The sequence below is a fragment of the Carassius carassius genome, chromosome 47, assembly GCF_963082965.1.
Source record: "Carassius carassius chromosome 47, fCarCar2.1, whole genome shotgun sequence".
Classification (NCBI taxonomy): Eukaryota; Metazoa; Chordata; class Actinopteri; order Cypriniformes; family Cyprinidae; genus Carassius; species Carassius carassius.
Genome location: NC_081801.1, coordinates 2,088,265 through 2,143,590, shown reverse-complemented (window position 1 = coordinate 2,143,590; position 55,326 = coordinate 2,088,265). Strand labels below are relative to the sequence as shown.

Sequence of the window (55,326 nt, the reverse complement as noted above, 5' to 3'; positions counted from 1 at the left end):
CGATAAAAGCCTTTGAAACATATGAAGTGCTTGTAATTATATTTCAGTACATCACAGAAACAACTGAAACAAAGATCTAAAAGCAGTTTAGCAGCAAACTAATATTTATGTAATTCTCAAAACTTTTGGCCACGACTGTACATAGTATGTGTAAAACTAACCTGATAAGATACTCACTAGTGTAATGTCTGCTGATCTGAAGAACCACACTCAGTCTGGGGTTTTGTTTCCAGAATAAAATACTAAAATAAAAAACGACTTCTGCTGATGAAACTACAAACTATTTTCTTCAATTAATTGCATCTCTGACTTCTGTTCATTTCAACACCTGGTCCTTGGGTTTTAACTGTAAATGCAAAAATAAAATATTAAGCTGCAAATGTTTCCAACATTGATAATAAATGAGCATAATAGAATTATTTCTGGAGGATCATGTCTGAAGACTGGAGTAATGATGCTGATGAAAATTCAGATTTGCATCACAGAAATAAATAATATTTTAAAGTATATTGAAATTTAAAAAATATTATTTTAAATGGTAATAATATTTTACAATATTATCCTTTTCTGTATTTTTGGTCAAATATATGCATCCATGATGACCATAAGAGACTCCTGTACATCACTTTCAAAATCTTGCTGATCCCAGCCTTTTAAACAGCATTATTATCTTCAAAAAACACCATTAAATTTCATATATTTGTACTAATATAATAATTTGTACTAATATTGTAATTTAATTGTACTATTTATTTCAAGTTTAATTTTAGTGTTGTAGTAATAAGTACATTACTGTGAATATGGAGACTAAATAATGACAATATTAACTGGCTTGAGTACTTTCGGAAGTGATAATACACCTTAAATCAATACATAGTTAATTAAACAAGAACACAATAAACCAACATCCACATTTACTCAGACTAGCACAAATAACTGCGACAGTTCATACTTAATCTTTTGTTTTTTTATTCAGCCTGATATGAATTACACATGATATGAGAGGATCATCTTCAAATTATGCAATAACCTCTCTTCCCTTTATATAAACATCTCGTCACAGAGTTTCTACATCATCCTAAAAGAACAGAGGCCTCGGAACATGCTAGAGTTCACCTAAGGTTTGGGTTCTGATTATGTTTTGTCCTTTTATATTTCCATTTGTCAAGTAATCGTGTTGTAGCGGTTGCAAAGGGGTCCTTAAATACTCAAAAGTGGTATTATGGGAAAATCACAGCAGAGATGTCAGGTGTGAAAACTCACATCCTGCCCACATCAGGGACAAACGGGTCAGAAACAGAAAAACTGAAACAAAAGTACTACACAATTCTGACTAAAAACAGGCACTAAATCTGTTCCCATGACCTAATTTTGTTCCCAGCACCACTTGAAAAGCAGTTGTAACAACACCATGTTCTGCAATGCCTTTATGCTCAAGACATTTCCCAAATCCTGCTCCCGGAAATCTGGAGGAAAATCAAATGCAAAAAATGTCTGCATGGGGACAAACTTTACAACAGAAACGGCCAGCAGAGCAAAAACTATTAGTGCTAACATGGGCTGTTTAAAAGTCAAATTCACAAAGTGCAAACTATTTAAGTTTATGTTACACTTTTTAACAGGAAGTTAAGGTGAATAACCCATCAAGATGATGTCAGGGACATGTTCGTTCCTATGGAAGCCTGTTTCCACCACAGAATAAAAAGGTTTTATGGTTAATTCCAATATTATATTTTAGTATACATCTAGACTTTTTTTTTTTTTTTTTACAATGCAGAGTTTGTCTCACAATTTAGACTTTTTTCCTACATGACTACATGTGAATTGCGAGATATAAACTCAGATTTGTGGAATAAGAAGTTATAATTATTTAGATTTTTTTTATTCTATTTATTTTTTTTATTCACATTTTTAAAAAAAAAACTGCAAGATATGAACTTTTGTGAGAAAAATGTCAGAATTGCAGAAGAGGAATTGTGAGATACAAATTTAAAATTCTTAGAAAAAATCGTGAGAGAAACTCCAATGGTGGAAACAGCTTCAACATGTCAAAATTGAACAAGAAATGCATATTCTGACAAAAGAAAATGAAACCATTAAGATTTCATGTCCACAAAAAAAGACGAATGACAATCATTATTGAGAATTGTAAAAAAATTATGCAAAATGTTAAAAAGAATTTGACAAGCAAATATGCTTAGCCCTTATGAAAATGTCACAAATGCAAACAAAATTGCCTCGAAAATAGGCTTAAATTTCAATTTTATTATTTTTGGGAGAAATGTGAGCTGGACATATTTTCTGATGAGTATTTATGTCTTTTAAGATCTACAAATGAGCAAAAGCCATTAACCAACAACCCCCCCCCCCCAACCCCACACCCACACCCTCATCCAGGTTGTATTTGTTACTGCACTGCTTTTATTACCCAGTATTCCTGTCCATGTTCCTTTAACACGTCGTTTAAATAAAAGTAATGCCATGCTGATAGGTTTGTCATGTCTTAAACCGTCGCTGTTAAGATCTTCCCTGTGAACGGTAATGAATAAAATATATATTAGATTTGTCATTAAATAGTTGTTGTCTCTTGCACGGTCTGCATGCATCAGGAGCAAAGGGGAAGTATAAGGACGAGGGGAGGAGATGGCCATGTTATAACGGTCATGTCTGTGGTACGAACTCGCTCCTTTGGTCCAGAAATACACTGTTCTCCGCATTCACATCAACCAGAACAGTCCCGACTATGAAACTCCAGTGTTTGTGTGTGTGTGTGTGTGTGTGTGGTCCTTTGTCAGTTATCATTGGGTTTTGTAGAAAATCACTGAAGCTTCGTTCCCAGCTTTCGTTGTCTGTTTCTGTAAGAGAAGACAACCAAAGAAAAGTGTAAGTCAAAGGTTTACAAGGCACTTTAAGCTAGGATAAACTATTAGATAAACTATAATCTAATAGCAACTATTTTAAATCCCAAAATGTCGGGAAATGTTTCATGCCAATCTGTCACTGCAAAATATTCCTGCTTATAAAAACATGATACTTTACATTAAAATCATTACACACACGAAGTGACATCATTTAAGGCAGTATTGCAGGAAGATCTCATTCAAACTTCGAATATTTTACACATTGTCAAGCTAACTGCAATCATCAAGCTCAGCCAATCAAGCCTCCTAGTAAAGTTATTTTGCAAAAATGTATCTTTAATAAGCAGAATCCTGCTTTATGCTGTTCTTCTAGTCTCTAAGAGGATGATTTCATAGTGTGTGTGTAATGAACCATACTGATAAAATTCTAGCTATTGCTAGGCGGCCTTGACGTTCTGCTAAGTTTTCTGTGTATGTGTGTTAGTGTCTGTCTGTACAGGGAGAAGCTCAGATAGGCCCAGGACAAACGTCCAGCGTATCAAATATACGTCTTTGGAGAGACGCATTGCGTCTGACCTCGGATCACTTGTCACCAAAATAGCTGTTAGAAGATATGTTTGAATCGTTTACGTCTATATGTGGAAACTAAGTTTTTCTAGGTTTTGGAACCAATCAGAATTTTGTTGACGAAATAACTATCCTCTGTCAGGGTATAATTGTTGGTGATTTTGAATTGTACGCAGAGCGGCCTACGAACTTCATCGAGAGTACTGAAGCTGACTTCTGCTGATGAAACTGCAAACCATGTTCTTCAGTAAATCTTTCTTTAATTGAACGCATCTCTGAGTCCTGGTCTTCATTCATCATATCTGGTCCTTGGGTTTTAACTGTACATTCCCCTACAACAGTTAACTACACCCCAAAACTAGCTAGCCCCTACACATAATACAACCCGAATTCCGGAAAAGTTGGGACGTTTTTTGAATTTTAATAAAATGAAAACTAAAAGACTTTCAAATCACATGAGCCAATATTTAATTCACAATAGAACATAGATAACATAGCAAATGTTTAAACTGAGAAAGTTTACAATTTTATGCACAAAATGAGCTCATTTCAATTTTGATTTCTGCTACAGGTCTCAAAATAGTTGGGACGGGGCATGTTTACCATGGTGTAGCATCTCCTTTTCTTTTCAAAACAGTTTGAAGACGTCTGGGCATTGAGGCTATGAGTTGCTGGAGTTTTGCTGTTGGAATTTGGTCCCATTCTTGCCTTATATAGATTTCCAGCTGCTAAAGAGTTCGTGGTCTTCTTTGACGTATTTTTCGTTTAATGATGCGCCAAATGTTCTGTATAGGTGAAAGATCTGGACTGCAGGCAGGCCAGGTTAGCACCCGGACTCTTCTACGACGAAGCCATGCTGTTGTTATAGCTGCAGTATGTGGTTTTGCATTGTCCTGCTGAAATAAACAAGGCCTTCCCTGAAATAGACGTTGTTTGGAGGGAAGCATATGTTGCTCTAAAACCTTTATATACCTTTCAGCATTCACAGAGCCTTCCAAAACATGCAAGCTGCCCATACCGTATGCACTTATGCACCCCCATACCATCAGAGATGCTGGCTTTTGAACTGAACGCTGATAACATGCTGGAAGGTCTCCCTCCTCTTTAGCCCGGAGGACACGGCGTCCGTGTTTTCCAACAAGAATGTCACATTTGGACTCGTCTGACCATAAAACACTATTCCACTTTGAAATAGTCCATTTTAAATGAGCCTTGGCCCACAGGACACGACGGCGCTTCTGGACCATGTTCACATATGGCTTCCTTTTTGCATGATAGAGCTTTAGTTGGCATCTGCTGATGGCACGGCGGATTGTGTTTACCGACAGTGGTTTCTGAAAGTATTCCTGGGCCCATTTAGTAATGTCATTGACACAATCATGCCGATGAGTGATGCAGTGTCGTTTGAGAGCCCGAAGACCACGGGCATCCAATAAAGGTCTCCGGCCTTGTCCCTTACGCACAGAGATTTCTCCAGTTTCTCTGAATCTTTTGATGATGTTATGCACTGTAGATGATGAGATTTGCAAAGCCTTTGCAATTTGACGTTGAGGAACATTGTTTTTAAAGTTTTCCACAATTTTTTTACGCAGTCTTTCATAGATTGGAGAGCCTCTGCCCATCTTTACTTCTGAGAGACTCTGCTTCTCTAAGACAAAGCTTTTATAGCTAATCATGTTACAGACCTGATATCAATTAACTTAATTAATCACTAGATGTTCTCCCAGCTGAATCTTTTCAAAACTGCTTGCTTTTTTAGCCATTTGTTGCCCCGTTTTTTGAGACCTGTAGCAGGCATTAAATTTTAAATGAGCTAATTAAGTGGATAAAAGTGTAAAATTTCTCAGTTTAAACATTTGCTACGTTATCTATGTTCTATTGTGAATAAAATATTGTCTCATGTGATTGGAAATTCCTTTAGTTTTCATTTTATTAAAATTTAAAAAACTTCCCAACTTTTCCGGAATTCGGGTTGTAGCATTAATAATCATTAAAAATATATATATATATATTTTTTTTTTAATAAATATTTGATTTTATTAAGAGTTTGGTGATAAACGGCATAAAAATAATATAAATAACGAGTTTCCATCAAAATCAGTATTGTCTCTGGTCAGTACTTCAAAGTATTTATTTAAATTTTTTTTTTTACGCAAAATGCGATATTCCCAGAGTTATTAGGTCAGGGTTTCTCCCTTTTTTCCAAAACGCAACAAATGCCAGTCTCCCTTTTTTGCAGAACGCGATATATCCGCTCAACCAATCACAGCGCACCATACAACGCACTCTATAAAGTAATGCTGGCGCTCTGAATACACCCAGAATCCTAGTTTTCCTCATCTACTTGTACTTTGTGATCAACAAACAAAGGCTGCACGATAAATCGCATGTGATTGTCGCGCATCTCGACAGATAAGCCAGTTCTGAGATTAATAGTATCAGTAAATCTCCATCATGTGCTTTCAAATGGAAATTATTCAGATGCATTTAAAGCACAGAGTCGTAGACCACTGACAAGATACGCTAAATCCCGTTCATTAGATGAATCACATTTGATTATGAACGTAATATTGCGTAGCTTGTCAGTGTTTTTATTAATGCCATTTATGTTTTTGTTAATACAGAACAAAGCACTAGTCAACAAAATGATTGTCACATGTCAAAGATGTATGCACTTTTGGAGGTTGAATGTAAGGGAAATGTCATTTTGGAATTTCTGTGGTCTAATGTGATATTGTTCATGTTCTTGATGAAATTGTATTGCTGTAATTAATTTATAGCATTAACAAGATGACCCATTGCATTCATTTCAGAAGCGATGGCTGATGGGATGTAATTTTAGTCCAGTGCCTGTATATAAGATTAGTGTTGACCATGTTCAGAAGCTGTCATGTGTGGATCAAATTACTATTTTGTGTATCAGTTTCAATATGAACGATAACTTTCATATGGATTCAATGGAGTTATTGCATTTTGAAATAAAAAAAAAAACTTTTGAAGGTTATGCACACCTCCTGTAAACAACTTTATTTTGAAGACTTTAAAAGTTATCAGTTTTATTTAGTACCCTTTTCATAGAAAAAGCCATAAATGCCTGCTTTCCTGTGGCTCAAACATTGGGTTTGCTTGCCATGAAAAACTATACTGATAAACTATGTGCCTTGAATGCAATGATAAGAGTCTAAATGCAGTGAAAGTGAATTTATACTAAGGCTTCTCAATTACAAAGGACATAAAAGTAACATAAAATGACTATAAAAATACTCCAGAAGAATTGTGGGTGAGTTTACCTGGCTTCTGATCTGGTTACTGTGTATTCAAACCACAGGATGTTGGGAATGAGACTTGTATCTCTCACCAGAAAAAACTCTGAGATCGGCCTGGGACGAGAAAGAGAAACCAAGATCATTTGACAGAGCTCTCTGTATATAAACGACTTGGCTTATGAAGAACTTGCATCATTACCAGGCTGCTATCTTGGGAAAGAGTGGCGTTAGCACCTCTTGGGTGATAAAAAACCAAACCACTCCCATCACCATCCCGGCCACACCTCCATAAATCACCTGACTCCAGGTGTGGTACAGGAGGTAGACCCTATGAGGACAAACAAGAGCAATGCATCTGAAATACAGTAAGATTGAACTACTGCACTCGCTGAAAGAAAAAAGCCACTTTACCTGCTGTATGAAACGGACAGAGCCACGGCCAGCAGAACGATGGACAGTATATGCCGCCATAACAATTCAACACACCTGGCATTGTTCGTCTGATGCATTCTGGAATCATTTCATTAAAATGCATGATTAAATGCTGTTTTTTAAAAACTATTTATTCATCAAAGAATCCTGAATCCAGTTTGCAAAAAAAAAAAAAAGAAGAACTGTTTTCAACATCACTAATAATCAGAAATGTTTCTTGAGCAGCAAATCATCATATCAGAATGATTTCTGAAAATCATGTGACACTGAAGACTGCAGTAATGATGCTGAAAATACAGCTGTGCATCACAAAAATAAGTTACAGTGTAACAGATTAACAAACTTATTTTAAATTGCAATAATATTTCACAATTTTGCTGTTTTATGGTATTTTTAATCATCAAATAAAGGCAGCCTTGGTGAGCAGAAGAGACTTCTTTCCTGCTGATACCAAACTTATTCAAATATTAATATAAATAAAGTTTTGTTTTTTTAGTTTTTTGTAGTTTTTCCAAGTAAATGATATTAAAACAACTAAAAATTGTGAAAATTTATATTTTTTTTTGTAAATTCTGTTCTTTTTTACTTTAGTAAGAAGTCGTAAAAAAAGAGCAAGTCTTACCTTAAATAAAGAAAAAGAAAAAAGTATACAACAAAAAACCAGATGAACTGCGAGTGACTGGAAGGCATCCCATACTCTGTCGTGACTGAGTCGTGACCTCCTGTTAACAAAACAACACACAGTTCAGTTAATTCACAAAATATCAGAGATGTGCACGAGCAATTGACTAGTCAGGTACTAGTTATAAATTAACTTGTGAAGTAATGAAGAGTTAGAGTCAACCAAACAGATCCTCTTCTTTTAGTGAGACAAAAAATGAGAACGGCTGCAAGAAACTCCAGGTCCAGAGATTTTAGCATTAACTAAAATGGAAATTAAACCATTAAAAAAATAATTTAGCTACATATAAATACTATGTTAACTGAAGTAAAATAAAATAGTAAAAAAATATTTTTCAAAGTTGAAAATTAAAGACTATTGAAGTGAGTTTTACAACAAAACAACAAAAAAAAAAATCACATTTAAATCAGTATTACTTATTGTTTGTTGCAATTAATGTACTAATGTACTAATGTACTAATGTACATTAATGTACTAATTAAAAAGCAAATAAATCAAATCTCATAAAAAAAAACCTATAAAAAAGAAAAACCGGACTAAAAATGACAAACTAAAAACTTTAACTAAAATTCAATATAAAAATATTATTTAATTCAAAATATCAATGAGAAATATAATAGTATATCAATGATTAAAATAGCACTGTTGCGGTCTCAACCGTAACTTAGATTGTATTAATATCACTGAGCTATATTAACAATATAGAAACCACATGTTTGAACAGAACCAAGCATGAAACAAGTGTTATTTTTGTGCATGCTCCGTTAGCAATTGCTGGTGTTTTCTGTTATCAGACTCCCAAGATGTGAACTGGGCCGCCTGCATGCAGCTGATCTGACTAAACCTCACTAAACCTAACTGACAGGTCACAGGTCAAGCCCCAGGGTTGGTTCATGAACTACTCATTGTGTTTTTTGCACATGGTCTGATATTGCCAGTATTGTGTCTATTGGCATAAAATCTGGTCCAGACTATTCAGAGCGTTTGACCAACATGTAAACCAATAAAGCACAGTTTTTTTGGTTTTGTTTTTTTTGGTGGAAAAATTCACACAATAGCGATCTACATAGAGAAACACAGCATCAAACTATACTCTTTCAAATATACTAATAGTTAAGAGTTTTTTATGACCATGCAATACTTACCTCCACACGGCCGAGGCTCCTGCAGAATGTGTTTGAGCAGCCAGTTTAGCCCCTCGTTCATGATCAACCCTCCAAAAAAAGAGATCTGAGAGAAAGAAAGAATGCACAAAACACAATAAGCACAAGGTAGCATGCTGTTTGGGATTTGAGCCTATACCGTGCTGGTGTGTGACATCATGTGACTCACCGTGTGTAGCTCTCGCTTGAAGACGATCAGAGTGACGAATCCAACGAGGATCGCGATGGGCAATAGGCTCATGAAGGCCAATACCTGCCCCGTCAGGTCACCTGGACAGACAAACAAACAGGGTCAAACTGAGCAATTTAGAGTCCTTCTTCACACACAGAGCCTGTCAAAACAATCATCAGAATCAGAACGGCTACTCTGCACATTGCAATTGACTCAAACCAAGCTGCCAAAAGTCAGACATATTTAGTCAACCTTGGATTAAAATGTTTGATAAGAGAATTCAATTTTGCATTCATGCCACGTCACAATTACTTACAACCTGGGACATTCGACTTTCCTATACACTTAATTATGCATTAAAACACAATTAAAGTTGGCACGAAATAAAACATAAAAATCACCCCATCTATTTTCTAAATTTATGGTATAGATCATGTTGTGAATAATTCATCTGTGCATATGCATCCTTTTTATTTTTGTGTAATACCACAACACAAAAAGTAACACTCATTATGGGAATGTCTTCATAAATATGTCGTTTACTTAGCAAGACATTAGAGTTATTCATCTCTGTGGTTTGCACACTCTCTGATTGCATTAAAAACCTTCCCCTTGAGCACAAAGCACTAAAAGTGGGCCACTTCACAAACAACTTCCATATGCATATCAGAAATATTGATTGCATGTCAAACAAGCATTGCATTTGACAAACTGCTCATACAGGCTCGCTTTATTTTGGTGTATGTTATTCATTCTGGCATGTTTTACCACCTCATGCATGCAAACATCCACGTGACAGTAGTTTAAACACGGTTTGTCTGTGTTAAGGCATAAGCGCAGTGTATTTTAGACTTGCTTTGACATGTTCCAGGGTTTTGGGGTCAGTTTATATTCTTTCAAAAATCCAGGGAGATCCTCACGAACGAAGGTTGTGATGCAACCGGGAATGAACTGAATTAACCCCCCAGAGCCACGAGTCTTGTCTGAAATTTACAGGAACATTAACAGGGTCTCAATGTGGCTGTATCAGACGCGATCACCTGGTCACAGGTTTATCGATTCATGCTTGAAGTAGATTAAAGTTTAAATAATAAAGAATGAAACTGAGCGTCCGGGATTACCAGCCCACTATTTGGCAGCAGGCGTTCCGTGCCCTGCGGAGTGAAGCGCACTATTTGGCAACCCAGCCCTGGCCGCGTCCATTCAGCTGCGCGATGTTCCACAGACGCCGCGTCGCGAATTAGGTGTCGTGTGATGACACGGCTTTGAGGGGAAAACAACAATTTAAAAATGCTCTTACCAGCAGGATACTCTACGTGGGTTAAGGATATCGACCGCCATCGAGGTGGTGCCGAGCACTGCTCTTCCGACGCCATCTTACCCGGACACCGGGCATCAGCCGTCAACCAATCAGAATGAAACGCCCCGACGATTTCGACCAATCAGATTTACCGGACGCTGCTTCGACGCGCGGCCATTCACCAAGCGCATTCTCAAAGGAAAAAAATCTGCATGGGAACAGCCGGCCAATCAGAGGAGTGTGTTTAAGGGGATGGACCAATCACAGGACGTTTGGCTGGACATATGAAAATTTGATTTATACAAATGAAAGAAGAAAAATTAAGTGAATGGGGAGATTCCTCTTCAATTGATATCAACTACGTGAAGGCAGCCAGAGCCACACAAACATTCTATTCCATTACATACTTTTTGTTTAAAACACACACACACATATATATATATATATTTTTTATATGTAAAGTCTGAAACCAATTTAATATATTTATTATTAATCAAATTTATTCAAGCCATTGGTCTCCCTTAGGATTTTTCTGTGGGTTTTTAAAATAGTGGTTTTGGATATGAACAAAATAAGATCTGTGGTTATCATTACTTGAAGACAGTTTTATAAAGTAGGCTACAGATAATCGTAACTCAAACATAAATTTTGAGTTAGCTAAATAAGGAATACAACTACCTTCACTTCTGTTCAAAACATTAGGAACAGTAAGATTTGTAACGTTTCTTTAGTAGTCTCTTTCTGAAGGATCATGTGACACAGAAGACTGAAGTAATGATGCTGAAAATTCAGCTTTATGTCACAAGAATAAATTCTATTTTAAAGTATATTCAAATAGAAAGCAATTCTTTTAAATAGTAATAATATTTCACAATATTACAGTTTTTTTCTGTATTTTGGTCAAATAAATGCAGCCTCCATGAGCAAAAGAGACGTCTTCAAAACCATAAAAAATATTAATGATCTCAAACATTCGAACAGCAGTGTACTTTCGAATTGGACAAATGTTGTAGTCCATGTCTTGAAAATAGCAGTCTATTATGGTTAATTAAAATGTTAAGATTGTAAAATGTAAAATTGCCTTTAAATCGAATTAGCTTTAATAAAACTGCTGGAGGTCCTTTAACCCTCTCAGTCACAGAGACCAAATTAAAAGTACTAAAATGTGCATATTTTAGGTTTAAAATGTTTTGGGTCAGTCATATTCAGATGGTTTTTACTAAGATCATCACTGAAAAGTTTGAGACATAAATGATAAGAATAACACATTTCAAAGACAGATAGAAAAAGGGGAAAAAAGACTTTATGTTGAAGGAAAGGCAAAATGTCAACAGTTTTCCACAAATACAATGATTAAAACAACATTCATTTGTAAGTACATTCAAGGAAGAAAACGAAAAGCCAAGTGAAGAACACAAACACACACACACCAAGTAAATATTTCAAGGAAATAAAGACTTGAGTTGCTTTCCAGCACCCCGGTTCATCTTCTTTGGCCATCGTTAGGCACCCAATTCAGTGAAAACAGGTAGTAGTAGAGGTCCCTCTGACCTCTACTACTACTACGCTCTCTATTCCAGTTGGTCTCTGGAACTGCCAGTCTGCAGTTAACAAAGCAGACTTCATTTCATCTATTGCTACTCATTCCGGTCTCAACCTGTTGTGATGCTCGGACACTCTTCAAGACTTTCTCTTCTCTTCTTAATCCGCCGCCACCACCTCCTCTATCGACTCTTACAGCGGACGACTTTGCCGTTTTCTTCACAAATAAGACAAGAACCATCAGTGACCAATTCTCCACACCGCAGACTGAGGACAACTTCACAATGACAGACGCACACTCTTTCTCCTCCTTCTCCCCACTCTCAGAGATGGACGTTTCCAAACTTCTCCTGTCCAATCATCCTACTACTTGTCCACTTGATCCGATCCCCACTCACCTCCTTCAAGCGATCTCTTCTTCAGTCATACCTTCGCTTACTCACATTATCAACTCCTCTCTTCACTCTGGAACATTTCCCTCAGCATTCAAGCAGGCTCGGGTAAGCCCACTGCTCAAGAAACCATCTCTAAATCCAGCGCTTCTTGATAATTACAGACCAGTATCCCTTCTTCCATTCATTGCAAAGACACTCGAGCGAGCTGTGTTCAACCAGCTTTCTATGTTCCTTGTACAGAACAACCTCCTGGACAGCAACCAATCTGGCTTCAAAAGTGGCCACTCAACTGAGACTGCTCTGCTCTCGGTTACTGAAGCCCTGTGACTAGCAAGAACAGCTTCAAAATCCTGCTGCTCTTGACACCATTAATCATAATCACCAGATTCTCCTGTCCACCCTCAGAAAGATGGGCATCTCTGGAACCGCACTCCTGTGGGTTAAGTCCTACCTCTCTGACAGATCCTTCAGTGTGTTTTGGAGGGGTGATTTTTCTAAGGCACAACACCTTACTACTGGGGTTCCTCAAGGCTCAGTACATGGACCACTTCTCTTCTCATCTACATGACGTCATTAGGATCTGTCATTCAGAAGCATGGCTTTTCTTATCACTGCTACGCTGATGAAACCCAACTCTACTTCTCATTCCAACCAGATGACCCGATGGTAGCTGCTCGCATTTCAGCCTGTCTGAGTGACATTTCTAGCTGGATGAATGACCATCACCTTCAGCTTAACCTTACGAAGACAGAACTCCTGGTGATTCCAGCTAACCCATTGCTTAATCACAACTTCTCTATACAGCTGGGTTCGTCAACCATTACTCCTTCGAGGACAGCCAGAAACCTAGGAGTTGTGATGGATCATCAGTTAAGCTTCACAGACCACATTGCTACAACGACCTGGTCCTGCAGGTTTGCCTTATACAACATTAGGAAGATTAGACCCTTCCTGTCAGAGCAAGCCACCCAACTTCTTGTCCAAGCGCTTGTTCTCTCCAGACTGGACTATTGTAATGCTGTCCTGGCGGGCCTTCCTGCATGTACTGTCAAGCCTCTGCAATTGATCCAGAATGCAGCAGCAAGGGTTGTCTTCAATGAGCCAAAAAAAGCTCACGTTACTCCTCTCCTCATCAGGTTACACTGGCTACCAGTAGCCGCTCGCATCAAATTCAAGGTACTGATGCTAGCCTACAAGACGACCACTGGCACGGCACCAACATACCTAAACTCACTGGTTAAATCTTATGTGCCCTCCAGAGTTTGCGCTCTGCAAGTGAACGACGCCTTGTGGTGCCATCCCAAAGAAGTTCAAAATCACTCTCATGGACCTTTTCCTGGACTGTGCCCAGCTGGTGGAATGACCTCCCAATCTCAATTCGTACAGCTGAATCTTTACTCATTTTCAAGAAACATCTAAAGACTCATCTTTTTCGACAGCACTTAACCAACTAATACTAGCACTTTTCCTTTTCTTGTCTTTTCATTTATAAAAAAAAAAAAACCCTGGCTATGCGTTCTGTACAACACTAACTGAGACTTGTCATGGCACCGGTATACTGTTGTTGTTCTCTTGTTGACCTGACTGCTTCTATTATTCTCATTTGTAAGTCGCTTTGGATAAAAGCGTCTGCTAAATGATTAAATGTAAATGTAATGTAAATGTAAACATTCTACACATAAACCTTTATTGTTTATTAAATTATCTGGGTGTAAAATACAGCAGCTGTTGTTTAAAATAACACCCCCCCCCCCCTTCACCTTCTTTTGTCTTCAATTTGTTTTGTTTTTAATCAGTAGTTACAGGAGAAATTAATCCTCTATCAGGAATTGTACCATAAATTAATATAAAAATCAGAGCATCTGTTACTCTCAGTCTGTAAGTCTTTCAGTGAATCTTTAACAATTACTTCAAATATCAATAATCTTCAGATGGACCAACGCGATTCAAATACGGGACACATATTTCATAATAAAATGAAATAGGAACAAACCCTTTTATGTTTATATTTAATGAGCACAATCCTGGTTATTCAATTAACAGTAATAATCAGGCAAATAAATATATGTTTGGCAAGTTATCATTAAGAATTATATCTTTGCATCCGAGTTGGTGATTATGGTATATCTCCCTCAGGTATATCATTCAATGTTGATATTTTAAATACCTCTACATTTCAGATTTCATATAAATTACATAAATTTTTTTTTTTTTTTTACAAATGCACTACATTTAAGCTAGTTTACAACAACTATTATTATTTTTATAAAAAAAGAGAAAATTAACATCTGTGTGTGTGTGTGTGTATATATATATATATATATATATATATATATATATATATATATATATATATATATATATATATATATTTATTTTTTAATAAGTAAAGTGCAAGACACCCAACACTAGTCAATATGAGGAGGAAAGAAACACTATAACGATCGTAATTTCACAAATGCCTCTTGTGCACAATTTAGAAACATGGTCAAGTTTTGTAAAGGCTCAGCAATTTTGGGATTGTTGTAGACATTTCATGCATATTCAGTTTAAAAATGACCAGAATTTCCCTTTTTTTCTTAAAGTTTTAGTGCATTTATTAGCTCCTTTTGATTACTAATATATCTTTTTTGCAGGTCATGAATGACTATATGTTTAAGCCAATCAAAAGACTTGGAAGATGTTGTTTGGTTGTTTGTTTGTTTTGAATATTTCTCATGGGTTGAAGACAATTTAAACTATGTATACTTAAAAAAAACAATTATACTGTAGTATAATATTGTATAGAACAAATAATTCAAACAAAAAGTTCCACTTTAATTGCATCCATGAGTGTAAAGGAATATGCATCTTTGCATCTTTTTGATAGTTTTGTTGAAGGAGCTTGAAGGACTGAACTTAAACTGAGTTAATGCACATGTATGAAATTAACATTGATCATTCCTACTCACCTAATAATGCTCTCCAACTGTGGCCTGTTTAACCCAATACCACTGCTGTATTAAATTTATAATACTTAATGAATATCTATATAACAGAATAGTATAATTGGCTATTTTAGTCCTTAATATCGATGAAGGACAAAAACAAGGTATAGAAGTATGATGAGAAGACAGAAAATATAACAAACCAACAGGCCAACATGTCTTATTAAACATTGCTCTGATGAACACTGTGACTAATATAGCACAGCTAATGTGATCCGGACCACGACATCCTGTTTTACTCTTGAATGATGCACTTCCTGTGCTAGTCTCTCTTCGAAACGCTCTCAAACTGCCCAAATGTGCTGAGAGATTTACACTGAAGATCACATCAGTCTCGATTCTCTCTCTTCCTTGTGTTCAGCGCTACCCGAGATTCAGTGCAAGACTTTATTTGGCCACTGGCACAAACACAAATGCTCAACGATAGGGATGCACTGATATAAAAATTTTGCACGATACCGATAACCGATTGTTTTTATTATTATTATTTGAAAGCCGATAACCAATATGTCGGCCGATAAGTCTATATCCAAATTTGTATATACTTTTTAAGAGCCTGATTATAAAAAAGTTCTCATCATTAAAAGCCACATCCCAAACACTTCAACATAAGCAGCCTAATTTGAACAGTGTATATTTTAAAAATAGTTTTACTCTCCCATTACCAAATTTCATCATCAAAAGTCTTACAAATAAATGAAATAATGCATAAATAATGCAAACAAGTCTTCTCAACTCAAGTGTTTCTGAAGGGAATAATGCATTATTTATCGCCTTTAAGATGTCGGTCAAATTTTCTTAACGGGCCGATACCGATAACAGAAAATTTAGCATTTATCGGCCGATACCGATATGGTGGCCGATATATCGTGCATCCCTACTCAATGACATGCAAAAATCTGCAAACAAACAAAACCTAGCATTTGGACGCAGGAGGATTCAGAAGAGCGATTCAACACCAGGCTGCATGTTTAGCTAAACGATGGTTTTATTTAGTTCCTTCTTGGGTTCTTCAGAAATAGAGCATTTCTGAAGCAAAGGTGTCTAAATAGCAGCACTGGATATTCAGTGGCAAAATTTGCAGAAGAAACGATCAAGAAAAGACCTCGGTTGACCTCAGGTGAGTCAGCAGTGGTTAATCTGTCTAAAGCTAAGCGAGACCTAGACCTGTCAGGTCTAGATTAGGATTGTGCACCTCAGTCCTGCTGTCCACTGTTGGCTTGGCAGGGGCTCTTGGGTAAAGCTCCATTGGTCTCAGGTAGACTGTCGATGCCCAAGTAACCCACCAGGATGTCCGCTCGTCTGTGGGATAGACTGAGGATGTCTTCGGCCAGAGACAGGACGGACGTGAAACGCACCTTGTCATGGTCAAACATGTCCTTCAGATACTGAACAATCTGTTGCTGTGGAGACCAAAGGAGAAAGTGTAACCACATTACACTACAGCAGACTAATAAACCTTCATTAAAATCAGATTTAGATTCAGTGTTTTTGAATCAACTGGATTTTAGTGGTTGCATGAAGTCGGCAAGGATGCGTTAAATTGAACAAGTGACAGTAAAAGATATTCATTACATTTATTTATCATTCTATTCATCGAAGAATCTTGAAAAATAAAATGCATCACCGTTTCAACAAAAACTGGAAGCAGCATAACTGTTTTCAACATTGATAATAATCAGAAATGTTTCTTGTGCAGCAAATCATCATATTATTCTGATTTCTGAAGATCATGTGACACTGAAGACTGGAGAAATGATGCTGAAAATACAGCTGCACATCACAGGAATAAATTACATTTTATTATATATTCACATAGAAAATAGCTTTTTTTAATTGTAATAATATTTCAATTTTCTTGCTGTTTTAACTGTATTTCTGATCAAATAAAAGCAGCCTTGGTGAGCAGAAGAAACTTCTTTCAAAAACACTGAAAAAACCCAACCTTCTGAACGTGTTTGATTGTTTTTTTTTATTTGAAATCAAACGAACCTCATTTTTCTTTACAATAAATGATACTTCATTGCTTTTATTAATGTTTTGAGAGAGAGATAGAGAGAGAGAGAGATAAACAGATAAAGTAAAATCTGTATTTTTGTCTTGTTTTCCAGTGCAAATGTCTAAAGAATTTATTGAGAAGCAAAATGGCATTAATAATAAGTTTTTATGAGAAATTGCTCAAAATGAATCGAGTTTTATGATTAAAACTAGAAAAATTATCAGTTCATGTTTTCATTTTGCATCTCAAGTAAATGTGTCTTGATTTAAGGATCTGTATGCAACATTTAAAGCCATGCCTTTATGACTCTTTAAGGCCTTAATTTTTGTAGCAGCGTGAATTTGAAGACCTTTTTAAGTTCTGTCTCTGTTCTCGATCTGATCAGGCATCAGTGTGTCACTGAGATCAGATTAGCATCAGATTATGTTCTGCTCTGGATTACAGGTGTTTCTGGATCACCGGGAGGTTTATTTGAGGTATAACGGAGGATCGTGGTCTAGAGGTCTTACCTTGAATACGGTGCACACCTCACTGAGGTGCTGTGGGGGGCCCAGAAACCCGAAAGCCAGAACTGGACTCACATGTTCAGAGATGGCATAGAAATGGGCAATAAAACCATCAGGAACCTGAGCAACAAACAGAAAACAGGTTGGTGTGGTCTGATTCTAGATCATATAAAGTCATGTTTTGTTTTGCACACTCACCATTAGCAATCTCCTTTTGGCTTTTAGCACGGACCAACAGGCTGTAGCCAATGCCTTATGTGTACAAAGAGACACAGAACGATTAATACAGTGACAGATCAAGTTAGTTGTTTAAAGCACCAGAACAAAGATGGTTTCTGCAGGACTGGAGAATAACAACACTTAAGAAACAATCTTATTCTCCGTTTTGGCTCTAAATGAAACGTTAGTTCTCAGTTTTTGTCTGGACTGGATTTGGAGCACTAACATTTGCGTACCGTCTTTTTAAAACTGTCCGAGAGCCACCGGTTCCTAAGAACGGCCACCACTGAAGACGGAGGACTTTCCAGATCTTCAAACGCATCCATGAGGATAAAGTCCAGCACCATGTCAAAGAAGTTCATACAGACAACCTACAACAAAGTCAAAGGTCAAACCACTACAAGGCCAAAGAGAGAGCCTTTTGTCTTATTAAATATGCCTGACCCTGGAGCACAAAAGCAGTCTTAAGTCTCCGGGGTATATTTGTAGCAATATCCAAAAAAACACTGTATGGGTCAAAATGACAGATTTTTCTTTTATGCCAAAAATCATTCAGATATTAAGGAAAGATCATGTTCCATGAAGATATTTTGTACATTTCCTACTGTAATTATATTAAAACTTCATTTTTGATTATTAGTATGCATTGCTAAGAATTCATCTGGATACATTTTAAGGCGATTTTCTCAGTATTTAGATTTTTTTGCACCCTCAGATTCCAGATTTTCAAATAGTTGTATCTCAGCCAAATATCGTCCGATCATAACAAACCATGCATCAATGGAAATATGATTTATTCAGCTTTCAGATGATGCATAAATCTCAATTTTGAAAAAATGTACCCTTATGACTGTTATTGTGGTCCAGGGTCACATATTATTATAGTATTTATTAATATGTTAAATTATTAATTTGAAACTTTGTTGTGTTTAAGTTACCTTTTTCATCTAATATTTATACTTTATTTGATTTCAACTTTATTTAGATTAATTTCAGGACTTTTGAGTTAACAATAACAACAGTGGAACAGTCGAAAAAACCAGCTTGAAATCGGACATCAACACACACAATATCATTTAGCCAACGATTAAAGAAAGATTGACAGATGGACTGATAAACAGGACAAACCCCTCGTCCTTCCAGCTCCATCTCGGTGACGGGCCACGTCTCTTCTCTCTGTGTGTACTGCAGCATGTCTTCATAACTCTCCAGAAACGCCTCCGGACTCTAAACATTCACACACACACACACACACACGAAAGTAGCTAATAAATCTCATTTCAATCTAAAAATCAACAGATAAAAATGTTTTTAAAAATTGTCTCTAGTCTTATAAAAAGCACAAAGTTTTTTAAAATAAAAACTACAGTCAAAAGTTTGATAAAATTAAGTCACCAAGGCTGCATTTGTTTGATGACAAAACAATAAAAACGGTAATTTTGTAAAATATTATTTCAAATTAAAATCTAATTTAATCCTTTGATAGAAAAGCTGAATTTCCACAAAAATATTCCGCAACATTGATAATAACCAGAAATGTTTCTTGAGCAGTAAATCATCATATTATTCTGATTTCTGAAGATCATGTGACACTGAAGACTGGAGCAATGATGCTGAAAATACAGCTGCACATCACAAAAATAAATAACATCTTAACAGATATTCACACTGAATATCAGCTATTTGAAATTATAATAATATTTCACAATTTTAAATGTATTTTTCAAATAAATGCAGCCTTGAAGAGATTTCAAAATAATAAAAACATTTGAATTATTCCATTCATTTGTGAAGCACCTTGTTGGCTTTGGCCAGAAGTCCCGATATTATCTGCTTCCCTGCATCCATGAAGAACATCCTGTGCGTCTCATCCAGCAGCAGCACCTACAGATACGACAAGCACACACAGATCTCACCAACAGACCCGTTCCCCTGTGTGTGTGTGTGTGTGTGTGTGTGTGTGTGTGTGTGTGTGTAATCGTGTGTGAGAGTGTGCTGACCTGGAAGGCCTGGCGAACGCAGTGCAGTTTGGCGAGGAAGTCCTCATCGCTGTAACACTCCAGAAGTTCGGTTCTGTAACAGAGGCACAAAAACAACACAGAGTGTGTTTTCCCATCAGTCCTTGCTCCCTGAGCTACAAAGGAAACCCTCCAATCCCAGAGGAGAATGATGTGTGAGGACATCTGTACTGTATGTGTCCTGTCTTAATTTAGAATCAGTGCTAATGGAGTGGATGGAAGGGTCTTAAAAACTTCACCAATTTAATCAAGTTTCAATTTTCCTGGATTCCATTTTTTTAATTAAAATTTTTATTACATTTTAATAAGCAAAAATTATATCAAATCAACTGAATTCTTAAACATTTCTCTATTTAATTTATTGACAATAATATTTTTTATAATAATAATTATTTAGATTTTTTTTCAGAAATGTTATCATAATTTCTCTGGATTCTGTGTTTTATGATTTAATTCAAACATGCCATCAAAAACATTGATAATTGAATGAAATAAAATAAAAAAGTAAAAATAAATTGTGTGACGTTCCTTCAAAAATAAGAAATAATATATTTTATTTTAAAAAAAGAATAATAATAATGAATAAACTGAATTATTATTATTATTATTATTTCACATTGGTCAAAAATATTGTGATTATATATCAATACAATAATAATAATGTAAAATAAAATTATTATTACTGCAGCCAAATTAAAATATTACACAAAATAAAAAAAAACTACTATTATAATATTTCAATGTAAAAAAAAAAAAAGAAATAATAATAATAATAAGAAGAAGAAGAATATTAATAATATATATATATATATATATATATATATATATATATTTAAATTAAATTAAAAAAAAATGTATGCATTTAGCATTGCATTCAGGCTAACAATGTTTTCCTAACATGTGTTCCCTGGGATTCGAACCCCCAACCTTGCGCAATGCTTTATAATAATACATTTAATTTATTGTAACCAAACTACTATATTACTAATTATGAATTACAATTATATACACTAAATAAATACTTAATTTCCTCATAAATAAAGAAATCAAGACTTGACCTCATTTTCAAATGTTAAACCATTTATTATAATCTAAAAATAGGGATATTAAAAAGTTAAAATACTACAAAAGTGGAAGTGGCAGTAGTATGTAGTGTGCAGGATTTATTGAGGGTGTCAGTGTGCAGCACCTCAGCGATCTACAGGCCACGCCTCCATCCTTCACCAAACCCAGGGCTTCTTCATACAGCGCCGCCGGCTTCAGCGAATGATACGTGTCCTCTCGAGAGAACACCTCAAACAACTACAGAGATAAAGAGGGAAGTGACATCATATACATGCAGGAGAAAACACACATATGTGTGAGTGTGAGTGTGTGTCCTGACCTCAGCAGCAGAGAAGAACGAGTCGTCTGATGTGACTGTTGAGGCATCGTCGTCTCTGACAGGATGGGAGCTCCCAAGTGTGGGCAGGATCAGCGTAGCTTCACTCTCTGCACACAAACGGCTTGGTTTAGGAAGCTGAAAACACTCCTAGCTGACGTCAGCATGTGTTTGTGTATGTGTGCATCTCACCCAGGTCAGCCTGGAGGACGTCGGCCGGGATAGTGCTGCCGAAGTCTTCCTGTAGGTGATAGGCTCGGTGCAGAAGAGACTCGAGCTTCTCCGCAAACTGATGATTATGAAGCTCAGGCTGGAAATCAAAAGGTGTGTTTTTATTTAGCAGTGCTTGGCATTCTTCTGCAGGGCAGGGACTTGCCATACGAATAAGAGATATTCACCGAGTGACGCTCCACGAGTTCTGCCCCCTGCGAGCCGAGACTGTGTGCTCCAGATGCACAGGAATCAGCTCGGTGTCTGACGTTTAAAGCCAGTTCCCATTTGCGCAGGGCTTCCTCAAACAGCTCCATACCTGCAAGAGGAAGATCAACATCAGCTGCACACATGCAAAAGTAATGGACTAATTTATGGCAAGAGTGCACCTCAAAAACCTACATCATATAACAGGAGTTCTGACCTTTGTCTTCTTTGTTGCCTTTTTCTCAGAATCATCAGAAATGATCTCAAAATTTATCCTTTGAAACCCATTTTAAATTTAAACATTGCAATACCATGAAAATGGTACAACAAAATCATGTTACAAAATATTTTCAGTCATATAAAAAAATTAAAAAATTTGGGTTTTTTTCATGCAATTTCAAGTCTATATTCAAAAATGTGACTGACAGTTAAGAGGTTAATTCTTGTTTTAACATTTTTAATATTTGAAAATGTGCATTTAAATTTTAATATACACTACTGTTCAAAAGGTTTTTTTTTATGTTTGGTAAGTCACTTATGCTCATCAAGGCTTTATTTATTTAAACAAAAATACTGTAAAAACAGCACAAAAAAAAGAAATATTATTACAACTTAACATAACTGTTTTCTATTGTAATATATTTTAAGATGTAAATTATTTCTGTGATGCACAGCGTTATTTTCAGCATCATTGCTCCAGTCTTCAGTGTCACATGATCTTCAGAAATCATTCTAATATGATGATTTATTGCTCAAGAAACATTTCTGATTATCAGGATTCTTTGATGAATAGAAAGTTCTGAAGAACAGCATTCATGTGAAACATGCTTTTACTTTTGATCAATTTAATGTGTCCCAGCTGAATAAAGGTATTCATTACATCCAAAAAACTAAATCTCACTAACTTCAAACTTTTGAATGGTAGTGTAGAATGTGAAAAAGTATGTAGCATGGAAAAAGAGATTACCAATGAGATAGAGGTTCTCAGCATTGGCATCCTCCCCGACTCCAGACTCCTCTTCCACTGGCTCCGCCTCCCACGGCATCCCAGTGTTCACTGATTGGTTGGGAGAGGAGGGGCCTCGCATCTGAGGCGGATCCAAATGAAATGTAAACTCTTTAATAGGAGTTTGCTGACTAATAAACAGGAAGACAGTGTGTGCAGCTCTAAGGTTCACGCACCGAAGCGATGCTGTGTGAAGAGCTGGAGTGTTTGCTCTGTGTGAGAGACGAGACGCCGCTGAGAGTGTCATTACTGCGAGTGCTGGGACTCATCATCTGACGCCCTGGAACCGACCCTGAAAACAAACATAAACAAACCACTGCTAATGTATAGGGGACAAATCATAATAAAACTGGATCAATGATTTTGATTCTCTAAAGCAGCCTAATTCATTTCATGAATATGAAATTATGTGCATTGATACAATTTTTATTTAATATTGTAATATTTTATACAATTATGAACATTAAACCATTGCATTCACTCAAAGTAGCCTTATTAATTTAATAAAAAATAGTCACAAAAACTAATTTATGTTTTTGGTGCAATAAACCTAGACTACAGTATAATTTCATATTTTTTCAAATTTAGAAAATTATATATTTTTTTACATTTTACAGTACAATATGAAATTATGGACATTAATAATAAATATTAATTTATTTTAATATTACAAAAAATACCCACACAATTATTCAAATAAGCCAGACTATTTTTTTTAAACCTGAAATTATAGTTTTATATTATAATAAAAAATTACAGACATTAAAAAAAATCTAAATACTGGAACATTCACTTATAGTAGCCTAAATCATTTAATGAAAATGGTCACAAAAACTAATTTACGACTGTTTGATAGACTGTGGTTCAAGAAACCTTGAATAACATTCTAAATATATATATTTTAAAGAATACTAAAATTTAAATTGTATATTATAATATGGAAGTTAAAAATTAAAATACTCAAAAGTGTCCTGATTAATTTCATGCATATGGTCACAAAACCAATGTATACATGTTTTGGTGCAATAAAAACTGACTAAATTAACAATTTTATATTATTTAATATTTATAAAATTATAATTTCATATTATTTTATATTGTAATATTAAATTATGGGCATTAGAAATGTAAATACTCACACATTCACTCAAAGTAGCCTGATTAATTTAATGAAAATGGTCGCAAAAGTAATTTATGACTGTTTTGGTGAAATAAAATCATAATTTTCTAATATTTTATATTATAACAGAAATTTATGGACAAATAAAAAAAAATAATAATAATATCCTTGCACATTCATTTAAAGTAGCATGATTCATTATAAATATAATCATTACCCTAAAATGATCATAATATAGTTTATATTATAATGTTTGATTTCAAATGAAAATACTGCAAATGGGTAAACCTCAGCCTCTTTAAGAGCAGAATATGTGAAAACGCTCACCTCTCTTGAGCGAGGCTGGTCGGCTGGTTCGGATCAGCTGTTCTGGGATGCCCACAGGTTTCTTAGCTTCTTTACTGACGATCTGCTTCCTCTTCCTGCTCCGTCTCTTCAGCTGATGTGCGGTCAGAGCCAGAGCCACGCTGCCCACAGCCGTGGCAAACAACACCTTCTTCAGACTCGGACTCAACTTCATCTGAGAGAATATAGACTGAGAAAACACAGATGAGATCGAGAGAAGAAGATGGGAATCAGATATTATCGGTTTTCACTTTGCATTTATCATATATATATATATATATATATATATATATATATATATATATATATATATATATATATATATATATATAAAAAAATTATATATATATATATATATATATATATACATACATATAAACTTACTGAAAACATCAATAAATTGCATAATTTAAGACTGAAATGTTATTGTCATTTTTTCAAAAATATCATTTTAAATTACAATCATTTATATTATATTACAAAATTGTGGGCATTAAATTAAATTCAATTAAATAAAAAAATTGTGGGCATTAAATAAAATAAAATATAGTAAAAAAAAATGTGGGCATTAAATAAAATAAAATACAAAAAAATTGTGGTCATTAAATTTAATTTTAACAATTGTGGGCATTAAATGAAATAAAAAAAATTGTAGCCATTAAATTAAATTAAATAAAAAAATTAAATACACATTCACTCAAAGTAGACTAATTAATTTCATACAAATGGTCACAAATTTGTAAAAACATGTTAAAAATCTGTGTAATTACTTATAAAAACTAAAAACTATTAAGAATGTTGGTAACTCAAATAAAGCATAAATAAAAAAAATACATATTAAACGAAACCTTAAACTGAAAAAAATGAAAAATCTGTACAAATAAGTATAATGTCATGGGTATGACACAGGTATTACAAGGAGAGGGTGACTTATGAGGACATAACCCATGTCCCCATTTTTCAAAATGCTTATAAATCATACAGAATAAGTTTTTTGAGAAAGTAAAACTGCACAAAGTTTCCTGTGAGGGTTAGGGTTAGGTGTAGGGCCATAGAATATACAGTTTGTACAGTATAAAAACCATTACACCTATGGGATGAACCCACTTTTCACAAAAACAAACATATGTGTGTGTGTGTGTGTGTGTGTGTGTGTGTGTGTGTGTGTGTGTGTGTGTGTGTGTGTGTGTGTGTGTGTGAATGTGTCTCTCTGTGTGTGTGTAGCTGCAGAACAAGAAGAGAGGCGTGTGTTTTGTGTTGTGTACCTGTCCAAAGGTGGAATACAGGAACACAGGTATCTCAGCCACGGTCATGGCCAAGGCCTGCATGATGGACACGCCCTCGGCGCTTCTGATTGACATCTCAGCTCCGCCCCTCCCTCAAGCAGACGCTTTCACATCCGAGTCGCTCCACACAGATCCTGGAACAGCTGGAGCAGGACTCATCCACAAACAGAGCTTTCCATTATATTACATTACCTTTGCCTTGGAGACAATGAAAACAGGTTCATACTGTGGTTTAGATGAGAAGCTTTGCTTATATAAACAGACCGACATGCAAAACATGTCTCAATATTAACAATTTAAAGAAGACATTTAGTTAGACGCCTCATATTCTAACATTTACATACAACAAAAAAAATTTAATGTGATCTATAAATAGCTGATAAATTGATTTGATAATCACTTTGATATTGAATATCTCAGCTCTGATCACTTTAAAAGCTTTAAGAGATTAAGCTTAAGCACACTTCCCCTCCAAATCCTCATTACTATAAAATGAAAAAAATATTAATATATTATCATAAATATATACACAAACTGTTGCATGTCCTTAGCAGCTGCACATTAGCTTAGCTCAACACACACACACACACACACACACACACACACACACACACACACACACACAGACAGACAGACAGACAAGGCAGATTCCAGTAACATAAACATTTATATATATTTTTAAAGCGGAGCTAAGATCAGACACACCATAGCAGCTTTAAACGCAATACTCAGAGTGAAATAGCACACTCACTTTCTCCTGGTTTGGAAGGACATTTTCATTCCGCATTGCACATAATAACCTTTGATTTCCTGATGGGCAGGGCAAAGTTTTGAGTTACAGCGGAAAGACCCAATAACAGCTTCAGAAGGCTCACCGGTAACCAATCGGATAAGAGGAGGGAAAGACGCAACGCGTTGGTTATCCAATGGCATCAACAGGCGCGACGCGACTCTTACACTAAATAAACTGAGAGCATATTTTATTAATATTAATAATAATAATAATATATTTCAAAATATTAAGATTACGTGTAATACACATTGTATGATAAAATCCACAATATTTATTATGTGGTACTTAGTCCACAGTAATCAAAAGTCGAAATAACGCAAATTAACAAAACAATATTTCATACATTTTCGCAGTTCCGGTTGCCATGATAAACGGTAAAATGCCGATGATTAAGTATGATTTTTTTTAATTCTAAAATCTCCGATATTTTAGTTAGATCCGGAGTCATTTACATCTCTAAATACCACGTTTAAATAATTAAATAAATGTTTTTCCTTAATACTTTTTTTGCTACGTAATCCAAAATGTATTCTCTTATTTTCCAATTTAAGTAAACTACTATCTATCTATCCATCATCCATCCATCCATCCATTTGTCCATCCATTTGTCCATCCATTTATCCATCTATCTATCTATCTATCTATCTATCTATCTATCTATCTATCTATCTATCTATCTATCTATCTATCTATCTATCTATCTATCTATCTATCTATCTATCTATCTATCTATCTATCTATCTATCTATCTATCTATCTATCTATCTATCTATCTATCTATCTATCTATTGTTGTTGGTATTCCTCCAGCGTCACACTCAGAGGCGGAACTAAAGTCTCATCAGGCTTTTCCTCTCGGACCGTAAACATCAGCGTGCCAAGGGAAAATGTAAGAAGGCTAATCTTAGAGCTAATTATGTTGTTATCTGTTGTTTTGATGATGTCCATCTACTAGTACGCGATTACAGTTAAGGCACATACAATCATTAAGCAATGGCTTGTATAATGATTTCGTGTTGTGTTTATTGTCGTACCGCTGCGATAAAAGTTCATCATTGTCAGCAGCTTTGTCACTGTAATCAAAAGCCACAGTAGTGATACTTATATATATATATATATATATATATATATATATATATATATATATATATATATATATATATATAATTATTTTTTTTTTTTAAATTTTCACATATGTGTGTTCAGTGATTACTTGCTGGAAGAATATTATTATATAATATTTTCTAATATATTTTCTCAGGAAAATGAGGATTTGCTTCCCAGTTCATCAGCTGGGTTGGAGCTTCAGCCTCAACAGGACATGAAATCCCTGGTACAGTAAAAAAAAAAATTATATATACATACATACATATATTTATATAAAATACTGACTCTGAATAAGGCTGGCTCCCATCCTTCATTCCTCAGAGGTTTCCCTGGATCTGCCTTGTCCTCTTCTCTGTGTGTCTGCTGCTGTGGTACAGTCATGTGATGAGGTCTGGATTTAACATGAAAACAGGTCTGCGTGGTTATGTGAGGGTTCAGCTCAACACTCGCTCAGCATCACATGTGAGCTGCATTCCAGCTTTGACCCTTTGAACAATTCAGTTTGAAAGAAATAGCTCACCCAAAAATGATTATTTCAATTTGCTGAAAATATTCTCAGCCTCAGGTCATCCGAGAATAGGATAAGTTTGTTTCTTCATCAGATTTGGAGAAATGCAGAATCGCATCACTTGCACATCCTCTGGAGTGAATGGGTGCCTTCAGAATGAGAGTCCAAACAGCTGATAAAAACATTATAGTAATCCATACCACTCCAGTCTTATTCTGACGGCCCCCATTCACTGCAGAGCAAGTGATGCATTGCTACTGTACATTTCTCCAAATCTGATGACGAAACAAACTCACCTACAAACCCGATTCCAAAAAAGTTGTGACACTGTTCAAATTGTGATTAAAAAGGGAATGGAATAATGAACAAATCTCATAAAACTTATATTTTATTCACAGTAGAATATAGATAACATATCAAATGTTGAAAGTGAGACATTTTGAAACGTCATGCCAAATATTGGCTAATTTTGGATTTCATGAGAGCTACACATTCCAAAAAAGTTGGGACAGGTAGCAATAAGAGCCCGGAAAAGTTAAATGTACATACAAGGAACAGCTGGAGGACCAATTTGCAACTTATTAGGTCAATTGGCAACATGATTGGGTGTAAAAAGAGCCTCTGTGTCTCTCAGAAGTCAAGATGGGCAGAGGATCACCAATTCCCCCAATGCTGCGGCGAAAAATAGTGGAGCAACATCAGAAAGGAGTTTCTCAGAGAAAAATTGCGAGGAGTTTGAAGTTATCATCGTCTACAGTGCATAATATCATCCAAAGATTCAGAGAATCTGGAACAATCTCTATGCGTAAGGGTCAAGGATGGTAAACCATACTAGATGCCCATGATCTTCAGGCCCTTAGAAGGCGCTGCATCACATACAGGAATGCTACTGTAATGGAAATCACAACATGGGCTCAGGAATACTTTCAGAAAAGGCATGTGGCATGGGCAGCTTACACATCTGGAAAGGCACCATCAACGCTGAAAGGTACATCCAAGTTCTAGAACAACATATGCTCCCATCCAGACGTTGTCTCTTTCAGGGAAGACCTTGGATTTTCCAACATGATAATGCCAGACCACATACTGCATCAATTACAACATCATGGCTGTGTAGAAGAAGGATCTGGGTACTGAAATGGCCAGCCTGCATTCCAGATCTTTCACCCATAGAAAACATTTGGTGCATCATAAAGAGGAAGATGCGACAAAGAAGACCTAAGATAGTTGAGCAACTAGAAGCCTGTATTAGACAAGAATGGGAACATTCCTATTCCTGAACTTGAGCAACTTGTCTCCTCAGTCCCCAGACGTTTGCAGACTGTTATAAAAAGAAGAGGGGATGCCACACAGTGGTAAACATGGCCTTGTCCCAACATTTTTGAGATGCATTAATGCCATGAAATTTAAAATCAACTTATTTTTCCCTAAAAATTATACATTTTTTCAGTGTAAACATTTGATATATCATCTATGTTGTATTCCGAATACAATATTGACATTTGAAACTTCCACATCATTGCATTCTGTTTTTATTCACAATTTTTACCCTGTCCCAACTTTTTTGGAATCGGGTTTGTACATCTTAAACGGCCTGAGGGGGGAGTACATTTTCAGCAATGTCTTATTTTTAGATGAAATATTCCTTTAAGGTGCACACATGCTTTTGTATTTATAATGTATTTCCAGTTCCTGGACTTCCGCTGTGGCCGCTGTGCTGTAGTGTCCAGCTCCGGGCAGATGCTGGGCGGTGGACGGGGTCAGGAGATCGACCAACATGACTGTGTGATCCGGATGAACGTGGCACCCATCGTCGGGTTCGAGGCTGATGTGGGGAACAGGACCAGTCTGCGTGTGGTCTCTCACACCAGCGTGCCACACCTGCTTCGGCAGCAGGGATATTTCTTCGGGCCAGAGGCGGGAACTACATACGTCATCTGGGGCCCTGAGAAAAACATGAGGCAGGACGGAAAGGGGAAAATCTATAATGCACTAGTGATGCTGGCCAAGAAGTATCCACATACAAATATCTACACCGTCACCAGAGAAAAGGTTCAGTACTGTGACAGCATCTTTCAAAACGAGACGGGCAAAAACAGGTTACTCTTCCTCTCTTCTATCATCATTATTATGTAGAAAAGCAATTGTGAATGTAGTTAATTGATGGCTTTATCTCTTGACAGGATGAAATCGGGGGCCTTTCTCAGTACAGGGTTTTTTACCATGATTCTGGCTCTGGAGGTGTGTGACAGTATTCTGGTTTATGGAATGATTGACGGATCTTACTGCAGGTGAGTTCAGTTGTTTTAGGTTAATTTGTTAAGAAAAAACATTTTTGCATTGCTGTTAATTATGGAGCTGACATTATGTATATAGAATAGCATATCATCTATACAAAAAACAGTTTACAGAATTAAAGGTCTGTAGAATTTTACACTTGTATTTATAGCTTAGTATATTATATAACCAGTGGATTCATATTTTGAGGCGGATATTACTTTTATTGTGTTATTACACACATATAATATAATTTTATATATTTGTATATTTATAATTTATGTCAAAGTGAATATTAATTTTATTAAGTTTATATATATATATATATATATATATATATATATATATATATATATATATATATATATATATATATATATATATATATATATGTATATATATATATATATGTATGTATATATATATATATATGTATGTATATATATATATATATGTATGTATATATATGTATATATGTATATATATATATATATATATATGTATATATGTATATATATATATATATGTATATATATGTATATGTATATATATATATATATATATATATATATGTATATATATATATATATATATATATATATATATATATGTGTATATATATATATATATATGTATATATATATATATATATATCTATATATCTATATGTATGTGTGTGTGTGTAAATATACAATTATTTGAAATGAATATAATGATTAAATGAATATACTTATTAATTATGTGTAATTTGTCACATTTATAGAAAATACTAAAATATAGAATATATTTATAGACATGTTTAAGTTTATAATTAATAATAATTCATAAATAATTTACGGTATATAATTTATACTGTATACTCTTTCGCAAACTTTAAAAATAATAATTTACAGAATTAATGGACTGTTGGATTTTTCATACCTGTTTATGTTTACACTTATTTATAGCTTTATATATGATGTAATCAACAGATTCATATTTTAAAGTGAATATAAATGATTTTTTTTTTTAAATAACTATATGAATAAGTTTGTTTTTGTTTTTCTGAGCAAAAAATAAAAACGATACATTTTCCCCTGATTTACAGAAGAGATCCACTGAAATGTCATTCAGTGGAACGATCTTTTCAGGCAAATTTACTACAAAAATCACTTTATGACACATTAAAAACTAATTACTTTCACTCCGAATACTAATTAGTTATAATTAGTCTAAATGTTTTTTAAATCCTAGGTTTTGCACTTTTGTCAGAAATAGTTTTTTACTCATTTAAAAGACATTCAAATTTAAAATGCTCCCTTATTATTTTATGTATTTGAATATGTAAACGTCAGAATAAGCATGTTCTTAACATCTTTACATACATTTTGTAAATATATAAATATTCAACCAAATTTTGACATTTATTCTCCAAAAACATATTAAAGTAGACTCTTTACTTTAATGTGCTTTCTATGAACACGCTTGTACATTTATTTTGATGCATCTTTGACCCACATAGAGAAAGAGAAGCTGAGTACAAAAACAGGCACAATTATTTAGAAAATGCATGTTTTGTTATGAATTTAACATCCTGGACAAATCAGAATCTCTTAAGTGTTCATGCATTTTTGCAGTTGTCTTTTGTAAAATGACATTTCTTCACTAACCTCTGTTTTGGTTTGATTATAGTAACGCCAACCACTCGTTTGTGCCGTATCACTACTACGAGCCGTCGCGTCTGGATGAGTGCCGCATGTACCGCGCTCACGAACACGCCAAGAGGGGCGGCCATCGCTTCATCACAGAGAAGCTGATCTACAGCCGCTGGGCGTCTCAGGGGAAGCTGCAGCTCATTTATCCACCCTGGCCACCGCAGGAACATCTGCAAGACTAGTTTCAACCAGGTTTGAAGCAGGTCAGGCTTCAGAAAACCTTTTTCCTTGCAATTTCAGTTTATGCTTGTATCAAAAAAGCATTGTTGAGTTTGCTGTTTGAATCATGCTGCTTTGCCGTTGTTTATTCAGCACGGTTCATGATTCTGTGTAGTATTCTCTTCATAACAACGAGCCTTCTGCATTATTGTGTTGCCGACAAAAATGCGCCTGTCAGTTTGTTCGTTTGTTAGTCTGATCTCTGGTTTACTAGCACTTTCTATGGTCAACCACTGAAACAACTAAAGCTTAAATGACATTAAATTGTATTAACGTCACACAATACCTCTTATGTCAAACATAAATATCTGAATCCATGCATTTCCTACACACTGATAACCACTGTAGACCACTGAGTGAGTTTCTATCCCTCCCTAAAAAATCCCTAAAAAAAATCATACAAAATCACTAATAATGTATGTCAATGATATTATATAATCTATGATATAAATGCTGTAAACTTATAATACTACATGGGATCACTGCAATCCTTTTTTTTTTTTGCAGTGTTAGATGTGGTAATATTTTATTTGCATTAGTTGAATCTATATTATAATTATTGATAAGTAATACTAAAATAGGTATTCATTATTTGGAATGTTTTCTGACACTGATGTTTTTATTATTAACACTGTGATTTCCTAATTTTTTATTGTTTTTAAACATTTAACATTCTCATCAACAAAATGATGTCCACATTGTTTCAAGAAAGCTCAGCTTTGCTTTGACTGCACTTTTTATTGTATTATTTTATGCGTCATTTTTAATGATTTCACATCTAACCCAAAAGGGTTCATTTCAATTTTAACTGACTGAAAAGGTACTGTGCTTTTATGATTATATATGTTTATTTTTGTATTTATTCCAAAGTGCATAATGTTACTGTGGAACCAAACTCTATTATTTTCGATATTTCAATATTGCATGTATGTGTTTGCTTAAGATGGCTTTAGGTGCTTGTCTTAGCAGTGTTTATTTCATATATTAACCCAAGAAAACTAACTGTATTTGAAAATGAATATATAATGAGGTCAAATTATTATATTCAATTTAATGTGTATTTTGTTTGACATTACATTGTGTCTTATTTTCAACTACACTTTATTTGATGCCTAGCCTAATACAAGTTATGTGTTTCCAGTGATTTTTTACTTTAAATTCACATGTAAGAGATCCTTACACACATAATTTGGTGAAGATTACAGTGTATTCCTGTGGTGATGGTTTCACCTGTGGTGACTCAAGTTTAGGCCTTTTTTGCTCTGTATTTGAAATTTACATTGCCAGTTAATAAACTAAGCATTACTGTAATTTAATGTGTATGTGGTTTGTATTGCCTTATTTATTTAGACCTTTTTTGTTCATGCATATATATATATATATATATATATATATATATATATATATATATATATATATATATATATATATATATATATATATATATATATATATATATAATAAATACAGAAAACAGTAATCTTGCATAATATTATTACTATATAAAATAATGGTTTCTATTGTAATATCCTTTAAAAAATAATTTATTTCTGTGATGCAAAGCTGAATTTTCATCGGCCAGTATAAAGTGCCACATGATCCTCAAGAAATTGTTGTAATATGCTCATTTGTTATGAGAATTATCAATGTTGGCAACAGTTGTGCTGCCAAATATTTTTTTTTTTTTGGAAACTGCAATACTTTTTTCAGGATTCAGGAATAAAAGGCTAAAAAGAACAGCATTTATTCAATATATAAATCATTTCTAACAAATATAAATCTTTGCTTTCACTTCTCATCAATTTAACACATTCTTGCTGAATAAATTACAATCTTTCAAAAAAGAAAGAATAAAAAATTACTATTTAAATTAATCCTCAATAAATAAATAAAAGGATCATGTGATGAAGATTAGAGTAATGATGCTGAAATTCCATTATTTTACATCATGATATTTCAAAATATAAAAAAAAAACATTAAAAATCGTTCTGATCCCCCATAACTTTTGATCGGTAATGTGTGTGTGTATATATATATATATATATATATATATATATATATATATATATATATATATATATATATATATATATATATATATATAATATGGAAATATGTATAATATGCATATGCATTCAGAAGATTGTGTTTGTAAAATACGTTTTTTGCCATTTAAAATAACTATTTTCTATTTGAATATATAGTAAAATATAATGTTTTCCCGTGAACAGCATCATTGCTTCAGTCTTCAGTGTAAAATGATCCTTCCAAACACCGCCCACCGCGTGTGGGAGCGTTCTGATTGGTCGATTCAGTTCTGGCTTCTCTTGCGTCATCAGTATAAACGCGGCTTGCGGATCATGCGCACACGCTCCTCCGACGGAAGGCTTGATGATGGTGATGATGATGTTTATGATGGTGATAATGCTGCGCAGATTCAGAAACATCCAGAATCAAGCCCTGACGCTTCGGTAAGAATCATCGTGATTGTGTCAATAATAATAATAATCAATAATAGTGTCATTATGTACATAGACGTGTTTATTTCTGGTATATTTCTATTTAAAGAGGCACTGGAGGTATGATTTATGACAGATTTCAATATATTTAACAAATTTGATTAAATTCATGATTTACATTTTTAAAGACTGTCTCCATGTCAGATTAAATATTAAATAATTTTATTGTGTGATTGTCTGCCGTTTGAATGAACATTTTTTTTTTTTTTTTTGCATTTGGTTCATATTTTATTAATAATGGCTTGTGTAAATGTCACACCATGGCAAATGGGTTCTGACAATACTTTTGCATGTTATTTCTGAATATAAGTTTGAATTGAACTGATATATAATGTACACACAGGCTCGGTCTTACAGGTGTCAGTGGTCTTCTGGCACAGAAAACTGATCCAGATTCTCTTTCTGTCTGTAGACATGAGCACTGAAACCTGACAGAAGGACAGCAGGAGAATGAGACTGCGGAGTGTAGATAAAGTGAGTAAAAAAAACTTAAAATATATTTAAAAATTAGTTTTAAATGATATACACTACTGGTCAAATGTTTGGATTAATTAAGCTTTTTAATGCATTTGAAATAAGTCTCTTTAAAAAAACTTAATCACAGGAATAAATTATATTTTAAAATAGAAAACAATTATTTTAAATTAATAATAATATTAAAAAATAAATAAATAAATAAATGCAGCCTTGGTGAGCATAAGAGATCTCTTTCGAAAATATATTTTTTAATTAATTATTATTATTATTTAATTATTCCAAACTTGTATAATAGATTGATCTTCCACTGTTTTTATATGCATTGTTTTTTCACCATTCACATATTTAAAATACATTAAATTTAGCATTTACCTTAAAATGTACATATGTTTATAATCAACACGAGATGCATTAATTATGCCATAAATCTTAAGTATTTCATGGACTGATAAATCACTGTTTGTAATTCAGAGGTCTGTTCATTCAGTGATGGGAAGGCATGTTGATAATTGTGTGTGGTTCTCAGCAATCAATAATCAATATTAAATACCTGCTGCTATTTTTGGAGTTTTGAGAACATTAAATAATTTTCTGAAGTGACTCTCAGTAAGCTGATGAGCTCCTCTGTGCTTCCTCAGCATTGGCAGCAGGGGCAGCGGATGGTGATTTATGGGACGGTCTTCCTCATCACGACCCTCCTCATCCTCTACAGCTCCAGCAGCTCGGCTGATGTTTACACCACCTTCGAAGTCAACCAGTTTCACTTCACCATCAAACACACCAACCTCAAGAAATGGGCCGGGAACGAGGGATACATTCCTGTTTACGGGAACAAGGTGATGCCAACATTTTTACAAATAATATTTATAACCCATCCACTAAATAATAAAAAAAGCCAAAATATGTACATTTTTTCATGGGCTAAATCTGGCCAAAATATATGCAGTATACACAATTTAAAAAAATGATTTCTTGTAAACCTTCAAAATACACACACACGCACGCATATATGTATATATATAAATATGTATGTATATATATATATATATATATATATATATATATATAATATACTGTATATATAATTTTTTTTTTTGTATATTTTGAAATATATTTACAAATATTTCTGAAATCTATATTATTTGCTGCATGGAAAAATGCATTAGAATTCTTAATAAAATAAAAAGATGGATCATGTAATTTTTTTTTATTATTATTTAATTGAATATATAAATATATTTTAAATCTATATTAACAATACATGTTTGGTCAATATTTTGTATATTTTGAAAAATAGTTAAAAATACCTAAAAAATACAATAGCCCTCGAATTCTTAATAAAAATAAATGGTTGCTCATATAAAGTTTTACAAATCATTTACATCATTTTTACATCAATATAAGTAATATATTTTAGCCATTTTTTAATATTTAGCTTTATTTCCACAATATATATGACTACATGTATTACTTGCTGTAAGGAAAAATGCTCTAGAATTCTTAAAGAATTCTTAATGAATAAATGCATGCTGCTGGATTGCTGTCTCAGAGCATGAAGCTGCACTGCCGTCAGTGTGCATTAGTGACCAGCTCCAGTCACATGTTGGGGACTCACGCTGGAGACGAGATCGACCGCACAGAGTGTGTCATCCGCATGAACGACGCCCCAACCTCTGGCTACGAATCAGACGTGGGGAACCGGACCAGCGTACGCGTCGTGGCTCATTCCAGCGTGTTCCGGGTGGTTCGCAAACCCACAGACTTCCTCAATCGCTCAGAGAGCCCTGCCATCATAATCTGGGGTCCGTCGACAAGGATCGGTCGCGAGGCGAAGGGAACGCTGTACAGACTGATCCAGAGAGTCAGTATGACCTACAGTAACCTGTCCTTCTTCTTCATCTCACCTGGCAAAATGCAGAAGTTTGACTCACTCTTTCAGAAAGAGACCGGCCGAGACAGGTAAACACGTCACTTTTAACCTGTTTATTTATTTTCATTTGCTTCATATTTTACATTCACATGTAGCAGATGCTTATATTATTTTATTGTTTTAATGTTGCAAAAACGGTTGAAAGCCAGGTGAAATATGGCCCAAAATATCTGCAGAATATTTTTCTGTATCATTCAATATCATAGTATTCAGTTTAATATTTAGATGCATTCCACATTGTTAGATCTCAAAGATTAATGCACATGTAATTTGTTTATTTACAGGTAAGCTACCTTTTAATTTTGGGTCCCATGAAATTGCTTGTATTTTTTCCAAAAAATATTTTGGATTGTGTGTTTTATGATTTAATTTAAAGTTATCATCAACAATAGTGTCTAATGAAATGAATTTATAAACCTTGAACAGTTGAATTGATCTTTTCAAATGTGATAGTAATTTTCTGCTTTATAATTTTTATTGTTTTAATTTTTAGTTTGTTTATTATTGTTGTAGTAACAATAATAAATGTTGCCTTGTAAGTAATATATTTAAATATTTTATGTAATATATATATATATATATATATATATATATATATATATATATATATATATATATATAGTGTATAGTGTATACTGCATATATATTATATATTGATTTATCACTCAGCCCTAATTTGTTCTTTTTCATATTGTAATATAATTATATATATATATATATATATATATATATATGAAGAAATAAAGTAAACATAAATATATAATTGAATATAATTATTCATAATAATAAAATAATTACAATATTTAATATAAAAATTTAAATTATTAAAATATTATAATATAGTTGTAATTCTAATGTAAAATATTATAATATTTATATATATATATATATATATATATATATTTATATAAATAGATTTCAACATGTATATACAAATTGATGTTGAAATGAGTTTGTCCTTTATTGTATTGTTTGAACAGTTGCTATATTTTTCAGTGTTTATTCATGTTTCACAGAAAAAGGTCTCAGTCCTGGTTAAGCACCGGCTGGTTTACCATGGTGATTGCCATAGAGATGTGTGACAACATAAAGGTTTATGGGATGGTGCCGCCAAACCATTGTGGGTAAGATGAAATAGTATTACCTGGAAAAGTGCAGTTTGACTCTAATGTTGATTGGGCAACAGTAAGTTTCATCATGTCAAAAATTGATTGATTGATTGAATCAATATAATCCCTGAAATGTAGTTTCCTGAATTGTGTTTCCTGTAGGAAGCGTCCTCAGCCCAAACGGTTGCCCTATCACTATTACAAGCCCAGAGGTCCAGATGAGTGTGTGACGTACCTCCAGAACGAGAGGGGGCGCCGTGGAGCACACCACCGCTTCATCACTGAGAAACAGGTGTTTGCACGCTGGGCCAAGCAGTACAACATCAGCTACAGACACCCGGCCTGGTGAGAAACTGTCCTGCTGAGCCGGAGCCAACATGGCGGCTTTCTTTAACAATGTTTGAATCCAAACCTGCTGTCGTTTCAAAACCAGAGGCCAAGACCAAGCCAATCTTAGTTTAATGAACAGATGATGGAACGCTTATTGTCTGAAGCATGCCGTAAAGTTTTCCTAAGCCTTCTCTTACAGTGTTTTTCACGTCTTGTCAACACATCTGAGCGTTACTTGTGTGAAACTACCAGAAACAGAATTGAACTACTTTACAAGATTAAGAGTATGTTTTATCATGTAAATAAGAACTATGAAAGAATAATTATTTTTACAAGTTTATATGGTTTTAAAATGCCCTATAAAAAACAATATTACAATTAACTACCTTTTTTTTAATGGCCAGGTGATTGGTCATTTTAACTTGCATCATTTTCAGATAAACTGCACATTTTGTTCTGCTTTATGAAGAGCTATTTATGCCTTTATACCATTATCAGGAAGTCATATGAAATCTGACCAAATGTCAGTCAGTTCTAGAACATTCCAGAACTCTATATAATTGGTTCTAAAGCTTTGCTGAAAAATCCACTACAAGAACATGCCCGGGTCATTTTTCCTTACAAAATTAAAGAAAACCAGGCTTATATAGGACTATTAATATGTATAAAGTTAATATGTTGACAAAAACTGACAAAAACACTCAGCAAATTAATTAAAACTTCAACTAAAATTACAACGAAAAGGGAACATTTAAAAATAAAAGCAAATTTAAATATTAACTTATAAAATATTGGAATAAAAACTTAAAGGTAGAAATGTTTCCTCAGCAAACTAAATAAGTAAAAATTACTAAAACTGGAAAACCTAATAAAACCAAACAGAATAAAAAAAAAAAAAAGTACAATTTGACAAACACAAATACATTTTTTTAATACAAACTGAAAACAATATCTTGCTGGACCTAAAACAGGCTTCATTTAAAATATTCGTCTTTCTCTTCATTTGTTTGTGGGGTGAAGTATGACCCGAACATATCATATAACCTAAGAAGTAAACAAAATGCATTATATTCATAATCAATCACAAACAGACTGTCACTGTTTAAAGTGTGTCTGTGGTGTCTTGAGGCCCTTCAATTTATCATGACCTTTTTACCATGTATTACCAGTATTTCATAAGACTGCTGTAAATGCTGTGCACTCACTGGAGGACTGTGCTTTCATTGGAGAACTCAAGTTGTTGTTGGTAACAGTTAGTGCTCGTCTGGGTAACTTATGTGCTGCTTTGAATGTCTTGCCTTCACTCAAAACCCAGAAATGACAGCTGCTCAATAACACAACCACTCCGAATGATTTGCATTAAAGGAATAGTAAAAAAATGAACATTTGCTGATAATGTGCTCACCTTCAGGTCATCCAAGATGTAGATGAGTTTGTTTCTTCATCAGATTTAGAGAAATGTAGCATTGGATCAGTGTCTCATCAATGGATGCTCTGCAGTGAATGGGTGCCGTAAGAATTAGAGTCAAAACAGCTGATTATATAATTTTTTTTATTTTTGGATGAACTACTCTTTTAAGTACTTCTCTAATCATCAAATGTCAAAAATCAACAAGCATGAGACGAACATATTGAATGACACATTTCATTGTAAACATCCCAAATATTAAATATTTCATTTTCAAGTCCTGCACAATTATCACCCATAATGTTAAAACCTTTTTTTTTTCTTCATCCATTCATTTGGTTATTTAAAATCGACCATCTGCCCGAGCACAAGAGCAGAGGGATTGTGGGTAATAACCATCTGGGGCATTTGTATTAAGATGCTTTCATTCTGGAAGGGTTGCAGACCAAAATCAGAATGTATTATTATGAGAATGATGATTATTACTTGACTGTATGAGCTGATTGTTTTGCTCGTTTCTCATAATGAATGTTCTGTACATGCCTGTCTTAGAAAATAAACGTATACATTTGAAAACAGACTTGTTCCGTGATTTTGTTTTATGGTTATTAACACAATATTCAAAAATTGTTCTGAAAGGAATGTTTTTCCTCTGTGTTATCATTATAGTAAAATATACATGTACATTATGTAAAGTGTAGACCATAGTAGTACTTGTTGCATTGACTGTTGTATATGCTGATTTGAACATTTATATATATATATATATATATATATATATATATATATATATATATATATATATATATTTATTATTAAAGACAAATAAGGGATGTATAGTACTAAATATAGTACCAGTGTTATTTTAGTATAGTTTTTATTAATGGTTTGATTATTCTTTCGTTTTCCATTTTAATTTTAGCTAAAACCTTAGTAATTTTAATGGGTGTTTTTGTCTTATTTTTATAAGTGTATTATATATTTGCATTAATCTTTATTTAACTTTTAGTTATTTTTGTATATCCTTATTATTTAATATCATATCTGCATTGCATTAAGTTATGAATATAAAATAAGCATTTTACGAAGACATATTATTAGGAGATACAGAGTGACATCTGATATTTATATGCGTTTTAAATAAGTTATACTGTAATTCTTTCTCTATTTCTCTATTTACATAACAGTTGTAGAACATTTTAACTTTGTTCTTTCCATATCCTCCAATTTATTCTCTTTTCGCCCTACAGATAGAAACATTATAAACACGTGATATTGAACTGGCATAAACATAGATTTTAACCGTTTTAGACTATAAATGTGACACAAAACAGCCTGGTAATGAAGTTAATTTTCATAATTCCATATATATATATATATATATTTAAAAAAAACATAAAATAAGTTTAAACCGCTTTATTTGAGAGTTTATTTGGTTTATTTTTCAATGTGTGTTACACCTAAAACGGTCCTCGAGAGAACAATTGTGACGGACGGATTTGACAGACGCGCTTCCTCTACAGAACAGGCTCTGAGTGAAGAACATCACGAGCTCGAGCCTCAAATAAAAGCATCAAAATATCAGATCTGAAGAACCAACAGCGGATTAAACGACGCGTGACAGCTCTATAAACAGCTCAACACCACAGAATACAGCATGGTAAGAAGAAGCTGCTGCCAGAGTCGTGGGAAAGAAAGACTTTGACTGACATGTGCCTTAGTGTCTGTTTAGTAACGTGTGAAATATTTTTTATTCATATATTTTATATGCAACTACATACTGTACACACTACAGAACAATATATGGTGTTTGTTATTGAAAAATATTTTTTTTACATTTTTCCTTTCCATAAATAAATAGAATAAAATAAATGCATACACATACACGCATGTATATGTAAATATCTACATTTTTTCATTCTATATATTTTATATAAATATTTACATTACATTTAATCATTTAGCAGACGCTTTTATCGAAAGCGACTTACAAATGAGAACAATAGAAGCAGTCAGGTAAACAAGAGAACAACAACAGTATACAAGTGCCATGACAAGTCTCAGTTAGTCTAATATAGAACGCATAGGTAAGGTTTTTTTTTTAAAAGACAAGAAAAGGAAAAGTGCTAGTGTTAGTTGGTTTAGTGCAGGCGAAAAAGATATATTGTATATAATAAATAGTAACCGTATATATGTAATTTATCTTCATTATAATATACAATAAAATATAATAAATAAGTACACGTGTATATATAATGTGTATAATTTTATTAAATATTTAATGTAAATATTTAATATTTTCTGGTTTAATTTAAGTACATTTATTGTGTGTTTTTGACATTTTTATCTTTCAAAAAAAAAAGGTTTTTTTTTTTTTTTTTTTTTAATGTTTATTTATTTTAGTACATCTGGTTGAACTAAATGAAAATGAGAAAAGGTTGCCTTTACAGCTGAAATAAAATATGTTTCTATATATTTCTATATAACACATTTCTTTTTAGTAAACTATAGCAGCTAATACTTTATTTATTACCGGTATATACCTTACCTTAGTTAAATAATGCAATTATTATTATAACTGAGTCATATTAATTATAAAAGAGTCACAACTGTAAAGGCATCTCTTATAATATATTTGTTCATTTTCTAATTTTGTTATTACAAACCCAGTGAGCCACATTCGCATGCTATCTTTATATGTTTATATATGGCTATTAGTTTGCACTTTGATTTGTGATGCATACAGTCATATTTCCCATGAAAAAGTGACTGAAAAAGTGAATTCTGTAAGTTCAGTTATGATTCAATTTGGGAAAACAATGAATTATCAGTAATACAATTAAGTGTAATTTTAGAATTATCACTAAATATTGAGATGAAGTTGAAATTGGAGTTTTCAAACGACTGTGTGTGTGTGTGTGTGTGTACAGCCGCAGAACGAGCACATCGAGTTACACCGCAAGCGGCATGGCTATCGTCTGGACCACCACGAGAGGAAGAGGAAGAAGGAGAGCCGAGAGGCGCACGAGAGATCGCACAAAGCCAAAAAGATGATCGGCCTCAAAGCCAAACTCTACCACAAACAGAGACACGCCGAGAAGATCCAGATGAAGAAGACGTGAGTTTTACTTGCAGTCCGCTTCACTTTGGTCAGAATCTAGGCAGAAATTATCTCAATGCACAGTTGCATTATAATTATTTGTGTTCAGCATTAAGATGCATGAGCAGAGGAAGAGCAAACAGAAAGACGATGACAAGACCCCAGAAGGGGCGGTGCCAGCTTACCTGCTGGACAGAGAGGGCCAATCACGCGCCAAGGTTCTCTCCAACATGATCAAACAGAAGAGGAAAGAGAAAGCTGTAAGTCTCCAATCAGACCACAGGTTTCTGCTCTTACTGGAAAACTATTCAATCCTGCTTGAATCAGTATATTAGAATGATTTCTGAAGATCATGTGACACTGAAGACTGGAGGAATGATGCTGAAAATACAGCTTTGATCACAGGAATAAATGACATTTTACGATATATTAAAATATGAAACTGTTATTTTAAATTTTAATAATATTTTACAATATTACAGTATCTTTAATCAAATAAATGCAGCCTTGGAGAGCACAAGACAATTCTTTCATTAACATTTTTCATCAGTAGAGTAAATGTTGGATCTATATATATGGAGCGAATATATGAAAGCTAGAAGTTTTTATTTATGTTTTGGTGTTTAAATATAAAATCTGACAAGTCCCATCTTTCCATTTAGTATTTTCCTCATTAATTATCCCGTCTCGTTTAATAGTGTGACACATTACAGAAGTCAGTCTGTTTGCATATACCAATCGCCTTTTGATTTTTGTGCCTCTCTTTAGGGAAAGTGGGAGGTTCCTCTCCCGAAGGTCCGAGCCCAGGGCGAAACCGAGGTTCTGAAGGTCATCCGCACAGGAAAGAGACAGAAAAAGGCCTGGAAGAGGATGGTGACCAAAGTCTGTTTCGTAGGAGACGGATTCACACGCAAACCGCCCAAATATGAGCGCTTCATCAGACCTATGGTAAAATATCACACATGTACCTTCAAGATCAAAGTAATACCTTGAGTGAGCTGTGACTTCAGAAATACCAAAACATTCATTTATATTACTGTACTTAAAAAATTAAAATAATAATAATGCTTATTTTAAGAAAAAAAAAAATTTGAATTGTCTATTAATTTATTTTTTATTTGTTTACATTTTTTTTTTTTCAGTGTGGTTCTGGTATACATTTGTCAAGTCACTATAAAATAAATAAATAAATAAAAATACATAGTGAATAGAGAATGCATTATCCAGCATTATTTCACACTATAAATATGTAAATATTTGTTAAAAATTCACAATAAGATCCCATTAGTTAACTTTAGTTAATGCATGAAAATTAACTAACAGTGAGCAATACATTTGTTACAGTATTTATTAATCTTCATTAATAAAAATACAGTTGTTGGCTCAGGTCCATCAAATAATAAAAACAGATACAACTTTTAATAATGCATTAGTAATTGTTTAAATTAATTGTAAAATAAATAAATATTTTAACAGAATATAAAGATACATCGTATTTCTTTATAAAAAATATAACATATTTTTAACAAAATATATACATTTATTTTAAAAAATGTTACTATATTTTGATGTAAATATATATGGAGCTGTGATTTGAATGTAGGGATATGCCAGTATCAAATTTTCATGTTGCGATTAATTGCTCATGCTTTTATCACAGTATACGGTATTATCATGATATTTAAATTTAGTTTTAGTTAGTGGTCATAATACAGTATAACATGTTTAATTACTTTTTTCTTACAACAAAAATAAATATGCAATAAAGCAATACAGAAAAATATGTAAAGTTAAAGGCTGTGTTGCAGGGTAAATTTTTTAATGAATTTGTGCAATTTGCCTGTTGGTAATAAACATTTAAACTGTTATCCATTGTATTTTATGTTGTTGGGTATCACAAAACGGGATATAATACGAAAAAGTAGGTACTATCTTACAGCAGTCTCCTTTCCCCCACAATGCATTGCATCACGTCACGTTGGGGAGAGAATTTACCAAAGCCGCCTTGAGAGCATTGAGAGTGACTAGAGAGACGAGTAGTAGACGTGAGTATTCAGATAGCTCAGATTATAGATATATAGATAAATACATAGATAAATATAGATAGATAGACTACATATATAGATAGATAGACAGACAGACAGATAGAGAGATATCGACCAACAGCGACCCAAACGCACTCACTTCCCTACAGCACAAGCTTTTCAGCGCAGTTTCCATGGGACAGCGCCGCCCACACAAGCACCTGCCAATCACAGCGACACACACGCGGCTACGTTTGCAACAACATTTTCACCGGAGGAAGAGATAAACGCTTAGAAACGTCCATATAGCTAGCATGATGCCTTCTATTTCTAGATGACAAAGACAAAGTTTACCAGTTCTACGACACTATGGAAAAAGGTTACCGGTACTTATCTGAACTAACGTCATGATCACTGCCACTAGATATAAAGAAAAAGTTGATTTTTCACTCGGTGCTACTCAGTGACAGTAAAATATATATATATATATATATATATATATATATATATATATATATATATATATATATATATATGTGTGTGTCGTTATTGTGCACTGCTGCTCGTAGACTGGCTCCAGTGCTCATTGCTGCGATGCTAAACGATAGCAACTAGGGGTGTAGCTATCGAATATTTTAGTGATCGAGTATTCTACCAAAAATTCCATCGATTAATTGAGTAATCGGATAAAATGTGTTTTTGCTTAATTAAAGTGCAATATTAATTATGCAAGAGAAAATAAGACTACTGGGTCTCTTAAAATGAACAACTAAGTTTCCTTTTTTAGAAAAAATCTATTTTTATTTTTTAAATGCATAGAATGCAATGCATACATCAAAAATAAACATTTAATTATTACTACCCATTGTTTCTCTGTCTGTACTTGTACTGTGAACAATGACAATAAAGTTGACAGATGAATTAAGTGCATTTAAGTGCCATTCAGTTGGGGTTTTAAATAAAGCATTTTCTGAGATGGACAATAAACATTAAACACATAAAACATTAATTTAATTTATCTTTTAATTATTGAAAATTAAGCAAACCTAACTTTTTGGTAAACGAAGGGGATTTACTATTAAAAATAAAACATGGAAGAAATGTTGTGATTTTTGTAGTAGTAGTAGCCCAGGCTATGTACATTCTGCTGAACAATAGTCTTTAACCGGACTTTTATTTTTGACGTACCTTTAAAGTTCTGTGTATGTGATGTGACCCTAGTTTTACTCAAATCAAATGGTCAAATGCTCATGAAGTGGCTGTCAGAGCAGTTCTGGACATGTTCATGTGTTCACGTCTTTATTTAGTGAGAGGAAAGACGGTGAAATCACCGCGAGTGTCACGCGCGCTTCCGTGTGTTTATGAATGAAGACGCGCTTCTGCGCCATTCATTAACAGAGACACGCAGAACATGCAGGATTCATATTTAAACAGACTGTTCCGGCTTAATATTTTCAGATATTAATTAATATCGTGATTTGATGTAAGTGCAATTACCTATTTTGATTAATTCATTCAAAATTCGGCAAATTCCGTGCCATTCCGCATTAAACTGTAAATTCTGTTTTTATGACTGGATTCCGCGATTCCCTCCGCCTTTTCTACATCGCGGAAATCATAGGGCCCTAGTTGTGGTATGCCAGCTCTATCTTGCAATGGACACAAGCCACGACGTTCTCTTTACGCTTGCCCGCGCCCTCAAATCAAAACACCGCTGACTCCTTGTAGTATGAGATTTCGGACTCAGCGCTTGTGGCTCTTTCCGCTTTGTGGATGACGTAAACGCGTTGTGTCACATTAAAAAAATCATTGCGAAAGAACCTGACGTGAGATTTAAAATAAATTAAGAGGCTTCGAGGCAGAGGAATTTGCCTCGATCATTTTTTGTAATCGAGTTACTCGAGTTATTCGAGGAATCGTTTCAGCTCTAATAGCAACTCTCCACTCATTCTCCTCGGACCATGCATTAAATTGGCTTTGACGGACATCAGTTCTTGGCAATTCCTCACTTGCCCTCTCACGTCTGGCAGGTTTGAAATTACACGGCTCTTGCATGCAATCTATACATGTTGGCTCTTGCCACCTCTTCCTCATCCCAGTCAGTCGCTATAGTTCTGATGCTGCGTTCCAGGCAGGTTTTTGAGCTTGTAATCACTATTTCATACCACGACTAATGACTTTGTACCGTTCCAGGCAAGTTACGCCAAACTTTCTGAGCGCAAGGAATTGTAACTAGATTATTTATTTTATTGCAACGTTACAGTGACCTAAAATCATTTTTTTCAATGTGTACCACTTGCATAAACACGGCATCCATAGGCAGTATTATTCGTAGGGGCTGCCATCGTTGTTTCGCGTGCTGTGTGACCTCGGAACTCGGTGTACATCGATCTAGTACGAGACATGAGTTCACGGGTGGGAAGTCACGGGTTTGATTGCCGTTCCAGTGCACTTTCACGGGTTTTAGGTTGGAAAAACACGGGTTGCCTGGAATGCGGCATCATACTAGACTGAGGCTACCTTTCCTCGACTTCTCCCCAACGTGACGTCATCACCGAGTTGCGTAAAAAAAACGTTAATACCAAAAACCTAAAAAATAGGTCTTTAAGACCATTTTTGAGACATTTTAAAAATGATATACATATCTTGAGTGATTTATGTACCCATTAATCGAAAGTGGTGGTTAACCTGCAACATGGCCTTTAAGAGTTTTACACAGATTAAGGTGCAAAAGAACTATAAAGACCAATAGGTATCACTTTATCACAATAAGACCTCATCAGTTAAGCTTAGTAAGTGCATTAACATTCACAGTGAGCAATAGTTACTCTTAGTTCAAATACTCTTAGTTCATGTTAGCTCATTAAATAACACAGTTGCAACTTTCGATTTTAACGTGTTATGAAATATTGGAATACCTAAGATTAATGAATGTTCAGAAGAATTTTTCATTGGCAGTTTGTTAACTAATGAAGCCATAACGTAAAGTGTGAACGAACAATATAGAATCAAAACCCTTTCAAACGATATCTAGGGTATGTTGTAGTCCAGATTAAAATGTAAAAAAAAAAAGTTTGAATATTCTTAGCCTATTAAGTCTAAATATTTAATTATTTGGCGCTGTGATGAACAACACAGCAAATCTTAATGGCTATTTAAATACGTTTTAGAAAGTAGAGCAGCTGCTTTATTTATGGGGTTTCCAGAGTAAGGGCTGCAGTCAGTGCTTTCAGTCTCTCACGTGTTCTTTCAAGCAGAATACAGCGATGTTGTGCAGTTTTACCAGTTAATGGGAAAAGTATTCTTAAAATGCATTCCAAATTCTGAATAATTTGTAATATATAATAATTCACGGTATTTAGAAGTGCCCACGATAACAACATTGTGCATATTCATTACCAAGATATATCGCATAACCGAATACCGGCACATGTCTATTTGAATGTCTACAGGGTCTGAGGTTTAAGAAGGCACACGTCACTCATCCTGAGCTGAAGGCCACCTTCTGTTTGCCCATCCTGGGTGTGAAGAAGAACCCGTCCTCCTCCCTTTACACCACTCTAGGGGTCATCACCAAGGGAACGGTCATTGAGGTCAACGTCAGTGAGCTTGGATTGGTCACGCAGGGCGGGAAGGTCATCTGGGGTGAGTGTCTGATTGGCTCCTCTCTTATTGTCAGTACAGTGCTCAAAAACATGTTTTGCAGAATGAAAGACTGAGATATAATCTTGTGTTTCAGGTAAATATGCCCAGGTGACGAATAACCCCGAAAACGATGGTTGCATTAATGCCGTTTTGCTTGTATAATGGAAACCTGAAACGTTTGTTATGGAACTGTGCCTTCGAGTGCAGCGCTAATGTGAAATACTGTTATTTACATCAGAAATCATCTCGGAAATCATAAGAAAAGATGATTTGAAGACAGTTGATGGAGTTGCGACGTCACATCTGGACCCAAAGCATGTGGATCAGAAATAAAGTGTTGTTTTTTTCTTCTTCTAAAAGATGTTGTCAAAAATTGTTTCTCTTTGCATATTGTACTACAATACATTGATGATGTCACAGCAGTATTTACATGGTATCCTGGGGCACTTCACACCTGCATTTAATCGTTTAGATGCCATAAAAAGTAATCATTCACAGACTAAGTTACATTGTGTACTATTAAACCTTTATGTGATAAATAATGGCACTAAAAGAAAAGTTTATAAATCCAACAAATTCTGATTTTATTATTGCAAATGGTTAAGATGTTAAAATTAGGCATGTTCAATTATTGGCCGAGTTCATAAGCTCATTTATTCTTAATAAACCTAGAAATATTGGGACATTTTAAAATTGATTTAAAATTTTTTATTTGTTTTTGCAAATAATATGCATTTTTAGCTTTGCTCTGCTCAAAAATATTTAATTGCCTAGTATTTTGTAACAAAAAGCCTGTTTTGCCATGGGATAAACTCACAGTTGTCTTCTTTTTTTGTAATGTAGAATTGTGATATAAAAACAAAATTGCAAGATATAAACTTGCAAGTGCAAGAAAAAAATAATTTAAAAATATATTTTTATCATTCTAGACATTTTTATACTCCGTTAATTTCTAGAATCTGTAAATGAATTTGAGTACAATAATAAAATTCTCAAGACAAATCGAGTCTGTTTAGATTATAAAGCTTTATCAAAATCAACATCCTTCAAGTATTTTATCTTGGCGCATCTCAAAATCATAGTTTCATGAATGTCTCAAATCTGAAAACATGTTTAAACAAGATCATTAGATAATGCAAAATAATGAATAAGTGTTCATCGGCTGTATTCTGAACTCCTACTCAACAAAAGCTTCGATCAGAACCAGAGGCACATATCTACAAAACAGATATGAATCCTGAAAGTGATGCATTGGAAAAACTTTCATTGGTCAAAATTAGATTCAAGTTCTTCATTCACAACTTGCGCTGAAATTAAAAAAAAAACGAAAGGTAGAAATGTATCTGATATTTCAAGATGAAGGCAAATTAGCTTTTCCCCTCACTATCATTAATACAGATCATTATAAAATCGCCAACAGACTTTTTTTTTTAGGAGCTCCACAATGTGCAAAGTCATTTAATAACCCCATCAATAGAAACGCTCTTGAGAACAAGGACTCCAGCAGCTGATCAGACATGAATAAAACAGTCTCCATTATTGTTTAAAACAACTGTGATTGAGTAAAAAACCTCCCAGCATGTCATTCAGTCTCAGGAGCAAATCTGCAATTCCTTCGATTGCAGTTCTGTGGAATAAAGCACACAGTAGATAACAGGTTTGCTGTCTTTGAGTCTTTGTTTTTTCCGCTCTCGATCAAATATAGAAGTCCAGTCTGCTGGGAATAACCTTGCAGCCCTTCATGGAGAAAACACGCTCCTCTTTAGGGAAGTAGTTCAGGTCGCGGGCCATGGTTTCAACCACTTCTTTATCTGGGACGTGACCCTTGGAGACCATCTCAGCCAAACCGCACTGAATGATGTGCTTGTACTCCAGAGGAAGGAACGGCACGAAGAAATCCACCAGGTTCTTATCGATTAAACTAGTGTGCCAGAAACCACCTGCAGAAAGAGATCTTCATTACAATGGAACCGTAAGCAAACTACGGTCAGACTGGAGGAACAAAATGACTTTAAATGCAATGATTGACAGATTTTCAGCTCCATATAATGGCAAAGAGAAACAAGACGTACTGTTTTTGTTGTTGAAGACTGACAGTGAAAGTGCCGTCTCTAGATCCTTCAGCTGGATGTCCTCTCGTTCTCTAGCATCCCTCCAGAAATCCAGAGCCACCTGGACGATGTTCTCACCCCCGGCATTGCTGTAAAACAAAAGCACGTAAGCTACAGAAGATGTTCAGCTATATATATATATATATATGCCATATTCGGTTTTCAATTGTTGCATTGACTTCCCTATATCTCTGGGATTTAATTATATAGAGCCTTAAAATTTACGATTCCAAAAGAAACATTTCTTAGGGAGCAGAATCTAAAAGGATATTGAGATATTTTTAATAATTCTTCCTTTACAGGAATGCAAAAGTCAGAAAAATAAAATTTTTGGCTATCATGCGATTGTTTTGACAGGGAAACAAGACATAGTTTGGACATTATTTGTTCTTCAGTCATTCCTCTTTGAAAGAAAAAAGTATCGGCTGAATGCAAAGTGACCCACATTTGGTTTTTGCTCACTGTACAATTTCACAATTTGCTTTTGGAGCCACAATGAAATCCCATATTGTCTTTAAATTAACGATACAAGGACTAAATAAAAAAGTTTATTAAGAATCCAAATCTAAAAGGATATTACGAGATCTTTAATACTTCTTGAGTTACAAACACACAAACTTAGGAAAAACTGCTAATTTTATATTTCTGAACTGTCACCACCGGCATTTAATGCAACAAAGACTGCTAAAGTCAACAGATTTTACCGATCTCGGTGTAAGAATGGCATCTTTCTAAAGTCATTTTTATTTATTATTTTAATTTTGCTCAGAATCTCAGGTGAAAATATAAATTTTGATCCCCCTCTACAAAATAGTGAACTACTCAGTGAATGACATTTAATAATTTGGCTTTCAACACTATGTTTGTCTTTCCTCAGAAAACATGAACAAAATCAAAACATTTCATATCAGTTTGGGATTTTTATGTCTGTATCGTCCAGCCTGACAGCAGCCATCAAGCACAATTATTCCTGATGTAATCACTAGTGACCGTTTGCATTAATTACAGATTTCGAGACGTACAATGAAACGGACCTGAGGAAGATGAAGATGGCCTGTCTGTACGACACTCCGTTCAGGTTGTCATAGAAGTCCAGGTAAGGTTTAATACTGTCGATAAGCCCGGGATGCATTTTATCCATTTCATCAAAGATGAACATTGAACGCGGGCAGATGGAAACATTCCCTCGTATCCACTCCTGTAACTGGGTCTAAACACACACAGAACAAGCTTTTTGTACAAATATGACTATAAAACATTCGATTCAATCACCACACTGGATGCTTTGTGTTGGTTCGGTGAAATATATGATGTCATTTCCGTGTATAAACTCATTACCTTGTACGAGTCGATGTGAGCCTCATGGGGAAAGTGCGCTGTCGCTGTAAACAGATGAACGAAGTTGCTCGTCATCCCTTTCTCGTAAATATTTTCTGCTATAAGTTGGCTCACAAAGTTCTTCCCGGTCCCCGTCCAGCCGTGGAGGGACAGAACCAGTGGTTTCTTGGGGGTTTTGTTGTTCATGAAGCCCGTGACGGCTTTGATGATGACCTCAGCAGCGACATGCTGCCCGTACAGCTTCGTGTTGAGGTCATTCTTCAGTCCTGTGGACCAGAGGACAGATTTACAGCAATCATATGATTTATACATAACATCAGCACTTTAATTAATTAATTATGCAACTAATTAAGACAACTAATTAAGTTTACTTGTTTACAACAGGGTTGTTATAGTTAAACTAGTTACTTGAAATATTGTGTAGTAATGTAATAATAATAATAATGACGCATTCTGCATAAAATGCAGAATCAATATTCAGTACAGTTTAATAAAAATGTTATAAAAATGTAAATGTAAATAAACCCCTTCTCACTTATCAATACAATAAAATAAGAACTAAATTACTTTATTTAAAAAAATAAAAAACATTAAATTAAATAATTGCTAAGGCCTTATTTCTAATTTACATGTACTTTAACTTGATAACTAAAATAAAAAAACTAAAATGAAATGAATAAAAACTATATAGGCCTATTTAAAAGGAAAAAATAAACTAAGACAAATGACAAAATTACCAAAACTTTAACAAAAAAATAAAATAAAAACTTATTCAAAACATAAATAAAAACTATTATATCATATCAATTATGCACAAATAATGCTGGTTCACCAAGGTAAAATAAATATCACACATATAGCTGTTTTTAGATGCATGTTGATTCAATTCACATTTATTCCCAATGAACAAATCATTGAGATAACAAGACAAGCTTATTTGTTTACAATTAGAATTTGAAAATAAACTAATACCTTTGGCTGCAATGTTTTTACAAATATTATAAAAAAAAAAAATAATATATATATATATATATATATATATATATATTATTTGCATTAAAAAAGCCATCCCAAAAAATAATAAATAGAATTATAACGAACGAAAGAAACAAATATGTAAGAGATGTGCATTGTGCGCGCTTTTGTCTGAGATAATTCACAAAAAAAAAAAATAAATAAAAAAAAAAAATAATAATATATATATATATATATATATATATATATATATATATATATATATATATATATATATATATATATATATATATAATAATAATCTCACACGATGACCTATAATACAAAAACTGATCAAAAGTTCACCTGTCACATTAAAGTTGAGCCAGTTCTTATTACAGGTTTCGTATAAATAGTGATAGAGCTTCCTGCCCAGCGCTGCGACTCCGGTCCCCAGCAGCAGCGAGCTGCACACGAGCTCTATGGCCTCCACCAGCCGCCCTGCGATCAGGACGCAGAGCAGCACGGTGGTCCATGCGCGAGGCGGCCGACATTTCATTTTACTAAAACAATCATCTATATTTTTCATTGGAAAAAGAAAGGAAAAATAACGACAACAAGGGATCCATCTAACAGCCCCGCCCTTTCCTACTTGGGAAAAGTGACGTCGTTTGCGAACGACTCATGCGCGAAGCGTTCTGTTCAACGGCGCACGTTTTTTTGCAATTTGGTCACTAGGTCAAAACTGTTAATATTAAGTACTTGCCAATGCGTTTAGAAAACACGTTTACATATTATGAGATGGGTTATAATATCTGGCTGAATTATTTTAGTATAATATAAATTATTCATGCAATTATTAAGATACTTGCGAACAAATTAAGACAGATTAAAACAGATTAAGTGATCTTTAACAGACATCTTGCAGATGTACTTGTGCTATTTAATGCAATAATACATGCTCATATGTGCATAGCATCAATGCAATAGATACATTTACGTTTACAATAACGTCATTTATCAGACGCTTTTATTCTGATCTACTTACAAGTGCGGACAACAGAAGCATAATATATATATATATATATATATATATTACACACACACACAAAGGAAAATCAAGTAGACAGAATAGAAAAATAGAAAGCTAGTGTTTTTTAAATAAAATAAGTTTAACATGAAGTAGAATCAAATTAGAATAGAAAGTGCTAGACTTAGAGGGTCAGATAAAGATGCATGTTATGTAGCTATTATCATATAAGTGTCATGTGCATTATACACACCATCGGTGAAGTAAATAGGCTATCAATACAAGTGGCTGTTTAAAATTAATAAATTATGCATGTCTTGTCTGCCTATTTGTATGTCAATTAAATACAGGCATCAACATGGAATAATTTATTCATTTTAAATAAAGATAAATGTGTGGGATATAATTCTTCGTGATATATGGAATATGTGGATACCATAAACACATTCGTACTTGCGTTCTGAAACAACAAATAAAGCTCTTGCGAACCTGTTTGGTTGTATGAGATCCACTCCGGTCTGCAACACTCCTGGAAGTAGTAGAACACGTTCTGATAACGGGCCAGGAATCCGGTGAGAGCCGCTGCCATCCCGACCGCGATGCTGGTACTGATCGGCTCTATCGCCGCCGTGACCGAGACACTGCACAGAACACAGCCAGCGAACAGCACACATGTCAGCCGCATTCTGCACTCTGACACCGAGCACGGAACCCGTTTCGAATCCGGTGAATTACTAAATAATGAACAGCAACTTCCGTAAACCGAATCAAAAGCGTCCGTTCGGAATCAAACACGAACTGCGACGAGTTCCGCGCTTGTGACGTCACGCGGATCTATAGTTGAAATGCTATTGTGATTTAATTGTGTTGCTTTAATTGTTCTAGTTAATTGTCTCTCTCATCAATTGAACTTGTGACCGCTTTGTTTGACTTTTTCTTAGTTTGCTAAATGCAAGATCTTGAGTTTTTATTAATTGAGTATTATATCGTTAAATACTTGAGGATTGAGAGATCTCACTAAAGAAAAGCCTTATTGAGAACAAATGCTGACCTGAGACTGTAACAAAAAAGTAATCCATTTGGAAATCG

General features: G+C 34.2%; 6 protein-coding genes across 9 annotated transcripts; 3 read left to right on the top strand and 3 right to left on the bottom strand.

Annotated features, from left to right (window-relative positions):
* Nucleotides 1-2,394: 2,394 nt before the first annotated feature.
* On the bottom strand, nt 2,395-10,601 carry dolpp1 (dolichyldiphosphatase 1). Its single transcript, XM_059541780.1, has 8 exons — nt 10,444-10,601; nt 9,141-9,241; nt 8,954-9,038; nt 7,749-7,848; nt 7,106-7,204; nt 6,894-7,022; nt 6,719-6,808; nt 2,395-2,855 (listed from the first exon to the last, which is right to left on the bottom strand). Exons 1-8 carry the CDS (start codon nt 10,517-10,519, stop codon nt 2,819-2,821), a joined length of 717 nt encoding a protein of 238 aa, XP_059397763.1. The 5' UTR covers nt 10,520-10,601; the 3' UTR covers nt 2,395-2,818.
* A 5,730-nt stretch (nt 10,602-16,331) lies between these two features.
* On the bottom strand, nt 16,332-26,503 carry LOC132130498 (mitoguardin 2-like). The gene is made up of 16 exons (XM_059542217.1): nt 26,416-26,503; nt 25,644-25,862; nt 24,361-24,568; nt 23,090-23,205; nt 22,875-22,995; nt 21,889-22,019; nt 21,683-21,800; nt 21,494-21,600; nt 21,299-21,411; nt 20,092-20,164; nt 19,889-19,975; nt 19,220-19,318; nt 18,328-18,462; nt 18,071-18,124; nt 17,876-17,992; nt 16,332-16,770 (listed from the first exon to the last, which is right to left on the bottom strand). The coding sequence occupies exons 2-16, from the start codon at nt 25,737-25,739 to the stop codon at nt 16,564-16,566; spliced, it is 1,782 nt and encodes a 593-aa protein (XP_059398200.1). The 5' UTR covers nt 25,740-25,862; nt 26,416-26,503; the 3' UTR covers nt 16,332-16,563.
* A 770-nt stretch (nt 26,504-27,273) lies between these two features.
* Nucleotides 27,274-32,409, top strand: st6galnac4 (ST6 (alpha-N-acetyl-neuraminyl-2,3-beta-galactosyl-1,3)-N-acetylgalactosaminide alpha-2,6-sialyltransferase 4). 3 transcript variants are annotated; one of them, XM_059542298.1, is made up of 6 exons: nt 27,274-27,345; nt 27,718-27,789; nt 27,885-28,025; nt 29,761-30,170; nt 30,255-30,362; nt 32,020-32,409. In XM_059542298.1, exons 2-6 carry the CDS (start codon nt 27,778-27,780, stop codon nt 32,222-32,224), a joined length of 876 nt encoding a protein of 291 aa, XP_059398281.1. In that variant the 5' UTR covers nt 27,274-27,345; nt 27,718-27,777; the 3' UTR covers nt 32,225-32,409. The 3 variants fall into 3 exon arrangements, with proteins under 3 accessions (XP_059398281.1, XP_059398284.1, XP_059398283.1); XM_059542300.1 differs by lacking the exon at nt 27,274-27,345 and adding an exon at nt 27,352-27,423; XM_059542301.1 differs by lacking the exon at nt 27,885-28,025 and having other exon boundaries at nt 27,321-27,345.
* Nucleotides 32,410-34,611: 2,202 nt separating this feature from the next.
* On the top strand, nt 34,612-39,006 carry LOC132130227 (alpha-N-acetylgalactosaminide alpha-2,6-sialyltransferase 6-like). Its single transcript, XM_059541934.1, has 7 exons — nt 34,612-34,733; nt 35,194-35,255; nt 35,897-36,094; nt 36,808-37,217; nt 38,205-38,312; nt 38,460-38,714; nt 38,745-39,006. Exons 2-6 carry the CDS (start codon nt 35,232-35,234, stop codon nt 38,644-38,646), a joined length of 927 nt encoding a protein of 308 aa, XP_059397917.1. The 5' UTR covers nt 34,612-34,733; nt 35,194-35,231; the 3' UTR covers nt 38,647-38,714; nt 38,745-39,006.
* Nucleotides 39,007-41,534: 2,528 nt separating this feature from the next.
* Nucleotides 41,535-49,497, top strand: nsa2 (NSA2 ribosome biogenesis homolog (S. cerevisiae)). Its single transcript, XM_059542231.1, has 6 exons — nt 41,535-41,695; nt 42,966-43,153; nt 43,245-43,395; nt 43,904-44,083; nt 48,612-48,804; nt 48,899-49,497. The coding sequence occupies exons 1-6, from the start codon at nt 41,693-41,695 to the stop codon at nt 48,964-48,966; spliced, it is 783 nt and encodes a 260-aa protein (XP_059398214.1). The 5' UTR covers nt 41,535-41,692; the 3' UTR covers nt 48,967-49,497.
* A 314-nt stretch (nt 49,498-49,811) lies between these two features.
* On the bottom strand, nt 49,812-55,034 carry tor1 (torsin family 1). 2 transcript variants are annotated; one of them, XM_059541618.1, is made up of 5 exons: nt 54,727-55,034; nt 52,254-52,519; nt 51,950-52,125; nt 50,877-51,004; nt 49,812-50,744 (listed from the first exon to the last, which is right to left on the bottom strand). In XM_059541618.1, the coding sequence occupies exons 1-5, from the start codon at nt 54,920-54,922 to the stop codon at nt 50,500-50,502; spliced, it is 1,011 nt and encodes a 336-aa protein (XP_059397601.1). In that variant the 5' UTR covers nt 54,923-55,034; the 3' UTR covers nt 49,812-50,499. The 2 variants fall into 2 exon arrangements, with proteins under 2 accessions (XP_059397601.1, XP_059397600.1); XM_059541617.1 differs by lacking the exon at nt 54,727-55,034 and adding an exon at nt 53,574-53,864.
* Nucleotides 55,035-55,326: the final 292 nt, after the last annotated feature.

Coding starts and splice junctions, on each gene's coding strand:
- LOC132130498 (XM_059542217.1), bottom strand. CDS start 25,739: ATGTCAATCAGAAGCGCCGAGGGCGTGTCCATCATGCAGGCCTTGGCC. Junction 20,165..21,298: donor GTGGCCTGTAGATCGCTGAG/GTGCTGCACACT, acceptor CCTCTGTTACAG/AACCGAACTTCTGGAGTGTT. Junction 19,319..19,888: donor TTCTGGCCAAAGCCAACAAG/GTGCTTCACAAA, acceptor GTGAATGTTTAG/AGTCCGGAGGCGTTTCTGGA.
- nsa2 (XM_059542231.1), top strand. Junction 43,154..43,244: donor AAGATCCAGATGAAGAAGAC/GTGAGTTTTACT, acceptor ATTTGTGTTCAG/CATTAAGATGCATGAGCAGA. Junction 48,805..48,898: donor GGGCGGGAAGGTCATCTGGG/GTGAGTGTCTGA, acceptor CTTGTGTTTCAG/GTAAATATGCCCAGGTGACG.
- st6galnac4 (XM_059542298.1), top strand. Junction 30,171..30,254: donor AACGAGACGGGCAAAAACAG/GTTACTCTTCCT, acceptor ATCTCTTGACAG/GATGAAATCGGGGGCCTTTC. Junction 30,363..32,019: donor ATTGACGGATCTTACTGCAG/GTGAGTTCAGTT, acceptor GTTTGATTATAG/TAACGCCAACCACTCGTTTG.
- dolpp1 (XM_059541780.1), bottom strand. CDS start 10,519: ATGGCGTCGGAAGAGCAGTGCTCGGCACCACCTCGATGGCGGTCGATA. Junction 7,023..7,105: donor CTGTCCGTTTCATACAGCAG/GTAAAGTGGCTT, acceptor TTGTCCTCATAG/GGTCTACCTCCTGTACCACA. Junction 2,856..6,718: donor GTAACCAGATCAGAAGCCAG/GTAAACTCACCC, acceptor CTTCTCTTACAG/AAACAGACAACGAAAGCTGG.
- LOC132130227 (XM_059541934.1), top strand. CDS start 35,232: ATGAGACTGCGGAGTGTAGATAAA. Junction 35,256..35,896: donor GACTGCGGAGTGTAGATAAA/GTGAGTAAAAAA, acceptor GTGCTTCCTCAG/CATTGGCAGCAGGGGCAGCG. Junction 36,095..36,807: donor TTCCTGTTTACGGGAACAAG/GTGATGCCAACA, acceptor TTGCTGTCTCAG/AGCATGAAGCTGCACTGCCG.
- tor1 (XM_059541617.1), bottom strand. CDS start 53,796: ATGAAAAATATAGATGATTGTTTTAGTAAAATGAAATGTCGGCCGCCT. Junction 51,005..51,949: donor GCCATCTTCATCTTCCTCAG/GTCCGTTTCATT, acceptor TTTGTTTTACAG/CAATGCCGGGGGTGAGAACA. Junction 50,745..50,876: donor AGTCTTCAACAACAAAAACA/GTACGTCTTGTT, acceptor CTCTTTCTGCAG/GTGGTTTCTGGCACACTAGT.